Genomic DNA, 62797 nt, shown 5'->3' with positions numbered 1-62797 from the left:
TGTTACGTATTACAATTAATATAATTACTTAATTGTCACGCCCTCGAACTCTAACTCGCACGTGGCAACCGCTCACTGACGTACAAGAAGTGGTCCCACAACGCCCCACTTTCTGTCGCCGTCAGGGCTCAATATAAAACCCTGTTATCACAATTATATAACTGAAGACAACATAATAAAATATTACAAATAAGAGTCTCCTACATGTGAACCCTAAACACAAGTAGCAACAATAATAAAGACAAACTGTGGTTTTTAAGATACAACCAAAATATAAATACAAGAAACTCACATATAAGGTCAAGTCTAGTGGATCCATGAGGAGAGTACATGCATACTACGACAAAACCCTAAATAAGAAGTACAGATAAACTCTCATCGCACGACAAAGACAACTCGGGTCCAACGCCGCAATCAGTAAGATAAAAGGGAGCTGTGAGTAAACAGTAGGTTACCCAAATAGTGAGCGTCAAACGATAGATGTAACAGAGTATACAAAGCATTTTCGTATGGTAATTCAAAGAAATAATAATAAGCATATAAAAATCGGCCCAAGTATTCAACATATTAACAACAACACAAGATCTCATCAATAGTAAAAAGCAAATAACATTTTTAAAACATACGAACATAGTCTCATACAGGTCGACTTTAAAATCAGCCTCCCACACTAATCGCGCAGCGACTAAGTGGGGACCACCAAAGGAGTTTTTAAAACTTTTTAAAATTTAAAAGCGGTGCCTTTCCTTGAGGTCTACCATCGAGATCCCTCGCGGTGACGCACCGGTTTCTCACATAACGTAACCCCTCATCAATGGCTCCGCTGCACCCTCGACCAGTGGTAAACTCAGTGGTTAACCACGCCCGCCTCCCATCAGCCGGACCGCGGAACCCCACATTCGCAAGTTGCTGCCGGACCAAAAGTCCGCCGTCACCATCAAAACTAAATGCCACAACATACTCTTTTTCTAACTTCCAATTCAAATAATCCATCATACAATGTTTAAATACGGAAATGTACATCAAACCATCTCATTTGCATATAACACGGAAATGCAAGTAAACATGTTTCTTTCTAACAAATAGGTAGCTAAGCATTCTAGTTTTAACCATTTCTAAGCAAATTCGCACTCAAAATATATATATATATATATCAAAGGAAGTCAATTTATCATCAAGTTTATGGATAAACATATGAAGGAATACTTTAGTCCTCTTATTAAATCTACGCACCATAAATTTAACCACTCACTGCAACCGTACCGTCTCGTCCCCGAGACGCTATCTCACCGATCGAGCGAGCTCCTTTCCCTTGGAGGACGCCGCCACCCATATACAAGTGTGTGAATTCAAATTCTAATGAACATAAGAATGATAATCACAAGAAAATGTATAAGAATACGATATACATGTCTATACAAAAACATTAGGGTTTTTAAGGCAAAACATCGCCATTTTTGGATCCAAACGACCTCGTAATGCAGTAAAACTAGTTCCAATGAGTTCGTGGTAAGAAGAGCTTCAATGTGGACCAAAGAAATACCGTAAAAGGCTCAAAATTTTCGGTGTGCTACAGAATCTGCAATTGTTACAAAGATCCTAACCTTTATACTATGGATTTTTCTCCCACCTCTACAACTCTAACATCGAAAAATTTTCTTCTACAACATCCTCATACATGCATTATAAAATCATTGGCTTCAATTTAAGCCTATGGATCATCATATTCATGGAGAAATCGAAATTTTTATATATTTCTAAAAATCAAGGAACACGGGTGAAAATACAAAACAAAAACATTGATATAAGGCTTACCGGATTCTGAGTGAGAGAGGAATGAGTTTGGTATTGAAGTTCGCCGAAATTCTCACTGAAAAATTTTTTCTTCTAGGGGTATGCTCTACCGAACAAGAAGAACAAGAAGCAAGGAAGCAAGAAGGAAGAAGGAAAAAGAAGGTTCCAGTGTTTTCTCTCTCATTCATTTTCATAAATAGGAAATGACCTAATTGCCCTCCTTTAATAGAAAAATCATATAAAATGGATCCAAAATGACTGAATTGCCCTCCCGATTTTTCACATAAAAAGCTACCATGCAAACACTGCAAAATGCTACTACTACTAAATAGACCATTTTATCCCTAATGCAAGCATTAAAAATCTAAATAGGCCCGAGGTTCAAAATCGTGATAGTGGTACAACACTCTACCCTCCTTATTTTGTCCCCAAAATTTCACTACCCAACTCACCTCAATAAATGAGGATATTTCCTTCCTCATGAACCGCTCTGAGTTCCCAAGTTAACTCCTCAACTGATCACTTCCAAAGAACTTTCTTTACAACTGCACCACCTTTCCCCAAGTACTTTTTCTAGCCGATCAAGGATACGAATAAAGCCCTCACTTCAAAAAGTCAAATCTCTCAAGTTCAACTCGAGGTGTTTCAAGTGCATGCGATTGATCCGTACATACTTCTTCAACAACGAAACGTGGAAAACATTATGGATCTTTCTAACTCGCTGGCAATCAGAATCTATAAGCCATCGCCCAATTCTTTTCAAGTATCAAGAATGGCCCAATATAGCGAGGATTTAATCTTTCCTGCCACGGAACCGAATTACTCCCTTCCAAGGAGATATCTTCAGAAAACTCCGCTACCAACTTGAACTCTAAATCTCTTCTCCCGTTATCAAGATAGCTCTTCCTCACGGCCTGGGCCACTTTTAACCTATCTTGAATTACCTTCACTTTTTCTGTGGTTACCTCAATTAGTTCCACACTCTGCAACTTTCTTTCACCAACTTCATTCCAACAGAGGGGTGTTCGACACTTATGCCCATACAAAGCTTCATAAGGTGCCATACCAATACTTGCATGGAAGCTATTATTGTAGCTTAATTCCACCGTAGGTAGTGTTGTCCCAACTTCCTTGGAAATCGAGAACACAAGCCCCTCAAAGATATCCTCGATGTCCGAATCATGTACGCCTCGATCGACCGGTCTGTCTGGGGATGATATGCAGCGATCGAATCTCAGAGTTGTCCCAAGAGCCCTGACTGAAACTTAGGCCAAAATCGAGATGTAAATCTCGGGTCACGTATCGACATAATTGAAACAGTGACTCCATGGAGTTTAACACTCGCTTATAAATAGCTTCGCTAACTTCTCCAAGGAATATTTGGTATGTAATGGCCGTAAAATGGGTCAGACTTTTGTCAAACGGTCCACAAGAACCCACACGTCATAGCCCTCAAGAGTACACGCTGTAACCCAACCACTGAAGTCCATAGTAATACGCCTCCCACTTCCATTCTCGAATAGGTAAAGGTTGTAATAGTCCCGCCGGCCGTTGATGTTCCTGGCTTACTTTGCTAACAAACTAAGCATCTTGCTACAAATTCGCGATCTCACGCTCATTCCGCACCACCAATAATTTTCCTCGATCGTACGACATACATCTTAGTGCCACTCGGGTGTATAGCATAAGTCGAGGAGTAAGCTTCTTCTAGGATAGCACTTCCGAAGTTCTCGCATCCCTCGAACACAAACTCTTCCCCGAAATTCCGAATACCATCATCACGCGAAGCCCAAAAATCGCTAGGTTCACCTTTTCCGCCTCTAGATTTCTTCATTAACTCTTCATCCGCTCTCCCGAGATTTCAACTGCCTCAAAGAATGATGGTCTCACCACAAAATTTGCCAACAAAACTCCCCTTTGGTCTCGATCTTAAGTCTCACATCCATGTCTCAAGAGTCGCAAGTCGAGACCGATAAGATGTTGTAGTAGAAGCTAAAGAAGTGGAAGTTTTTCCCTACTTAGAGCATCCGCTACCACATTGGGCCTTCCCCTCGGATGGTAGTCAATCACCAAATCATAATCCTTGATTAACTCTAGCCATCTTCGCTGCCTCAAGTTCAGCTCCTTTGAGTAAACAAATACTTTTAAACTCTTATGATCGTGCAAAATTAAGCATTTCTCTCCATACGAGATAATGTCGCCAAATCTTCGTGGCAAAAACTACTCGCTAACTCCAAATCATGGGTAGGGTAATTCAATTCATGTTTCTTCAAATGTCGCTAAGCATAAGCTATTACCTTCCCATCTTGCATTACATGATACCAAGATCCCTGGCTGCGATGCATCGCCGAACACTACGAAAACTCTTTACCAATCGGTAGGCGAGAGTGAGCATCATAGCCGAAATCGCGGTTCTTCAATTCTGAAGCTCGCTCTCACACTTCTCATCCCAAAACAAACTTTACCTCCTTTCTCGAGATCAACCGTGATAAAGGTAAGAATCCGAGAAAACCCTTCCACAAACGCCGTATAATAACCCAACCAAACCAAGGAAACTTCTGAACTCGTGATACATTCTCTGGTTGTTCCCAATCAATGATTGCTTCAACTTTCTTTCTATCTACACTGATTCCTTCTCCAGATACAACATGTCCTAAGAAGACCACTTCATGCAACCAAAACTCACACTTTGAGAATTTAGCATACACTTCTCTTCTCGAAGGATCCGCAATACTATACGCAAATGTCGCACATGCTCTTCTTCATTTCGTCGAGTAGATCAAAATGTCATCGATAAAGACAATTACAAACTTGTCGAGATAAGGTCTCGAAGACTCGCTCATTAGATCCATAAAAGCGAAACGGAGCATTAATCGAATCAAAGGCATGACCAAAAATTCATAACGCTCAGTATCGTGCGCGAAATGTCGTTTTCTAAGACATCACTTTCCTTGATCTTCAACTGATGATAACCAGACCGGAGATCAATCTTTGAAAACACTTTTGCTCCACGTAACTGATCAAATAAATCATCGATTCTGGGTAAAGGATATTTGTTCTCGATAGTCACCTTGTTCAACCGCCGTAGTCTATACACAATCGAAAAGAACCATCCTCTTCTTCACAAAGAGAACTCGGGCGCACCCTGTGGTGACACACTACGGGCGTGCATAAATCCCTTTATCCACCAACTCGCAGAATCAGATTTCGGGCTCCTTAAGTTCTCATGGGTGCCACGCGATACTGGAGGAATGGAGATCGAGCAAGACCCCTGTAGCAAATCAATAGCAAACTCAAACTCTCGATCCGAGGCAATCCGTGATTCCTCGTAGAAATATATCCTCAAACTCCCGGGACAATAGGAACATCCAGCGACGCTTTGGTCCAACAATTTGTAGATCTACTATGTGAGCCAAATATACCTCACATCCCTATGCATAAGTTTCCTTGCTTCCACGTAAGATATTACACACCCTCGAAAGAACCTTCCTTTCACCCTCAAACACAACACTTAGTCCATGAGAGCTTTGAAAGTCACTTCCTTCCTCGAGCGATCAATGGAAGCCTTTATGCCTATTTAACCATCCATACCAAGTATGGCATCAAAAATCTCGCGATCTCTAATGGAATCAAATCGCCTCAAAATCTACACCCTTCACTTTGATAGGACATCCTGAAAAACAACCTCCCTGACAATCTCTTCACCTAGAGGTGTTTGTATCAGAAGTTCACAGTCTAATGGGGAGGCTATTCTCATCCAGATGACATGAAAATGCAGTACATAACAAAAAGATCTCTCGACCCCGAGTCAATCAATACATATGCATCATGTCGAAAAATAGATGCAGACTGTGAATCACGCTGGTCCGTCCTCAGCTTCCTCATTGGTCATGGCAAAAACTCTGGTCTGAGAACGGGTCTCGAGGGTCGTACTGCTCCACCTCAGTGGACTATTACTAGCAAAGAATCGATCCGTAGGGGCAATAGTGTAGAAGTAGTAGGCGGTACACCCCTAGATCGACTGCTGGGTCCGCAGAGGAGGTGCTCGAACCCGGTGTCAGACGGCCCAACTCGACATGCCGACTTAGCGTGACCGGGCCCTCGCCCACTACCGAGTAGCATCTCGCGTGGTTCACGGGCATGGACTCGATGGAATCTATCATAGCTTCGGCATCCGGGAACATTTCAGCTGATTTCCTCCATAACGCGCCACCGCAGATGTAGCACCCTTCATCCTGACCGCTTGCCTCGATGGAGGTCTCGATCGAGCTGGATCCTGAAAACCTCGAGAAGTACCCTCACTCTTCCGCGCTTGGACGGCCTTTGAAAAATCTGGAAGTTTCTTCCTTCGCCAAATTTTCACATGGCATGCTTACCTTCAAGAACCAATTTCTCAGCCCCTCAATGCTAATCGAACCATCTTTTGAAGCTTTTGATTCCCAAGAATCGCCATCTTCTCTCCGATACTAAGATTCGGCTCCGCCTCAAACTTTGGAACATAAAAGCTTCTTCACCACCAACAATTTCATGTACAAAAATTTGCCAATTCTTTTCAAATCGCTTTCATATTCTCGCCTATCGCTTTATTTCCGAACCAATTTCATGTACTCTTGCCGCTCGGTCACGGAAATGAAAAGTCGTAATATTCTTCATCAAACTCTATGTAGAAAAATCGACCAAGTCAGTGGTATTTCGAACGACCTCGAGGAGTTTCCCACCGTATCCTTGCTCATGCTTTCCAAAAAGCCTCGACTGCAACCTTTTAGTTTCAACTCATCTTCTATGCCCATGTCTTCAAAAGTAGCAAGCAACCTCTTTAACCATTCCTTGGCAGCCATAGCATCACCTGAACCATCAAAAGTATTACATCCTGAAATCTGTTTTGCTTCCTTCAAAAGAGTTTCGACAAAATTAAGCTTCCGATCGATTTTTACCGTCTTCCACCGTGCTATCGAACCTCAAAGGCATTGGGGGTGGTGTGGTAGTATGACTGACATCGGCTCAAGATGGGGTCAGCCCCCAAAACAAGCTCCATAACCAAGGAAATCACGATATTCCTGAGTATGTCGGCCAGGCGACCTCGGCATCCCATACGCCTTAAAGCTCGAAAGAGCTTCGGTGGTGGTGCTACTCCCGGGGTTACAGTCGAGGTATAGGACCCGAACTCCGGGAGCATACAGTAACTCTGCCACAGCAGGCTCATGTCCTGAATTGACCTCTTGCCTAGGGGGAAAAGGGGGTTTGTGCTGGCATTCTAACTGAAAAGAACAAAGAGAGACAAATTTTTTAAGCTTAACTCCTATATGCACTTATGCTAAATACAAATCAAGAATCGATCCACTAGTCTTTAAGGAAATCAACAATTTGAGAATTTAAACTAAGATCAACGTAAACCTCTAGCCTCGATCACCACTAAAATTGTCACGCCCGAACCTAATCCCGCACGGTGGCAACCGCCACGACGGACAAGAAGTGGGTCCCACAACGCCCTACTTTCGTAGTCGCCGTGAAGGCTCAATATAAACCCTGCTTATCACAATTATATAACTAGAAGACAACATAATAAAATATCACAAACTAGGGTTCCCCTAGTACTAGGAACCCTAAACACAATGTAGCAAATAATAATAAAGACAAACCGTGGTTTTTAAGATACAACCCGAAAATATAAATACAAGAACCACATATAAGGTCAAGTCTAGTGGATCCATAGAGAGTACATGCATACTATGACAAACCTAAATAAGAAGTACAGATAAACCTCTATCACGTGACAAAGACAACTCGCATCCAACGTCAGCACTCGAAAAGATAAAAGGGGAGTGGTGAGTAATGAGGTTACCTGAATGAGTGGTGTCAGTGATAGATGTAACAGAGTGATAAAGCATTTCGGGGATGGTAATTCAAAGAAATAATAATAGCATATAAAATCGGGTCTCCAAGTATTCAACATATTAACAAATAACACAAGATCTCATCAATAGTAAAAAGCAAATAACATTTTAAAACATAATGAACATAGCTCCAAAAATACAGTCGCCTAAAACAGCTCCCACACTAATCGTGGCGCATGACTAGCCGTGGGACCACCAAGGAGTTTTTAAAACTTTTTAAAATTTAAAAGGTGCCTTTCCTCGTGCGGCCAACGAGATCCCCGTGTGGTGACCCCGGGTTTCTCACATACGTAACCCCTATCAACGGCTCCCGCGACCTCTCGACTGTGGTAAACCCGGTGGTTAACCACGCCCGCCTCCCATCAGCCGGACCGCGGAACCCCGACTAGCGCAGTCTGTCGACTAAAGTCCGCGTCACCATCAAAACTAAATGCCACAACATACATTTTTTCTAACTTCCAATTCAAATAATCCATCATACAATGTTTAAATACGTAAATGTACATCAAAACCATCTCATTTGCATATAAATACGAAATGCAAGTAAACATGTTTCTTTCAAATAAATAGGTATAAGCATTCTAGTTTTTAACCATTTCAAGTAAATTCGTACTCAAAATATATATATATCAAAGGAAGTCAATTTTATCATCAAGTTTATGTGATAAAACACATGAAGGAATACTTTAGTCCTCTTATTAAATCTATGCAATTATAAATTTAACCACTCACGAATCCACTGCCCTCGTCCCCGAGACGATCTACATCGATCGGGCTGAGCTCCTTCCCCTTGGAGGACGCTCGCCACCTATATACAGGTAGGAATTCAAATTTAAATGAACATAAGAATGATAATCACAAGAAAAATGTATAAGAATACGATTATACATGTCTAATACAAAACATTAGGGGTTTTAAGGCAAAAACATCGTCATTTTGGATCCAAACGATCTCGTGAATGGAGTAAAACTAGCTCCAATGAGTTCAGGGTAGAAGAAGAGCTTTCAATGTGGGACCAAAGAAATACTGCGAAAGAGCTCAAAAATTTTTCAGTGCTACATGACCCTCGGAATCATGCATAGATCCGAACCTTATACTATGGATTTTCTCCCAATTTACAACTCTAAATCGAAAATTTTCTTCTACAACATCCTCATACATGCATTATAAATCATTGGCTTCAATTTAAGTCTATGGATCATCATATTCATGGAGAAATCGAAATTTTTTATATATTTCTAAAAATCAAGGAAATACTGGGTGAAATACAAAACAAAAACATTGGATATAAGGCTTTCACCGGGATTCGGGAGTGAGGAGAGGAATGAGTTTGGTATTGAGTTCGCGGAAATTCTCGCCGGAAAATTTTTTTCTTCTAGGGGTATGCTCGGCCGAACAAGAAGAACAAGAAGCAAGGAAGCAAGAAGTGAAGAAGGAAAAGAAGGTTCCAGGTTTTTCTCTCATTCATTTCATAAATAGGAAATGACCTAATTGCCTCTTAATAGAAAAATCATATAAACTGGATCCAAACGACGGAATCGCTCGATTTTTCGACATAAAAGCTACCACGCAAACACGCAAAAACGCGACTACTACTAAAACGACCATTTTTATCCCTAATGCAAAGATAAAAATCTAAAGTAGCCTCGGCGCTCTAAATCGGTGACAGGAGACAACATTAATTCTCTCATGTATATCCTTTTAATTCTAAAATTACATGCACATACGCACATGGTGACACAATTAAACACAAAAATTAATAAGTCAAAGTGCAACATCTAAACCCCTAGTTTGGGTCATGTATAGTATTTTTCTTCAAATGTAAATAGACGTTTTCTGAGGGTTGTTTTTGAATAAACACAATACTATAAACCCTAAACCTGAATCCCGGCTCCCTTCATCTGTCCTTCGAGGTAGTAGTTCAAGAATTAGAGTAGAGGGCGGAGAAGATCAGGCTTAGCATTTGAGGTGAGGCGAGGGAGATCTTCCGTGCTCCTTCCAATTCCATTTGAATTTTGGTTTTCAAGATAAATTTTCGATAATTTTCTTCTATTTTTAGGTTTTTCTCGGCAATGTATATATATATATATATATATATATGTCTTGTGGCCTTACTTGGATGTGCTTCTCTTCCAAAATCCAGGCTTGTGCTTTAATTTGTTAAGTTATAAGGAAATAGCAGCTAGAATCGAAGTTTCATCAGTGCAAATTTAAACTTTTAGCTTAATAGTTTCAGGCAATCTCTTCTTAGTTTTGTTCTTGTTAATGATCTCCATTCTCCAATCTCCTGGTGATAGAAATAGAGGATTTTTTTTGGAGCTACCCAACAAAAACTGCTTATTTTCCTTCTGAATTCTTCCCCCTTTTTTTTATTTTTTATTTTTATAAACATGGGGTTATCATAGCATAATTGGATTGACTATTGTTTATGACGCTTTGATTATTTTAGGGTGTGTTATTGCTGAGGTATGGGAGGTGTATATTGATAATGGCCTATGACAGCAGAGTATATGGATAAAGATTGAATGTTTGTGTGATTATGGAAGCAAATGGGAGCGTTTTCAATGTTTCATGGGTGTGTATGTGTAGAAACCTGCATTTTCATCCTTATGATTACCTTTTTTTGTTGTTGTAGATTTTCATGTTGCATAAATTTTGTTCAAAATGACAATTTTGCTTGAACAGATGTTATTCTTCTTTTGAGATTTCGTGCTAAATAAATGGTTTTTCTTTGATGACATTTTTTTCTGGATAAACTGTATATTGCATGAATCTATGATATAATAGTTCTCCAATGATTCCAATAACTTTTTACTTGCTAAACATTGGCTTGAATGCTGTCAGCAGAAACCAAATTTTCCAAGAAATTTTGACAAAAATTACAATGGATCCCCATATGAAGCAGCTGCAGGATAGTTTGGTCGAGATTGAAACAGAAGCTGAGCATCTGCTCTTGGCACGTCACCAGGTGAATGTAACATTTTTGTTTAAAGCTTGTTCTTCATAAACGCTCTATGTTTTTAGTCAAAAAGAAGAAGAAGAAGAAGAAAAACACTCTATGTTTCTTTTGATAACAATTCTGTTTCCTGTAATCCAAGAGCAGCTTGTTGAAAATGACAAATTGCGAAACGGTAACAGAGAAGCCTTGACAGCACTCCGCAAGAGAGCTTGCACAACCAAAAGCAGTGTTCCTTCTCCTTTTGAGGCATTAATGAAAGAAATAGAAGGAGCGAGAGAACCATTGGTGAAAGAAATATGTTCAACTTGTGGGAACCATGACTCTAAGGAGCATACGTGGATGATGTTCCCAGGGTCTGATATCTTTGCTCTTGTGCCTTTTCATGTGGCTCATACCATCTTAGAGAAAGGTATAAACTTAGCTTCCTAATTGTTAGAGTTAAATTCTGACTGTTTTAGCATTTTAAGTTATATGTAGAGCATGAGTTCTCACTTTAATAGAGAGATGTGTGGAAGAGATGATTGCCAAATTTTAGCATTAGGGCATTGTTTAAAATCAAAGTGCTTAGAAAATAATTTTGGCATATCTCAATGACCTGCCAAATTAGAAAAGGTAAACTTTGTGGAAAATGTTGACTGGTTGGTCAACTGTGGTGATTCTTTCCAAATGAACAGTCTTACTTTTGCCTTAAGTTGAATAGGAGCTCAGCTTCTGAAAGAGCTTATGGCTGGAAGGCAAAGGCAATCAAAAGGGTATTCAACTTAATGGTTGAAAGAATACTGAAAGGTGCTTTAGACATGAATTATCAGTGGTGGAACTACAAATCTTGGTAGATAGACTTCACTGTTTTTTTAAAAAAAAAATTAAAAAAAAAAAATAATAATTTTCACTGTTGACTAGGGGTTTGGCATGTGGTGGGTTGTTCACATACAGTTAGTTTCATGATGTGTTTAGTCAATAATCTAGTGATGCCATTGGTAAAATATTGGGTATTTGTGGTTTTTTTTGGTGTTTAGATTATAACCAGTTGGCTTTCTTTATCTTGATTTATGTGTCCTTGATGATTCCCTTACAGTTCAAAATTTATATCGCTCATGTTGTAGATCAAGAAAGACTGGACTATGAGACCAAGAAGCTGCAGAGCTATGTGAAAGAGAAGTCCTTCTCCATCTCTGAAAAAGGAGCTCTAGCTGATAGAATTAGTCCCGGTGTTGTGAAGTCTCTGGTCTCCCTGACAGACAAATCTAAGTAAATTCTCACAGGGTTAATGCACAACCATATTATTTTCATCTTGTATTTTCAAGCCTGTTTTACTTGCCGCTTCTGGTTTGCTTTGTGTCGTAAATTCTGCAATTGGACAGATGATTATAATTTAAATAACTTTATTTAAGAATTTTTTTTTCTTCAAGGTGAAGTCTGACATGAGATCATCTATGCATGAGTCTGATCTCTGATGTTTGTGTGGTATATTACAGAGGTTTATAATAGAGGACAATAATTATGGATTTTCATTCCAGTTCCTTGCTTTTGTAATTTTGGTTTTCAAACTGCCATTCACCTTCTTGGAAGCTTCATCAGGCCATAAGTAGTACGTATTAGCTTCCATTATCAGGGAATCCATGTGAAGAGTACTGTTCTTTTCAGCATTGCATTTTGCAGAGCCAATGATGGTGGCTGCTGCAAAGGCAACATGAGTAAAAATGAGCAAAACGAGGAATTGGACTGGGGAATGCTGGTTTCTTCTGGATTTATTAGTACCCTCGCCATACTCCTTTATTCCTTGCCCCCCTTGGAAGACAGAGGCCTTGTTGGTATTGTGCTAGTCTCAACTAAGACTTACGCTTTTCTCATTTATATTTTAACATGTTTTGGATTTGTCATACTAATCCAACCTTTGTTGCAGTGAATGATGAGCATGATGCTGGTAGTATGCTCTGTTATGCTGGTTCTTTCATCTTTACAGGTAGATGCAAGGCATGTCTTTGAGCACTGGTCCTTAGATGGAGGTACGTTCATGTAGTGTGTTGCTTTTATGAGATCTCTGGCCTCTGATGATCCGTGACTTGTTCAGAGAACAAGATGTCCATAATGGAGGCTCTATCACAAGATTCCTTTTGTCATTCATGCTTAGAGGTTTCAAGAAAAGCTGCGAAAACCTTGAGCGATCCAAAGACGTTCCAAGGGATTGGCACATTGTCAAATGAAATGTGCCATGTTTTGCCTACTGAATTGCAAACACAGGTTCAAGCTTCTCTTCTAAATACTTTTGACATGCTTTGCTGAATGAATCTGTCAATTTCCTACATTTCATTGTAGTGCTTGGAGGTTGCGGACACATACATCCATCATTCTAGGCTGTTTCTGCGAGAACTATTTCATGAGAAGCACCTGTGCAATAGCACAGGTACATGTGCTCAGAAATCCTCCTCCTCGGATGAGGATTTCGTTATGAATCCAACAAAGGTAGGTAGAAAAGTGCCTAATAAATGTATGAATATCTCTATCTCATGGTGCTAAGTATAATCTTCCAACAGTTGACGGACAGCAAAAATTGCCTGACATGCCGCAATTCAGTGAAAGAAATATTGTCCAGATTAAAGATCCCTAACATGAGGGTATCAATCTACTCAACTCCCACGAATAGTGAAGTTTCATCTTTAAGAGTTCCTCTCTAATGAGATTTCGTTCTTGTCTGAAGATGAAGATAATGGAGGCTCTCATTGAATACTGTGAAGAAGTCGATGAAAATGAAGCACAAGTAATTTTTCTTTATAAAATTTACAAATTATGAATGATAAGATGTAAACTGAATGATTTCTGTTTTGTAGTGCAAGCAAGCAGTTTACAGTTATGCCCCATCAGTTATTAGCAAGCTTGAGAACTTGAAGCCGAACGATATGTGCCGCATGGTTGGGCTCTGTGATGAGGGTATCTCTTTATGAAAACGCCATGCTTGAATTATCATCTTGAGTGTTCTTCAGTTTATGATTCAAATAACAGGCCCAGATCTCATCTGGAATGTCAAAGTTTAGAATAAAAGTTGATTCATTAGAGTTGTTTGTTGTTATTAGAGAGCTAGACACTGCCACTGTTATGCCTTCTCTTGGGGTGTTGTATATGTTTCTTCTTATTTTTCTGTTTTCAATTTAATATATTGAACTTGTTATGTGGAGATTTATTCAGTGTGTATTTTTATTTTAAAGTAAAAGTTTTTAATTGGGTCTGTCTGTGTTCATCATTTGGGTTGACTCGGAAATGTGTAATTGTTTTTTTAAAGTTATTTAGAAGCTAAAACCACGATGGATGCTGTTATCGTTCATTTATATATTTTATGTTTTATATTTTAAAACAATTTGTGGGTAAAAATAGGGTTTTTCCTTTATCCCAACAAGTTGAAGCAAAGATTAACACTAATAAATATAATATATTAGAGGTGAATGAAAAAACAAATACCTCAAAAAAGAAATTTTAAAGGATTGAAGAGCTTATCGGATCTGGATACGCAAGCCACGTGGATCCGACTTTGCATTGCAAGCCCTAATTTAAGCAGCAGCAAAATCAGACACAGAGAAAGGAGGAGAGAGATGAGGCTCATGAAGTTTTGCAGAAAATGGCACGTTCTCGTTTATTTTATTTTATGTTGATTTTTCATTCTTATATTTTGTCCTTTTTTTTTTTTTAAATTTTAAAATTCCTTTTTCAATGGAAGCAGCAACAATGTACTGTTCCCAAAGGAAGACCTTCAAAACAAAGTGCTGCTCTATGCCTGCATCAATTGCAACTATCAGGTCTCCACCATTTCATTCTAGCCTATGTATGAAGTACAAATGGTTCTTCTTGTTTGTGAGATTTTTGCTAGCTTTTTTTCCCATTGTGCTTGATTGATTGAATGAATGAATGAATGAAAGAATACCTTCATTTCTGTGCATAAAAACAGTTAAGAGTAATGCTGATCAGTTGAACAATAATTCCTGGCTGTTATGCAGGAAGAAGCTGAGAACCATTGTGTCTATATGATTAAGATCAATCAATCTCTTGGTAAAGGTTCTCATGGTGAAAAGATTGCAATTGCTGACACTACTCTGCCTCGTACTAAGAATGTCACTTGTTCTCAGTGCAACTATTCAGAGGCTGTGTTCTTCCAGGTCTGAGTATTCTACATGTATTTGTTGAGATTTTTTATTCTTACATACCAAATAAAAAAAATGAAAATTATACTTGTTGTTTTGAATGTTGGTTGTGTGATTCTAAATCTATATTTCAGAATGGTGAACAATTTCATAGCTCTGTAAACTAAATGATTAATTACAATTTACAGGACATTGACTGATGCTTTTCAGATATTCCACAATCCCAAAGTTCTATTTCCATGATGTATTTTGTTTATCAGGCCTTGGTGTTCTGCAGTTTTATCTCTTTCTTGACAGTGGCCACAATTAACCACTGTTTTTTACTATAATTATTCTTCATTTTTTTACTTGTCCAATCTAACTGAATGCAAAGGATTCAGGTTCACTAATAGTCTTCATACTTCATTGTTCATTACAGGAAGTAGCTAAAGGTGAAGATGCTGTGTCTATGTTCTTCATATGCTGCAATCCGAGTTGTGGCTATAAATGGAGGGACTAATGGAGTGGCTTTAAGTGACTCTCTGTTCTTCATATGTTTGTCTTGTTTGTCCTATGCTTTCATAAGCTGAGAAAATTGCAGGATTGTTCTTATTCCAAATTTGCATGTTCGGTATATGATGATGCATACATACTTTTTCCTTTTTGATGTCTTGTTAATAATTTGCCATTGGACTTATATACCTGAATTTTACTTTCTTTTTCCCGTCTAATGTAATAATGGCCGTACCTAAGTAACTTTGATCTCAACCGAGAAGAATCCAGTGTTCAGGTTGTTGGAAATCTATGTAGAATAGGCTTGAAATGCTTTAATGAAAGTTTTTCTAAAAAATGTTATTTGGCCCCTCTTTTCTAAGGTTGTTGTTGGGTTTGGATGCAAATAGTTTTAGTGGATAGGACAAATTTTTGGTTTTATGCATTCAGCACTAGTGAAGAAAAAACCATAATTCGAAAAAAAAAGTATGTATTGATTTTTTTTTTTTTAAAAAAAACTTAAGATGGTTGTTTGATATTGTATGAAAACTAACCATTTTCGTTTGTATAAATAGTTTATGAACAGACGTGTTTTTCAAGCGATATAATTTTTTAAAATATCTTTATCCGTTAATTATTATTGACAAGATGCAAAGTATCTAAGAGATGTAAGATATTATATCCGTTATATGTAGATGATAAAAAGTGGATAAACCATAATTTCATTAAGAAGAAAAAAATACAGAAGAAGCAACAACACAGTCTCAGATCCACCAGCAGTGGGAGAGAATCAAAACAAAGTCACCAGAAAACAAACAAACTGAGAGCCCCCCACAGGACAGGGGCATCTCCCAAACAAACAACAGAGCTAAACTTCTCCCGTTGGAGAGATATGCTCCGGAGGGACATCGAGCTCCACCTCCTCAGTGGACAAGAATTCCAGGCTCCTCTTGATTTTCTTCATGGCCTCCTCCAGTTTTACTCTTTTTAGACTTGAGGCTGCGTTAAACGCATGAGAAGCATGTGAACGATTTTCGCGATAATAGCATCATGCGAGCCTAAGAAGAAGAGAAAATGCGGAGCATTTCTTTCAAGCCAAATGTTCCAAGTAATGGCTCTAATCAAGAGATCCCAGAAGGTGGATATCGGCCTCTTAAAGTTTTTCCTCCAATTCCACGGATCTTTTTCATGGATGAAGGGTTCGAGCGGACATCAAAAAGTTGTCCAAAAGAAACCCCACACCGTAAAAACAACGGGACACTCGAAGGAGAATATGATTTTTAAAACAACAACTACTTGATAAATTCAAGTATTTTATAAATAAAATATTTAAGATATTTTTAAAGGGAAAAGTCTTTGTCACTCCATCGTAATTTTCCAAACTTCCCAAAAACCCCTCCTATTTTTTTACACCCCGGGACGAGCCACTTGGTTAGTGTTTAACTTCCCTTTTCCCCCCTCACAGTTCACTTCAAATGGGTCCATGTTGTGAAATCCCATTTTTGGCCTCGAAAATGGTGGGAAAGGAAAGCGCCCGAAATCACATCATGTTTCGACCTTTTCAAAGGCTTTTCGCTTGGTTTCGATAGACAATGCCTAGGAGTTGCATTACATCTTGTTGTTCTCCTCAGTTGAGTTGTTCGACTTCAGTTCTGCCGGTTTCGTAATGTGGTGAGAATCTCTTCGTTGCTATCAGTTTGACCATTCAGTGAGTGTTTTATTATGGCGACTCATTTGTGGTAGTCCGGGTGAAGTTTATCATACCGAAATATATAAATCGGTTTCTCAACGAAAATGAAGTTGATTTCCATCGGATTGGTCAAGTGCACTTCATCTTCAAAATGAGTATGTAGTAGATTTTTATTGTCGAGGCGAGCATGTGCCATTGTCGTCTCCGTTTGAAAAAGCGAGTTCATTTTCGTTGTAAAAGTTCTTCTCGTTTATGGTTATCTATTTGTATATTTTTAAATAATGTTTAACTATTTGCTATTATCCGTTTAAATATATTACTAATATGTTTAATAATTGTCATATCCGTTTAATACTTGTCATCTCCGTTTAACATTATCTTTACATGTATAACTTTTTAATTAACGTTTAAATTCTCAAAGTCTCTGCGTAAAAGCGGTGATCTTTTTAGTTTGATCGCGAGATTGTTGGCCGGGTGGCGTGGCGGTGTGAAGATTATGGCATCTACGTGCATAAGAATTAATGGCGGCATTAATTCTTATGCGGACCATCAATAACATAAATATCCGAACACCCGTTCGATTGTAATCAGTTCGATGTCGGTCCCATTTTGTCGTTTAATTTTTTTCTCGGATATGAAGAGTCGACTGCTTGTGGACTTCACACCATAAATAACCGGGGAAGAACCCTTCCCATGGACTAACCACTGCAGTAAAGTCGATCCTCATCATCCTTCTCCTCCTCCTCCTCTCTCTTCCTCCTCTTCCCATGGACAGACCACTCTATCCCGAAAAGGATGTTTCAGTGAACCTCCTTCCTTATCTTGAGAATCGATCGGTAGTAATCACGCAACAAGTTAAACTATCTTTTTCTGCCTAAGCGAAATGCTCGCGTAATTGCACGAATCACGAGAGGATTCTCCGGTGATGGATGACGAGCAAGCAATTAGCGAGCTTTTCGACTTGGGTAAGAAAAGAAATTTTTCAGCGTATTGCGTGATTGCGGAGAGATCTCTAGAGGAGGGAGGTCGAAACGTCCTTTAAAACGAGGTTGATATTTATCACTTGAGACTTTTTGTTACCGTTTAAGAACATTACGTCGGGTGTCACAACTATTACGTTATGTGTTTAACTATCGATATCTTAAGCTTAAGTCCGACCATGACACATTGATTAATAGTCGTTTTTCATGAATGTGTTTGTTTAACCTTTTTAATGTTTATGCGTTGTGCGGGTTCAAGTTGATCGCGATGTTATCGACGGCATTTGTGAGCATTGAATGTCTGAGACACTTGTTTTCGTTATCACGGTCGAGTCGTGAGTGTCGAAAGTCCGAGGAAGGGCGTTGTAAATATTGTAAATGTTGTAAATGTTTTGTAAATGTTGTAAGCGAGATGTTTTATTTGAATGTGAACTTCGAAATTTAAGCAGAGACCTAGTAAAAACAATGTGGGGAAACAAAAAGAGCGTCATTGTAAACAATAGAAAAAGTTAAACAATACTCAAGTTACTCTTTAAACAATGACAAGCGGTGTTTAAGAAAATACGTAAAAGATGTTTAAGCAGATGACCGGGAGGTACCATCTTGATCGCGATGTCGTGAAAGCATTCAATTTAAAGCAATAACATATATTTTTAAAGCAGTTTAAGTCACTATATTTAAACGTTTTCACGTATTATTTACATGATATGGACTTTATTTAAAGCGGTAATCGTTATGTTAAACACTATATGTATCCATTTAAACATAAAAAGCTAGCGTTTAAGCAGATACTCATGTCGAGCGATGACAATCGTCTTCATCGCGACGGTGGCATATATTTTTCCTTTTTGCCCTCGATGGAGGGAAAAATACCGCAGATCACATCACGTCTAGTCTAACCTCTATGCACTTTTTGGTCTTCATCGTGACGGTGATATATATATATACACTTTTTGTTTGCCTATCGACATTTGTTTGTTGTTTACATCTTCTTCTTCTTCTTCTTCTTCTTCTTCTTGGCTTATTTTTTTGTTCTTCATTTCATTTTGTTTGTAAGATTTGGTTTTCGGCCCGATATATTATGGAGAGTTTTTTTGTGGTATTGCTAGATTCACGGGGAGGGAAAGAGTGCTAATGTTCACGGCTCGAGACTTCTTGGGAGTTGGTGTTAGGCGAGATATGTGAGCGATGGGGTCTCGAAAGTTTCTCTTGTCGTGGTTAAGTTCATCACACGGATGGATATAAAATGGTTTGTCGATAGAAAGCGATGTTGACTTCCGGCGGATGCGTCACGATGCACTCCATCTTCAAATGTGCTGTAGTTGATCTTGTCGTCGAGCGAGAAAATGTGCCGTTGCGAATCTAATGAAAAGCGAGGTTTTACTCGTTGAAGTTCCTTCTCTTTTAATTGTTCCGATTATCCGGGGTCATTAGTGTTTAAATATGTCGAAAATCACTAGTTAACATCTTGTACTGAGTCGTTTACGTTATTAGTTAAGCGCTTAAGTATTTAATTTAACGTTTAAATATTGTCATTATCACGTAAACATTATATTCTCCGCTTAACATATTGATCTTTTTCATTTGACGGAGTGTTGGCGAGGAATTGATTCTGCGAGTGCTCGGTTCGTCCCACGCTGGTGACCACGGACGGTATGGGATGTCTTCCTTCCTCGATCGATCATTACGAAGTCTTGTCGTTTGGATATTGGACAACGTTTTGTCGAGTGTCGAACATTTCGAGGATGTACTTAAAAATCAGTGCAATCAAAAAGGAATTTTTGACTTCAAATTACAGTAAAAGAGCGAAAAACATCGGGTGGCTGTGGAATGCTAGCTGGATGTAGTTGTCGTTAGGCGCCTTCATGCGTCAAAAGAGTATAACAAAAATACTTTTCGGAATCAACACAATCAACCCGTCACACACTTGCGGTGGTGGCGTAGGTTTGGCGTCGCGTCCAAAAAGCGTCCGAAAAATGGGTTAGCGACGAGTGATTCGAAGCTCGAGGGACAGTCCCTATGCAGAGGCCATCGACATTCGAAGGACACGTATTGGGGAACATGGTGTCCACATACCATACAAGCGAGCTTGGTTGGGAAAAAGAGCATACCGGGTGGTCCTCGGCCAGTGCGTGACATCTCCGACTCTGTTTGCTTTTTGGTATGTGGATAAGGTGGGTGAGACAAATCCGGCGACGTTGCGATCGTGGAAAAGAGGCGGTGATCGTTTTAAAGCGTCGTTCTTTTCTTTTCGGTAGCGTGTATTGTGGGATTCAAGAGGGCTATGCGGGCGGCTATTTGTTTCTCGATGGTACCCAGCCTCCTTGGAAAATATCGGGAGTGCACTCTTGGGTGCGCAGGGAAAGATGGAAACAATGGTTTTTCACGTCGCCTTCGGTCATAGTCGACAGCGAGACCCGATGCCAATTGGACTTGGTTCATATCTAAGTTAGGCGATGCTTTATACGAGGATGAAGATTATCATGAGATAATTACTTTCGTGTCGAGACGAGTCGAGGGCCTTGTAGTAGCGCATTGCGAAAGTCTTCTCTTCTTCGCCACATGCGTCTTGTCTTCGACATTTGGAGGCCATTTTATGAAAGCCCAATGTCGGACTTGGGAAGGCGTTGAGGGAGAGTCTTGGTCTATATAGCTTCAGCATTGCGTGAGCATCCACGGCTAAAGATTTCGATAATCTCGTGAATGAGCTGCGAGGCCGCATCACCCCGAAGCTCATCATTTGGTTGATTAATAAATCGGATATGGCTACGTTGGTCGAATTATCTATTCGAGAGAAGATCGTTGGGGCGAGATGTATTCAAACGTCATGAGTCGTTCGATGCTTGGATCAAGGAAGCTCGTCATTTCTCAGGTGACGAAAATGGTCGACTCCATAAGATCTGCGAATGTTGGTTTACACTAACATTTAGTGTTACCCTTTAAAACATTCTCAATCTTTGTTTAATTACACTTGTCTGACTTTTAAATATTAATACTTTCGTTTAAATATTTACGATAATGTTTAAACATGTTTCTGAATTATTTAACCATCATTTGTCTTTGTTTAACCTTATTTGCAGGTTCAAGTTGATGCGTATGTTATGTAGCACAGGTGTGAGCAAGCGAACAAATGGAGACCTACTTATGCCCAGGGACATACATTCGAAAGGTAGAGATCGTTGTTGAGACGGCCGAAAATCTTCGTGTTGGTCGTTGTGTCGAGTGATCGTTCACGAGTGATCGACCGGTCGTGACAGACTACGTGAGATCTACGCCATCGAACTTGTTCATGTCGGAGGTGGCAAGTTTATGGTATCCCTTTGCAAACACGCTTGACCCTACGATAATCGATGACGGACGCTACGTACATCCGATTTATTAGCGGGTGCTTCAGCGTCGACAATTACAAAGCGCGCGAGGAAGCTATATTCCCCATAGCCCGGCGATGGCCGGGCCTTGAGGCCGGAAATCGTGAGCTTTCGTTCTGCGACCGCTGTGACGAGAAAAGGCGGCACTGGGCGGCCCTGGAGCGAAAGAGGATCGAGTCATGAGCGTTTTGATGTCCGTGAGGTTACATTGCGGCCCGGCCGTGGATCCGGTCACGATCGAGCGATCTTCTGATGAACTGTCGCCGACTAGGCATTGTAAATAAGCCCGATGGCGATGCGGGAAACATCTGTGTATTGATGGGCAACTTTCCATATTTAAACTCTTACTCTTTACAACGAATTGAATGTATTTAAAGCGGAGACATTGTTATTTTTAAGCGGATACTGTTTGTAATTTGAAATATTTCAGGTGATGTTTAAGCGATATATGGTATATTTAAAACAATTAAGCGAATGTACACAATTACAAGCGTAAATTAAACAATGAAATGAAAGCGCAGATGGAATTTAACACGCCTTCTGATTGAAAAACAAACAAAAATTTACGTTTGAGATATACAAAGTCGTATTATTCAAAAGCGAAAACGATGAATTGAATGTCAGAGTTTACATTCGAAAACAAAATTGACATTGAGATATACAAGACATGTTCTTGATCGCAAATCTTAACCCGTTTGCTGGCGACCCCTTTGTCGTGAGGCACGGTACTCTCCCTCATAAGTATGCGGGTAAGATATCTTAATCGAGGGTAAGGAACGTGCATGCTGCGATGGCAGTAACTTCTACTCCCCAAAGTAATCTGCTCGATAAACCGCATGACGTAGGCGGTCGCAATCGACGCTTCCTTGTTTCGCGTGGGGTTTCACGTATGGGTGCGAGTGGGTACTTTGACGTCGCCGACTCGCCGAGCTGCATGTCGACAGCAATTGTCGAATAGATTCCTTTGTCGAGATATGCAAGTTGAGATTAGAATACCGATTAAATACCAAACACTATTAATCGTACATAATTGAAGATCTTACCATGTCCAACGCGTCTTTATCGTACCCCGGACATGAAGAATAATGCATGTATTCTTGTTTATCATTGTCGAGGGGCGGCGACATGGAAGTAGCCATTCATGATTATCGGGAGGATGACGATTTGAACTTCGTGTATGTGCGTCTGACGATCCCGACCATAGCCATAATTGTTTCGTGTAATGTCGTCCTACTTTGACATAAAAAGCATAAGCGATCACGGTGATGGGCGCGCTTCTATGAGGATATGGCTCTTTGCTCAGCGATTTTTGTATAATACACTGAAAGCGTCCATCACATCATCTCGTGACCATCTCCTTCCCCTCGAGCGTGTCTGATTTGTCCGGGTGTGGTCTTGGCAGAGTCGTTCTTCCACGCAGCGAGTCTTAGAGTTAAAGCGATAACATGATATAATAAGACCATATTGTAAATGTTTAAATGATATTATCAAATGTTAAATGATGTTATATATAATTAAGCGTTAAAGTAGAAAAAAATTAAATGATAACATAAAGACATTAAACACCATTAGAAAATCGTTAAACACTATAATAAAAACTTTAAACACTATCATAAAAACTTAAGACTTACCCGTCCATAGAGCAGTTGAGGAAGATCCTCATCAACTCCACCTTTCATATTTGTTAAGACGAGGGCAGAGCGACCCATGGGAATAAAAAGCTTTTTCGAGCCGTCCGGGTCCCATTGTTGATTGGCCTTGATCATCTCTCTCGTTGCTCGGTCGGGGGTCTTCATGGGGCACAGTCGTTGCACCTTCACGGTTCTGCAGCACCGGCGGCATCTTCCTTCGATCGCGAGGGACAGCTGCGACGACATCAGCTGCGGACACATCCTTATATGTTGTTGTTTTTTGTTGTAGGGATTGTGCTACGGCATCGATGCATGACGGGCAGCGGCGACAACATCAACCGCGGACACATCCTTACATTGTTGTATTTGTGGTAGGGATTGTGTCGCTGTTGTTGACTGTCTTGTCGGCCCAGCGACGCGCGACGGCAGCAGATTCAGCGATCTTCTCGGCCAGTAGTCGCGGCGAGCGACATCGTTGGGAGACACACCCTTAGCTTGTTCTTGATCTGCGAGGATTGTGTCCGTCTTTGATCTGATCTCGGCCATCGGTTCCACCGGGTCCATCGATTCGTTAAGAGAGAGTTGACGACCTTCTCCAGCAGCGACAGCGGCCACATCATCGGCGATGTCCTCCGCGTCGTGGCCGTATCATCAGCAGCGACGACCTCGATATGACATCGGCCGCCCGATGGTGTTGCTATTGTTTTCATCGTCGTCGGCCGGTGGAGGCGAGCGATATTGTTCTCTCTTTTCGCAGAGTCTCTTCGAATGTGGCCGTCTTGGAATGACCTTCCGATGATGTCGTCGTCGTCGAAATTCCGACGCCTCGTTCGTCCGGGTGCTTCGGTTCTTTGGAGGGATGGCGCGATCGGTTGTGAGCGTCCTCGATTGCCTCAACCACGGCGACAAGCGAGGAAACTTCGATCGTCAATATCGCATGCGCTGCGTAAGAGTTCGCGGTGACATCTTAGCCTAATGTCGCGGTTGGTACCAGCGTCGAGCATGCCGTGGTCGGGAAAGCTGCCATGATCGGAGGGCTATCGTTGTCGTGGTAGGGGGTTGTTGCAATCTGCAGGGGTGGGGAGGGCTTCTCCGGCGTCGAGGATTGCGTCTGGCGTGGTGGGAGTTTGGAAGTAGGAAGGCTGCGTCGGCGTCGATGAAAGCGCCCTCTCGTCCGCTTTTCGAGCAAGTGGTTAGGGAGCAATAGCATCCATCAGGTCGGTTGGCCCCGATAAATATTTTCTTCTTGACGTCGCGGAACCCGACTCCGGGAAAACTCAACATATGTAAACCAAACAATGTCGTCGAAATCATCATTTTAAAGCTGTAAAAACCATATTTAAACAGTTGGTTATATATTTAAGGTTATAGAATATATTTAAACGGAGAACAAAATATTTAAACCAGTATGAATAGCTTTTAAATGGTAAATACTAAAGGTAAACACTAAATAATATGTTTAAACATTAAAGACTTATATTAAGCGTTGTCAGCTGATTTATTACCTCTTTTCCCATTGACGATGACAAAGTTTGGTTTCTCTGGTAAACGCTTCAGGTGAAATACTTTCAAAGTAGCTGACATCTTTGGGATCTTCTTAAAGCGGACTTTCTTCCAGTTCGGTCATTTCGTCAAAACAGGGCGTTAAGCTGGACCAGAGCGACCCTTAATGTACCACGTGTTGGTCTTTCTTCCCAGCGCATCTATCTTGCGCTCGAGTAGTTTCGCTTGGGAATATCCTCCATGAAAGCCACTTGTCGTCGCTGCTCCGTGCGTGTCGCCCGATGGGTGGTAGATCGTCGACGTAATCAACAATCCAGGGTTTGAGCACGAGCATGATGTATTTGGGAAGAGGGCTGTACCCGTGAGATGCGCCATCGGGAGTTTGACAAAATTATCTTCTTACTCCTACATGTCGAGCGAGTTGCACTAGAGTGCTCTTGATGGAGTCTACGTGTCTCGTGGGTTTTTGATAAATACAGCCCTTGACGCGACCTAGTCTTCTTCTTACGAAGGCACTGCTGCGTCGCCATCGCCCTATGACGAGACCAGAGCGAGGGCCCACGTCACGAGGGCATGAGACTCGGTGAGGCTTTCCCCGATCACGAATTTATTGGTGCGACCGTCAGTGCCTTTGCAAAAGAGAATCGAGAGGGGCCCTCTCTTGGTATGTAGCTTCCATTTCGATTGAGCGGCTAGCGGTGTCCTTCGAATAATCTCGATTAATCGGTCAGTGTTATCTTTTCATTCGACTAAGGTCTCCCAGACCGGTGTCGAATAGCATCGCCCGTTAACTAGGGTTGAGCCGCGTCAATCCTGAAACCTGCTTACTGATAACAATACATTCAACATGCGGTATTGACCAAAAGTTTAGCGGAAATATAAGGTTTTTAAGCGGTAACCTCTCGATTGATTAAGCGAGAGATATCAAATGTTAAGCGAGACCCATTTTCTTAAGCAGGCAGGAATAGCAAGAGAGAGACAACAAATTTTAAGCTGTAATATCTCGTTTTCTTAAGCGTCGACCTCGTTTGTAAAAGCTGCAAAGCCATATCAAGCGAAAGGGAAATGTACATTATAAATATTACACAAATTATAACAATCGAGCTATTTCGATAGTGTATACATCTGAAAAATGCAAAACAAGACAAAACCTAATGAGAAATCTCACTGTAGAGACTACCCGAAAAACGGGTAGAAATCCCCACTGAGACTTGATATCTTCGACAAAAAGCAGGGAGCATAAAAACAAAACCGAAAAATCTTTCTTTATAGTGAGCAGGTTAACATAAAAACCATGCTCAATGCCCTTAGATTGCGGGCGGTGAAATGCCAACTAGTTGCGCGGGGGACTTCTCCTTGAGATCTGGGTGGAAAGGGGAAAAAGGCGATGAAATACCATTACGGAGGCTTCGGTCGGTAGAGACAACTTCGGAGGCGGCTTGGAATGGAAAAGGCGAAGACACGAGTTGAGAAGCAAAGTAAGCGGCTCGATAAATTCGTCTCTTGGGGTTACCCTCGGAAACCCACCCAGCTTCCCTCTCAAAGCCAGCGAGGATAGGGCTGCAGTCCGATCTCCCCATCTGAGGGCATTTCGTCCGTAAAAATTTGAAACTCACTCAGTTCACATCCGTTACGGGCTTTGGGGTTTGAAAAAAACATATTGTTTTAAAGGAGGGGTTTTTAGGGATTGCAAAACTAACGGAGTGTTTTTGGCAATTTTACAAACTTAGAGGGTTTTTTTGGCAATTTCCACTTAAAATTATTGATAGTTAATAAACTTCAAAATTAACTATAAATGCCAAAAAATAGTCTAATAAATTATAAAAATATAAAAAAAGAAAAAAGAAAAAAAATGATGAGAATTAATGTCTATTGCAAATTTTTGGTTTTAAGATAGATTTCTTCAAAAACATCTGCTTGAATTAAGATATCTACATTTTCAAAAAATACTGTTAATAATAGTTTAAGTTACACAATATAAGTTACTTATCACATCCCCATTTCATAACAAGTTCCAACTAAGCATTAAGTGAGTTCTAGACAATAGTAGATCTTCAATGTAGAGAAATGTATGGCTGACCATCACACCTTGACATTTATAATATTGTCCCTCCTTTTCACTGAATACTAAATCTATTGACTAGATTAACAAAAAATCATCAGTTCTCCAAGTTGAGCATAACAACAAACTCATAAAATCCTAACGACTTATTTCTTGAATGGGATCATAAAACCCACGAGAAAAAAAGGAACTAAGCGAAGTAACATGAATCATACCATTTTTAAGTCATCTACATGGTGCACTGTTGATGGATTTCGGGAAAGTATTTGTTCCTTTTCGTCTAACTTCATCATCTCCTGCAAAACTTGAAGTGTGGGGAAAATAGCTATGCATTTGGAAAGTTGTCATTATCAGAATTGGTCAAAATTTTTGAAGTAGTTGGCCATACCAATGATAAACAGTAAAATTCTATCAAATGTACAAGCTTATCATCAACTTCAGGGTGCTTGGGTGTTTTGTGTGTTCTCCAAAATCTATGTGATCAAGAGATCAAGATTAGATAATGTACAAGGTGGTTGTTTGTAAAACTCACTCTTACAAGTTACACCTCTAAGAAGAGCTAAATGCTCCCATCTTAAATTAATAACTCTAAACAGCCTGTGATATAAAATTCTAGGTATTATCTAGGAATACCCAAGAAAAGTGTCATAAACAAAATTAAGATGATAATAAATTATTAAGTTAAAATTTTTAACTTCTACTATTTCATGTAATGATATTCGAAACAGTTACCACTTACCAGGTCTTGTACGGCAAGTCGTAATTCACTTCTCAAGAATTTTAATGAGTTGATAAAATGGCCAAGGCTCCAAAGACCTCAAACATTTTAGTAAGAATTCAAATCAAGGGTTCATACCTTATCAAAGTTACATAGGCCCATGTGCAATCCCTTATCCTTCAAGAGATCCCATTTACGATTGGCAAAAGCAAATGAATAGTTGTTGCTTTCCATTGGGAACTCAACTCTCTATAAAAGATCAGAAGATTTTGCAATTAATAAACCACAACCAAATAACTTAAGCACCACTAAAAACACAAACACTAGGTAAAGAAGGGATATGGTGGAAATGATGTCTTACATTTGGATGTCCAAATTCATTTCCCATAAAATTGAAATAAGCAGATCCAACAATTGAAAATGAAATCAATCTGATCATCTGAGAAAAAATGGCCATTAGTTATTTATTTATTTTCTTCTTCTAGATCATCTCTTGGTATGCAGCCACAAGTTCTATATATAAAAATATAATGAAAGAAAAATGACATGTGGGAGAAATACAAACAATTAACTGGCTCCATGAATCTATAAATGGAGGCTGAGGTGCAATGAGAAAATAAAAATGATAGAATAACTACTTGCACATTACCAACATTTCAGATTTTCAGCGAAGAAAAAGCAGAACAGAACTAACGTTTATAAAACGAGTCCATAACTAGAAATGGCAAGCCTTCAACATTCTCCCAATTTCTATTATACAATAGCATAGATTAGCTAACATTATTCAGATATTAGGGCCCTTCTACCACCCTGAAAAAGCTGGAATTTCTTTAGTAATACCTAGTTTCATGAAATCAAGGAATATGTCAAACAATCTTTTTCTCTGTGATCCTGAAGAATGATCAATATCAATAGCTACAAAAAAAAGTTGAATAGGATGCAAGTGTTGAGCATGAGATGCAAAAGAACAATGATCAAGATGCATGCTTTCCAGCACAAAACACATAATGCCTGACACAGCTATCTACTATTGTGCCATGCAGGTTGTGTCTCTTCATTGATCCAGGTTTGTTCCACATTTTTATTGGTTAAGGTTTTGATCTTGTCTTGTCTTGTATGATCAATTTTTAGTGCTCTAATATGAAATATGCAAGTGTTTTAATAAGAAATTTAATCATCAGAAAATGGAAATGTTGATCGAAAGAAGAATAAAACAAAGTAAAACATAATACCTTGTGTAGTGAGGAACCTCTAAATTCAAAATCTTCCAAGCCAATGAAATTCTGATTGTTATTACCGAAATGATCAAACATTGAACGAGATGCTATGCCACGAATCACACAGTCCTGAGCACCTTTCTTCAGATCCCAAAGGTACAGAATGCTAGCTGCATCAGAGGATTCTGAGGTATTTCTGCAAAGACAAGCTATAAAGCCTCTTCTACTGTCCCAGACAACCATTGATGGACAACTTGGATGCCCAGGAAACATTCTTTCCACCCGCAATGTCTGGATAGAGACCAGAGCCACACAACCATACTCGCCTACAGAAAGAAAGCAATCATTCCAAGGTCGAGCAGTCTGTAGTGGTGGAAGTATAATTTCCTTAAGTGGAGCTATGTGATGGTGCAATATCCAAAGAAGACAACCATTATCCAAATTCCATACTCGAACCGTGCAATCCAGGCTTCCTGATATTAATACATGATTCAAGCTTTGATTATTTTAAGAGGCAGCCATTTGATGTGCTGCCAGGCAAAGAACTGCACCGGTGTGCCCTTGTGAAAATTTGTTCAGACATACTCTGATCAATGAGATAGCAGGGACTTCCAACATCTGAATCAGTCTCAAGCACTAAATTCAAGAACCGCACCACTTCAATTTCACCATTATAGAAACCATAAACCACTACATATGGTGCACAAAAATCCTCAAATAGTACCATAGAGGATGACACAATCCGTTCTTTCTGCACATTCCCATTGTTATGTCCTTGTTGTCCACACGATCATAACTGTTGAAGCCAGAAGCAGTGGGTTGCCGTAACACTTCCTCTCCTTGCTTCTCATCTTCATTAAGGTTTAGGGAAGAGAAACTCCAAATTAGATCACCAGGAAAACCACCTTCTCCAATACTCCTGCTCAAATTATTCCCTAAGCTACCCATCTCTGTGATTCAAATTCGGAAACAGACCACATTGTGACATGGGGCTTCCACAGAAATGAATCTCCCACTGCCATACAAAGCGATTCAAGATGAATGAGTGAATGATCCAACTCACAGAATAGAACTATTGCTGTCTCACTAGAGCAATGAGACAAAGCTGAAATTTCACATACAATCTCAAACTTCAATGGAGAATCTGAAAAACCATAGCTGTATATACTGTATATCATTGCAACACCATTAGCACTCCAAATGGCGAAGCTCCTCACATTGTCTCCACTCAAGCCCTGCATTCCAGATCCATCTGTCTCAAGAAACATTCCACCAATCCAACACGTCTCTTCAGAAGAGATCTCACCAATTAATACACCATTTTTCACCGACCTAAACTCACAGCGAGCCCTAAAGATAACAGCCAAGAGCTCCCCATGGGCTTCAACCGCCACAGCTTCAACATCTTCGGATAAACCATCTCCGGAACTATAGTTTGCGAGATCAGAAGAAGAAAGAGAAGAACTTCTCGGCATAGTACTCGAAGATCCCCCACCAGGATCAGAATCCTTCGATACAGGCAACAACTGAGATTGCCCTCGTCCATCCACCAAGATCACAGTCAAATCCTTGCCTTTATCCTCAACTACCACGGATTTCACCGATCTAGAAATCACTAGATTCCCATGGAATACTGTTTGCACGACATTGAGACCGTGGGAATCGACGACGACAACGGCGATCGAATCATGAGAGACGCCCGTGACGCACAAGTTCCCTGAGGACGAGGGGAGGCGAGACATGGCGACGGGAGTCCCGACCCATGGGGGAAGTCGCCGACGGCGGTGGCAACGGCCGGTAGTCCGGCTCCAGACGCAGAGAACGCCATCGGAAGAAATGCTGAAGAGGGATGGCTCGGCGTATGAGACACAAGGAATGAGGGACAAGATCGGAGCAGCATGGCCACAGAGAAGCGCGATGGGGCGGATCTTGGAGTTAGAATTAGAGAGAAGCCACCAGACGATGGAGTTGTCAGAGGCGCCAGTGTAGAGGACCGGAGGAGAGCCGATGGCAACAGCAGCGATGACGCGGTGGAAGGGCGGAGAAGGAGGCCATAGGCACGCGATCGAAGGGCACTTCATCGATGGCGAGTGCGGGCGGAGAAGGGATCAGAGATGGAGACGATGGTTGAGCGTTTGCTCGACGGTCGCGGGTTCTGTTTCGCGGTGTAAATTTCGAATAAGCCCTCGTACTTTTACATTTGCAAAAGAACCCTTGTGAATGTAGCAGGTTTTCATTTTTGAATAAAAAAAATTCTCTTTGTAAATACATACACAACTATTTGTCCAGTACCATATTTGATATTTTGAAAAATAATCTAGTGGACTCGGTTTGGCTGGATCATCTCTAGATATTTTATAGACAGCACAAAATTTTTTGTTCTGTTATTCGTTTGTTTTCTCAAATATTAGACAAAAATATTGTAAAATTACTTTTAGTACCATTTGTAAAATTACTTTTGATACCCTTTGTAATATCTTATGTTTGTTTTACAATAAACAACTTGACAACAAGCTCTCGTATATTTTAATAATTAATCAACTTATTAAATCAGAATTATTTTTTAAAAAATTTTCAAAATATATGCAAAATTAATTTCTTGTTAAAAAATACATGATAAATTCCATTAATATATCAAGGGATTTTTACTTGTTTAAGCAATTTCATAGTTTTGCAGGGGTATGCAAGCAATTTTCTCATATATATATATATGAGAGGGTAAGGGTACGAGTCCATGAGTAAGGGTAAGGATAAGGATACGGGTAGGGTAGGGGCATACCCTTACCCGACCCATACCCGTTCAAAAAATAACGAGTAATACTCTAATCCATACCTTTACCCGGTCAAAGGGGGTAATAACCTCTTTGACCGAGTACGGATACGGGTACAGTTATACCCGTCGAGTAGGGTATAAATTGCCATCCCTAATTTCTATCAAAAATTAAAAATTTAAATTGTATAAAAAATAAATATAAATCTCTTCATATCTATATCCATGAATCATGGATATGATTTTTATGGACATATCAAACATATTAGCAATCTCATAAAAAAATTATTATTATTTAGCCGATTGATATATGGGAAAATTGCTTGCATACCCCTGCAAAACTATGAAATTGCTTAAATACCCCTATAAAAATACTATTTGCTTGTATACCCCTATAAAACTAACTTTTTTACTTATATATCCATGTCATTAGTTACCGTTAGCCACCGTTAGGGTTTATGGAATTAACCATAGTTCCCACTTAACCTAACTTAACAAAATTACCCAATTACCCTTAACATCATCCAACCTAAGCCATCTGAGAAAAATTTAGAGGGGTATATAAGCAAACCTATTTTGGTAATTTACCCTTATTCCATCTATTGATTTAACGCCATTAAGAGTCAACTTAACCATAGGGGCATATAAGCAAATATAATTTATTTGTATGGGTATACAAGCAAATATCATTTTTATGAGGGTATTTAAGCAAATTCATGATTTTACAGGGGTATGCAAGTAAAAATCCCTATATATATATATATATATATATATATATATATATATATATATATATATATATATATATTAAACTAAACATTTACCCACAATTTACCCAAAATCTATTTTGATAGTGACTAATTTGAAAATAATACTTCAAATTTTCTATTAATATATTATTTTAAGTTTTATTTAATTTTATATTTATATTTGATAAAGTATAATATTATCAAAATTGAATTTTTGATATATATTAAGAATTATAATTAAATTAAAAAATAAACACTATAAAACAAATATAAAAAAATAATGTTATAATAATTTATTTTATAAATTATAAGAATATTCTGAAAAATAAGATAATAAAAAATCAATTGGATATAACTTATGAAAATTACTTACAATATTTTTTCAAAATTATTATTATTTTAAATTTTTTTTCACTGGCAATTCAGTTATATGGTAAACGTACCCTTGTTAAAAATCTTGCTTAATTCATTGTTCAGAATAAAAAAAATGAAAAATGGATATTCTCTTTCACACACATACACACATAAATAATTATATATTATAATTTAACAATAAGACATAAAAATCACCACTAGAACTTTGGAAGCATACACCAAATTTTGCGACACAGTTTGTGACACAAAAAATCGTTGCAAATAATGTGTCGCAATCTGTGTCGCATACCAATTGCATGTTAGGTGCCAACGTTTGCAACAACGTTTGCGACGCCGATAGATCGTTGCAAATAATATGTCGCAATCTGTGTCGCAAACCATTATATGGTAGGTGCAAAAACTTTTGCAACAAAATTAGCGACATTCTTGTATGGGCATTTTTTTGCGACACAATTTGTTTATAACTGCAATGTTTCTGGTTTTTTTGTCACAAATGGTTACAATTTGTGTCGCAAATCTGCGACACATTTATGTGTCGCAAATATATGTGTCGCAAATAGCATTTTTTCTTGTAGTGATATTTTATGACCCATTTGAATTTCTCAATCACTACACAGAACTCTAAATTAGGCTGTAGAAAAGAATACGAACCATTTGAATTCTCCCACCAATAGAAACTAGAAAGTTAACATCTTCCGCTCATATTAATTTATTTATCAAAATATTTAACAAGAAGATTTAGAAATGCCAAAAGTATGAGGTCCAAATCCAATGTATTTTAATGGATTTCATCACAGGTACACATGAAAGTAAAGTATGCAACTTTGGAGATTAGAAAGATGAAACATGAGAGTCTGCTATCACCAAGTACACCTTATACCTCTACAACTCAAATAAATTTTTTTGAATGCCTTTTCCCTAATGAAATATCTAGCTGAAAACACATATAAGAGTAATTTATAGAATTGTCTCCATCAATTTCTCTACGAAATTGCATGAACCAAAAATTACCACCAAAACACATACACAATGCCTTTTCCCAAATGAAATATCTGGCTGAAAACACACTCAAGAGTAATTTATAGAATTGTCTCCATCAATTTCTCTACGAAATTGCATGAACCAACAATTACCACCAAAACACACACACATAACACGGTTATATATTTATTCACAAATAGATAGCATAGAAAGAGATACACTGGCTTCTATTGCTCAATGGAAGTGAATTCCACATGCAGGTTATAATTCTTATAAAGTTTACTTTGATGGAAAAACGAATCAAGCTAGATATGCAACAGAATCAGATAAGAAGTACATGGAACAAATGGAGAAAACTTCAAATAAGGCAAGACAAAAAAATAAAATAAAATAAAATCAAGGTCTACTTATTCTTGTAATCTTCTACTTCATAACAAGAATCACAATATTTTATCATTAGTGTTTTCATATCTTACAACTTTGGTCACGGAAATTTAATCAAATACCTCTAAATTATCAAATTGATGTTGTAACATATTCACTTATATGATTATATCTCAGCGAATGAAAACTCAACTTAAGTTGATTTCCACAACCGATACCCTAAAAAATGATAGTAAATTACATCAAGACAAAATCATGTCCAGCTAGCATAAAAGAAACACTCAAAGGATGAAAAGTTGAAAACCCAAACCACAGCCAACAACTAATCCCAGTTACCGAATGAAATGGAGGAAAAAGGCCTAATCACTATTTAAATCAAAATTTTGATCATCAGACCTCAATAAAAATGTAAGCAAACAAATAGATCCTAAGACTGCTATAAAATATGCAACAATTCATATATTAATCCTGACATACAAAGGTCATATTTCAGAATTCTCAATAAATCTCCTGCATGCCTATGCATCACAAAATATGGCAGCAAACCAACCAATCCATTTTTCAATTAAAGCTTTGTCAATTTGTTTTCAACATCATAAGGCAATTCATCAAATGAAACAAGATCATGCTATCCTACATCCATTCCACTTATGATTAGCGTTAATAAAAACAAAATCCCTAACCACTATAGCATCCAAGCTCTAGCCATATTTCGATAAGATATTCACTTTCCGACAACAAACACTGTTGATGGATTTACTCTGAACCTCATTAAATGCTATGAAGAAGGTGTGCAGTGTTTAGACTCTAGAGTGAGTCTACTGTGTACGTCTGCATGGTTTTTGAATGGAGTATTATCATGCTGCTCTTGGATTGGATGTTTACTTTTCTTTTCTCCCTTTTGCTTTCTTTGTTTTGTCCTTTCTTACATTTGTGTCAGCATGACAAGTCAACTATCTTATATCCTATTTAAGTTGTAACCTTTGCTCTATCACTTTTAAGCAAGTATGCTTCCTGGTATCCTCTTCTTCTTGTAAGCTGTGAGTGTGAGTGAATACTCTTTTGCATTTCTCTCATATATCTCAACAAACACTTGGTAATTAATAATAACAACATTGCCAAAAAAAAATAAAGGCGGCGAGCATCTGAATAAGAGAAGAAGGAAGGATCCGGGGAGACGCCATTGATGGAGAGCTTTAGATCTCCAAGCACGAGACTGAGAGTGGAAGGCGGAGAGTGGCGAAGTGAGATTGAAGAGGAGGAAGACAAGGATGTTGAAGAAGCTTGGGATGAGTGAGATTGAGAAGGTGGAGATTATATAATATTTTTTTATTATATTATTAGATTATTATTAAATTTAATTTAATTTAATTTATTTTATGCATACCTAATTTGTTTTAATTAAACAGTGATTTTAAAAATAAATAATAATGTATATATATAAACCGATGAATATTATTAAATATAAGGAAAATTATATGGAATGGTACTTATAGATTGAGTTGGAGGCTTTTAATTTTTGGTAAGGTAAAATTGCTTATTGGTCATCTTCCTTCTTTGTTTTTTTATTATCGCTTTTTTTAGAAATACTTTTTTTTTCTTATTATTGTTTTCACTTTTCATTTCTATTATATTATTATTTTTTATTTAAGTTTTTTTTATTTTTTTTATTTTTTTTTATTTTTTAAAAAACAACAAGCCCCAAACTTTGCGGCACATTTTGTAACGCCAATAGATCATTGCAAATAATGTGTCACAATTTGTGTTGCAAACCAATTACATGCTGGGTCCTAAAATTTTGCGACATATTTTGTGATGTTCTTAGATGGTTGTTTTGCAACACAATTAAGTTCTTTTTGCAACATTTTTTATTTTTTTGTCGCACATTATTGCAATTTGTGTCACAAATTTGCAACACTTTTATGCATTGCAAATTTATGTGTAGCAAATAGCATATTTTGTTATAGTGAGAGGGGCTTAGTATAATTGTGAAAACCTCTCGATTCAAATATAATTGCATACATAGACAACCTTTGTCCTGCACGTCATAACCCTAGAGGAATGCTATGCCTGAACATCATTTCTTCCCCTGATTTCTCTCATGTATTTTACAAAATTTATTGCTTTTGTTTTCTCTGATTCACACACTTATCACTTTGTTAATTAGGCTATCTTCCGGAATTAGGGTTATTACTAGTAATCAACTTCTTCCCTGTGGACCGACACTTTACTTTACGCACACTACTATTATACTATTGGCACTTACACTCGCATCTTTGTTAGTAGTATCTTAACTAGAGAATCAACCCTCCACTTATTAGACATCGATCATGAATATTGTCTATATCATGCACACACGTGTTTTCCTTGATCATGAATCTTTGTTTTGTTCCAACACTTTTTTTTCTTTTTTTTCTTTTTCTTTTTTAAGTAATTGTGGATAACCCACCATTTATTAGACTATTATCATTTTGTGTGTGTGTGTGTGTGTGTGACTATTTGAATATATGGAGAGTGGCAGTTTTTTAGTCAATTTATGTGCTCCTTATTACTTTTTCATGGTTTGGTGTATTTTTTTTATTCTTCAACTAATTGCTGATGAATGCTTTAGGGTATAATATGCTGCCTTGTATAGCTAATATTTCCTTTTAATCCAATTTTGATCTCTTCCTAAGTGGACTGGGGCGAATTAAGCATGATTGTAGCAGAGCGTATTTTGCTTAGAAATGCATTCAAGGATCCATTTAATGAGAGATTTGCTTTTGAATCTGATAGGTATGTTGTGTCTATCAAAAACACCACATGTTTTGTTCTTCCCTTTCAATAATCATATGCTTAACCATTCAGATCATAAATTGAATTTTCATGTTTTCCATTAAGTTTCAGTTGCATGGCCTGATTGTTTACAATTTGTTGTCTACTTTAATGAGTGCAAATATTTTATTTGTCATAATGCTTCTGATTAGCAAATTATTTGCTAAAATTTTTAGTAATATGTGTTGAAAGAATCACCAAACTTTCTTAGTCAGCGTAGTTATGTTTTCTATGACTTGTGTATTATACTAGATGTTTATTTTATGTGACCTAATTCTAAAAATGTTAAATAAATTGTGTGTTTTTTGCTTTTGTCTCTTGACTTTTTGATTTTCTTGATTGCAAGCAACTATGGAATATTTAGTATTTAAATGTTAAATATTAATTATTGTTGACTTAAGTTACTTCTTTACTCTTGCACTTGCATACCACTATATAGTTTCAGTTATATCTATGACTACATAATGTCTGTATTCAACATATTTTATTTTTGCGCAGCTAATTCTTCTTTATCATTTTTTTTATAAAAGCCGCAAGTGCCATTTTATAATGGGGTGTCAAGGGATAAACAGGTACAGAAATGCACCAGTTACTGTGGCTTAATGATCTCCCTAGAGATTTATTAACTCGGTCAGACATCACATGAGGCAATTAAATTCCTACAATGTGCACGCCCAGAAGATATTTCAAGAACTAAACCAAGTTTATAAATCCCCACTGCCTTGCAACTCTGGAAGGGAGGGAAACGACATCATCTTCCCATAGAGGACCGATAAACAGTGAATAAACAGTACATCTACAATTAACAATTTATTTGACCTCATGGATATCTCATAGATATCTAGAAATGACCCCCACACTTACATTTGATCTGTTAGGATTTAAAAGAAACATGGATTAGGGAATTTTGAGGATCACAGGCCAAAACTAAAAAAAAAAAAATTATGTTTATAAACTCATGATTGAACTATTGTGTTTGATTGAAGGTAGTAAGACTAATTAAAGCATTTTACCTCTATTCAACAAGGTCTATGTTTGACTGTAAGGTTAACCTGCTAACCTGGAATTGCCACAAAGTTCCGGTCAAGCATCCAAGGTTAGCTCGCCAATCTTGTTCTTTAAGATTTGATTAATTTAATTAGTTAAATTTATATGATAATTTTTTTCTAAATATATAATTTTAATAAACAACTATCATCAAATAAAAAATTAAAATTCTAATCTAAAAATATTTATTTTAATTTATATTAATTTATTGAAGTTAGGTCAAGTCCATATCAAAGTTTTCCTCTAAAACGATTTCAAATTTTCAAATCTTAACCCCAATATCTTTTAACATTCAATCAGACACACCATTAAGGGTTCGGTAGATGTTGTTGGATAAATAATAACAAAAGATACCTACCTCTATTGGAAACCAATAGGAATAAAATGTTAAGTGTGGGATGCTCCCTGATGTGATGCCAAATATTATTTCTCAAAATACCCTCATTAAAAGTGAAATTATTTATTGTTTGGTAGGGGTAAGTGGTGTGAGGTACAGGTTCGAATATCATGTGGAATGCTGGAACCAGTTTTGCTGACACAAAAGAAGGTCGTTATATTCCAAAAATGCATCTTATAATTCTTGTACATATTTGGAGAAAAGGGTCTTAGGTAACCATTTCCTTCAGATTTCAACTTTCATATAGGGGTTGTTTGTATGTCAGTATTTTCACTTACACGTGTAAGTGAAAATATTGTATTTTAACTTACATCATAGCTGTTTGGTTTGCTGTAATTTGACATGCTGTATTTGTTTTTTTTTGTTTGGTTTGATATAAGTTGTGAGGTATAGTTACCACGTAAGTGAAGTGGTAAGATTACCCCTATCACATATTTATATACTATAATTATTTAATATTATTCATAATTTTTTTTAATTATATACTATGATTCAATTTTATCTTCAAAAACTATTAATTATCTAACTCGCATTAATTACGATTAAGATTAATTAAAAAAATTAATTAATTTAGTGGTGATTTATTAAATTTAAAAAATATAATACAATTTAATTATATGCCATAAATATATTTTCCTATCTAAATTAAATAACAATTGGTATTTTAAAATATAATATCAAATTTAATAAAGCATAAATTACTATTTTTATAATCATGTTATTACTAGGGATTTTAAATGAGAAAAAAAATATAACCTCGGCATCGGGGTTACTAAATCCGATATTGGAGATATAACCCCGGCATCGGGGTTATGGCTAACCCCACCATCGGTGTTACAATTAACCCTAATAGTTCATATTACATTTTGCACATTAAACATTCATTCAAAATGTAACATCCTAAAAAATACAACATTAGTCCAAATTTAGCATCATAATAAGTTCAACAAAACAAAATACACCATTGGTCCATGAGTTCAACTAAACAAAATATAACATTGGTCCATGAGTTCAACAAAATTAAATACAACATGATATACTACTTGTCTAAACAACAAAATAAAATATAACATTAATTGTTCAAATGACAAAATACAATACAACATAATATTGTCCAAACAACAAACAAAGCACAACCTAATATTTGCCCAATTTAACTCATGCTTGGCGACCATCCCTCAAACGATCAAGAAAGTCATCCATCCAAATACATTGAAGAGAATGGGTTTTATTCATAAATCCATTTGCTAAACGGAGATTTTGGAGCAAATAGTCATATGCTCGTCCAAGGTCGTATTCACTATAGTGAGCACTTAAGGTCATGATTTCATCAAGCAATTCTTTACTAATAAATTTGCTCTTATCCGCCTCCAACGCATTTGCAATTCTTCCTAGTTCAAACTTTACATCTCGCATGATTTCTTCATCCGCATTAGCATACTTCGCACGTTTTTTACCTTTTTTTGCCGTGGAAGTGGCGGATGTTGGTGTGTCATTAGTAGGAGTTTCATTTGGTGCAAAGTCATCAAAATCATCAAATCATTGGGTTTGGTTGTCAAGATCAATTACCATGCGTGCACCTAGGCTCCTAGAGCTTTGAGAACCTATTCTTGCAAAAGACCCCGTTGCTTGATCATTCCCACATACAATAGCCATTTAATCATAATCGTGTATTGGTTTATTGATATAAATCTCTTCTCCAGGGTGCGCCTGTATAATAAACATTGCATTCTACAATTAGGGTTAATGTCCAAAATGTAATATGAACTATTAATCATTAACCACAATGTATGACTTACTTGTATAAATATTTGGTATTCCTCTTCTCCCATGACTATTTTTTTTTCTCCACATCATCCCATGACACACCACTTAAACTCTTAATTTTCTTAATGATTAACCATATTTTTCTTACATGCTGAAGACGATTGTTGACATGTGTGTCACTCACAGCTAGGTTGAACCTCGCACTTACAGCTCTTGCAACTACGTTGAGAGCAACATTCTTAAATCCCTTATCAGATTTAAGCCCAAGATTTGCTTGCTCAACAAAAGATGTTAGCATGAAAAATGTCATCATTATAGTCCATCGAACATTAGTTGATGCTTTCTTCCTAGCCAAGTTATGGCTTTCTGGTGTCATATCTTGAGATTCCATCTATAATTAGTAATTAGCATAAATGAAATTATTTAAAAGATATTAATATTTAATAAAATCAATGAAGCCAACATACTCATCAAAACTTAGAAGAAGTAATATGCAAAAAATAAAAAATAAAAAAAATAATCACAAATGAAGGTAGCATCAAAACTTACAATATAATGCAAAAAAATCATAACTCACAAATGAAGGTATATCCAATGATACTTAATTTGCCTTGTACAAGGAAACATCAAAACTTACAAACATAATGCAAAAAAAAGAAAAAAGAAAAAAAAGAATATTGCATGAAGGTACACATTTTTTTTTAAAAAAAGCGCTACAATATAAGAAGCTAGTTTTATCTATTACTCCACATGTCATTCATGATTGTTTCTTGTATTGCTAACCATTCTCTTATTTCTTCACAAACTTGGGATTGCGTTCTTATCTCACACACATTTGAATTAGGTTCCCACTCTTCAAGGTTTGGTACGTACATATCACTACCTCCTAGTAGAATATAATTATGTAAAATGCAACATGCGATCACAATATCTATTTGTATTTCAAAAGGAAAAAATGACCTAGACGTCAAGATCTTGAAACGGTTTTTTAATGCTCCGAAAGCTCATTCTACTGACGTACGCAAAGAAGAATGCCTATAGTTAAACAATTCTTTGTTATTTGATGGAGAATGTGCACTAAATTCTTTAAGATGGTATCGGACACCACGAAAAGGTGATATATAGCTAGGTCGTGTAGAATACCTTGCATCAACAAGGTAATATTTCCCTATAACAAAACAAAATACTAGTTATTACATAATTGTAATAGGTTAAATATTTTAATTTTTATAGAATGGTATGTTACCTTCTGGCACTATAAGCCTGTCTTCTCTTTCCAAGGCATTCCGAAAGACAAGTACATCATGAGCTGAGCCCTCCCAACCAGTTAGCACATATGTAAATCGTAATTCAAAATTAACTGCAGCTAATACATTTTGAGTGGGATAAGGTTTTCTCCCCCGAAAACGTGCCACAATATCATTAGGAACAGAGGCATGAATATGTGTGCCATCAAGTGCTCCAATGCAGTCCTAATTAGTAATGAAAAATTAGTAGGCGTAGTAATTCTTTTACCCAATTTACTCATAATTAATTGTAAAATTTTTTTACCTTAAAATATGGCATGAATCTTGAATCTTGTGCTATGATCGGGCTAGTAGCGGTATTAGGTGGTATGATGAACTCACTGCGAAGTTCTCCAATAGCATGCAACACATGGTGGAAATATCGGCTAATAGTTTCTCCGGGTCGTAAAGAATTCATTCCAATGACTCTATTTCTCATATTATGCCCAACAACATGAAGGAATATGGCTATTTGCTCTTCAACACTTACATGTAAAGTGTTGAATAATAATCCTTTCGTCTTTAATATATCACATAGTCCAAAAAATGATGCTCGTCTCATTCTTAGCATTGATATACTAGCGGCATCAGAACTATTTATAATTCTTGAAATATAATTGGTGCGTTGTTCATCCCTATTGTAGTAAGGTTCCCATGGCAAATTAAGTCTTCTTCCTCTATACCACATTAAAGCTAGAATACTAACAAACACAGCGGAGGCAACTGCAGCATATTCATCTTCAAAATTTGTATCCATCTATAAATCATGTTGTGGTAGTCAATATAGGGAAAAAATATTAATACAGATCAAACAAGTTCATAATATAGGGAAAAATATCATTATACCAAAAACCCATACTATCATAACTATTAGATAAAGTAATGCTTTTATTACTATTACAACACTCATCTTTATATTATTCTCTTATATAATTAAATAATTATAAATATTTTTTTTCAAAAGTTCACTCTAAAGAGAATCCAGTACGAGTTGTTTAATATAATTATTTTTAAATTATTGTATTTAGTTCTTTCATTTAAATTTATCGAGAATGAAAGAAAAGCATAACCTTTTATCATTATTCATTGCTATTAGATCATTATCTTGTATATATTAATGAGTTTGGTATATAAATTTAATAGAACTTGTATGAGTTTGGTATATTAAATTTAATAGAACTTGTTCTATTACATCACCTCACACTTATATATCTATGCAACCTTAAGCAAGATTAAAACCTTGGTTATGGATTAATTAGAACCAATAGAGTGATATATATATATATATATATATATATATATAATGCAAACAAATAACTCAAAGAGATAAATGAAATATAAAAATTATTCAGATTTTTTTGCAAAAATCTGGAGCATTTCTTGATTAATAGCCAAAATTGAATTATTATATCCAAGGTCAAAACTACAAAGGGTTGAGTTGACCAAGTAAAGACCCAAACTTTGAACAAGAGTACCTCACATTAATCTCCATCCTAACATTCAAAACCACATGCTAGTGCACGCTTGAGTCCATTAACACATTGTCATTTTGCTCCTTTTACTTTTACAGTCACCTTCTATGCCTTTCAGTGTTTCTTCAACCCAGTTGTTTTGTGAACAGTAAGAGATGTATGAGAAAAAAAAAATCAAAGACACTAACTAGTGGGATATCCAGAAAAGTTCAATGCATAAATTCAAGAAGTAAGAGCAACAACAATCACAACAATCTCTTCTTCTTTTTCAGCCAAGGATCAACCAGAAGTAAGAGCAATAACAATCACAACAATCTCTTCTTCTTTTTCACCAATCGATCAACAAGTAAGAGCAACAGCAATCACAACAATCTCTTCTTTTTCTTTCAATTAAACCATAGATCCAACAAAAATCAAGAGATGAGCAAAAAGAGAGAGAGATTTGATCAATTACCTGTGAGGAGATCTTGACAGGTTTCTTCAAACTCTTCTTTTTCTTTCTCCTCACAAGATCTGCACACATTACGATCAACCAAAAACATTTAAGAGGAAGAAACCAGATCTATGGATCTAGAGAGAGAGAGAGTGACAGAAAGACAAATCTTGCCCACCTGCTTATCGCCGGTGGTGGAGGAACTCTTCGGTCGGTGCCGGAGGCTGTCGCCGGTGGTGGAGATCGTCGTCAGCGGTGGAGTTTATTAACAGTGGTAGAGAGTGTGAGATGGTGACTGTAAAAGTTTTGTTTTACAGGATTTTAACTCACAACAAAAGTTGTTGTGAGTTAAAATGCTGTAAAATGAGAGTTTCTTGTAAAACTTTTCCCATGTAAAAGTAGCTTTTACATCTAACCAAACACCCAAAAGCAAGTTTCACAGGTAAAACTTTTTACATTACACCTACTTACATCTAACCAAACAACCCCATAGTGTAGCTAGAGAAGTCTTTGATATTCGTGATATGCTACTTTCTCAATAGTGTGTTTGTCTATTCTTCTAGTGGGATGTTTTAGTCAGAAAGCATGCTAAAAATATCGTAGATGATGACATAGTCTTCCCGAAAGTACTGCAGAGTAGAGGTGGGCACGGGCCGGTTAACCGGGCCCACCGACCCGGACCCGGCCCGGCTGGGCATAGAACCCGCCGGGCCGAGCCGGGCCAACCCGGCGGGTTGGGCCCGTCGGACCGGCCCCGTTGGCCCACCTCAAAAAGAAATTTTAAAAAATTCTAAAAAATACAGAAAATTCATAAAAAATTCAAAAAAATACAAAAAATTTGTGAAAATTCAGGAAAAAATTCAGAAAATTTTCTAAAAAAAATGAATCAATTAAGACTCCAAACATGAAGACCACAAGTTTCCAAAAAATAAGAGATGTCCCACGTATTACACTAAATTTCAGTAAAATTTTAAATTACACTAAATTTGAAAATAAATGACTTGGACTTTTAAAAACAATTTTTGTAATTTTATTTTTTATTTTATAAATTTAAACAAAATAATCTAATATATATATGTGACAAATAAGAGTACCCCTATTTAAGAGAATTTAAGAGTGTGCATGTATAGGGACTTAGTGCTTATGAGCCAAAAGACGATTGGCAAAATAATTATTTTTAAAGAAAAATATTTATGAAAATTTATTGTTTGATACTTTGGTATTTTACAGATTAATTTATATAGTTTTTTAATTTATTATATTGTCTCTTAATTTTTTATAAATTAAATATATATGTAAAATATTTTGATCAATATCCTACATCTATCTATATATAATTTTCTAATAAATATCAAAAATAAATTGTAGCTCAAGTGGTTTAGTTTTTGTTGTCCAAGTTTAAGGTCATGGGTTCAAATCCCATGACCAACATGCATTTACTAAGAAATAATAACAATAAACCCATGTTGCACTTTTTAAAAAAATAAAAAAATAATTAACAATAATATTTAAAAAACCAAACCTGGTTAGGCCCGGCCCGGCCCGCCGGGTCCAACCCGGTTTTGACTCGCCGGGTCACAAATTGAAAAAATCTCAACCCATAACCGGCCCGCCCATATCTACTGTAGAGTAAGTGTTGTTAAATGATTTTAAAATGTTTTTAAAATTTATTTCTCTTAACCATTTATCTGAAAAAACAAATTTTATTTTATTTGTTTTAGAAACTTTGAAATGTACAGCTATGTATGAATTTGATGACTGACATGTATTTAAATGTGGTCTGCGGCCTATACCCTAGCTAATGATGGCTTTATCTTGATTGCCTTTTGGTCTAATGCCATTTGACTCTAAATTTTGGCAGGGGAGATCACTACCCAGAGTTTTGGCAGGATCAACCTATAGTAAGTATTCAACTTGAATTACTTAAATTAAACCTAGTATGTCCTTCAGTCACATTAAAGTATTGTTTAATTTTAAATTATTTCTTTAAATGCGCATTTCCGTAATTATTTACGGAAATACGCATTTTATATTTTTTTATTATTTTTTTTAAACAGCCGGTCCCACTCTAATTTTTTAATATTTAAATTTAATTTTTTAAAAAAACAGAGGGGCCCGTTATTTTTTTAATATTAAGTTTTTATTTTTTTAAGAACTGCGGGTCCCGATAGTTTTTAAATTAAAAACATTTTACATTCAAACCCTTATAATTTTCATTAATTTTTCTTATAACTTATTTTTTCTCACTTCTACTATGTTATTTTTACTTTCACTAATTATAACCGGTTGTTAATAATTTAAATAAATAATTTTAATATTTTTTCAACATAATAAAATTTTAAATATTTAAAAAAAATTCACATGTAAAAATTACTCCCATAACTAAACCAAACTCACTTGATATTTTGAATGAACTAAAACAATTACATATATTATAAAATAATTCAATAAACATTATGGCATACTACTTGGACCAGCGGCATTCGAACAATTTCGACGATTATGACCTTCATTGCGACATAAACCACAACGCTTTGGTTGATCGCCTTCTCTTATGTCCATTTCATTACGAATTCTACTGGATTTTTGACGCCCCTAAAGTCCGGGTCTTCGCGATTGAAGATCGGGGATATAAACGTGGACCATTATAGGGGTTCCAGTATCTCTCATTTGACATTAGCTGAAACTCTTTATGGTATACATTAAAAATTGTCTGAAGCCTATAAATATTATCTACATATGCTTGCCAATGTAGATGAATATATGCACACGCTGCAAGGACATGGCGACAAGGAAAATGAAGTGTTTGAAACTCACCGCAATCACACCATCGCTTTTCTCAAATCAATGCGGTAACTCACCGCAATGTACGATCGAAGGGTATTCGTGAAATTCAGGTACGCACATTGCTTCTAAATCAAGTGCCCTCACTATGTGCCGGAGGCTCATACGGCGCATCGCCATTTCTACGCTCGCCTCCGTCTGCTAGCATCTTCCGCATTGTAATCTTCTAAGCTTGCTTCGCTATTGTCTCGTGTAGTTATCCCTCATCTTGATCATCTCCGCTTGAACTCCCATATTCACCAAATTCATTTTCATGACTAGTAATGTTATCGGTTCTATGGTGTGTTGATGTGCTTGGTGGTTGTTGTGAAGCAGTGAAATTGAAATTAAAATTGTGTTGTAGATTATCCCATGCCCTCCATTCTGTTGAAAGCCTTTCTGGTGGAATGTTGTCATTTCTATTAATTTGGTGTTGAGAAAAACCACCAGTGGAAGTCACAACACTAAGCTCCACATACAATTCTATAACTTGAACATCATGAAATGCTTGATGGCAACCCGAACATCATTTGAACATCCGGGTCATTATGTAATTTGAAAGACCGATAGTAGATCTTACCTTGACTTGAGGAAATAGGCATACGATATTTGATGTGTGTAATTATTTGATCATCTGTAATTTCTATATTTTTCTTTAATAGTTCTCTTTTAAATTGGCTAAAGAGATATCATTTTTCTATATAAAAACAAGAATGATCATCCGATGAAAATATTGCCGTCCCTCACTTAGTAGTGATTGAACCATTATAGTAAACCAAAGCAAGTGATTTTTTTCTGCCATGTAGAAAATGAAAAAAGTGTGAGTGGACCGTTAAGTTAAAAATATTAGAAAAAGAAAAAGAAAAAGAGGAAGCTTATATGAAAGTCAACTAGTTAACACGGATAGAAAAACATACCGAGTCCATCGATCAAAATTGAGTAACTAGCGAACCGTGAGTGGAAGCTTATTCTTTTCGTCAAGAGTTCTCTACGGGCCTTGGTCGGTGTTCCTCTCGACCAGGTTGTCTCCTTCGTTCAAGATAACAAGAATATGAATTTTTGCTAGATTTAATGTAAAAAAATAAAAATAACATTGCAAGAAAAATAAAAACTACAATGACAAAAAATTTTAAAGAAGAGCTTCTCTATATTGATAATTTTTCTTATAGAAATACTTGCGTGTTTTGAAAAAGAATTTGAGGGGTTTATATAGGCCTCCACCTAACAAATGGATGGCTAAGATCAATTTCATCCAATGGCTCTCATGAATGTGGTAGGTACCAATTGCCACCAATAATTCATCCCAACAACCCCCTTATGATGAAAAAATATTAAAATTATTTATTTAAATTATTAACAGCTGGTTATAATTAGTGAAAGTAAAAATAACATAGTAGAAGTGAGAAAAAATAAGTTATAAGAAAAATTAATGAAAATTATAAGGGTTTGAATGTAAAATGTTTTTTTAATTTAAAAACTATCGGGACCATGCATTCTTAAAAAAATAAAAACTTAATATTAAAAATAACGGGCCCCTCCTGCTTTTTAAAAATTAAATTTAAATATTAAAAAAATTAGAGTGGGGACCTACTGTTTAAAAAAATAATAAAAAATATAAAATGCGCATTCGTAAATAATTACGGAAATGCGCATTTAAAGAAATAATTTAAAATTAAACAATATTTTAATAAATTAGCCAAATTAAACCTAGTATGTCCTTCAGTCACATTAAAGTCAAATGTTGAAATTTTATATTTATTGGTATTGAAAATATATCCATATAACTTAAAAGTTATGATTAAATACATTATTTGAGTTAGATAATTTTTTATTTAAATTATACTGATAATTTTCACTTGACTATATGTGTAATTATATAGTTACCAAGTGTTGAGAATTGGGTATATATTCAGATTTATAAGACCACCACAAAAACACACACAGATATATAGAGATATATATATATATATTTTTCTTTAAAAAAATTTCACTTAAATATTGTGTAAGGTTATATAAAAAAAAAATTTCGTTGATCGTGAAAATAAATATGAAAGTATGTATTTGACCAATTTGCAACAAACATGTTTTTTGTTTATCCATAATTTGGTTTCTATGATGTTCGTGTCAGGTTTTTAGGAATAAAACAAAAAATGAGTTTTTAAAAACTAAGTGCATGTTCAGTTACTTGGACATCTACTGTAATTCTTATTGGGTACCGTACAGTTTAGATTTACATAAATACATTCAAGAAAGTAAAGTTTTTTATTTATTTATTTATTTGAAGTAGCAGTTTAAAGTAGATTGTGCCATACAAAATTGTTGTCTTCTCGTGGCTTGTTTTAAGATTTCTAGTATAAATTTATATTCGCACAAGTTGTAAGGTTTAATTTTAATATAAGGTTCTCATTTGTAACCTGCTGACGCATGGAGACAGCATAACTGCTAACAGATGAACATTATGTACAAACTTTATTAGCGGTAAGTAGCTTTTTGGTAAACTATATAATTATGTGCAACTCATGCGATAAACATTTAAACATTTATTATTATTATTATTTTGGTTGTTATTGTTATTATTGTCATTATTATTACTGTTATTATTATTGTTGTTATTATTATTATTATTGTTGTAGTTATTATCATTATTGTTGTTATTATTATTGTTGTTATTATTATTGTTGTAGTTGTTATTATTATTGCTATTGTTTTATTATTGTTATTTTTATTATTCTTATTATTGTTCTTGTTGTTGTTTTTTTGTTTGTAATTATTATTGTTATTATTATTATTGTTGTCATCATCATTGTTATTAATTATTATTATTTTTTTGTTATTTGTTATTTGTTGTTGTAGTCGTCGTTGTTGTTATTATTATTATTATTGTTAATTGTTTTTTATTGTTTATTGTTTTTTATTTTTATTTTGATATTATTATTATTATTATTATTATTATTATTATTTGTTATTGTTGTTATTATTATTGTTCTTCTTATTGTTATTCTTCTTCTTCTTCTTATTATTATTATTATTATAGTTGTTATTATTGTTATTATAGTTCTTATTATTGTTAGTGTTGTTTTAGGGTTTCGGGTTCAGGATCCTACCATTTTGGCCTTTGAAACATCATGTGATGAGTACCATCTTCTTACTTATTTATTTTTTGTTAAGCACAAATGATTCTCCAGTTAGTTTCCTGATTTTTGGTTTTCAGTGTATTGCATTATAACTGAATTATTGATTTAAATTATCATCTTTCTATTATTTTGATTACTGAATTTTGTTTTATTTCAAAATTCTCATTAAAGTTATCAATCATTTTAGCCGCAGGTCACTAGATGGATTAGTATCTTCATTAGCTAATGTGGAGGCCGGGAAAAACTTAGTCAACGCACTGTCATAGAGTGATATATGGCCTCCATGTTAGTTAATGAAGATGTTAATCCATCAGATGACCTGCATCTGAAATGATTAATAACTTTAGTGAGTATCATGAAACAAATCAAAATTCAGCGATCAAAATGGCATTTGACCAAACTTCAGTGATTTACCAAAAAAATTTAACAAAACGTGACTTATACTTGTATGTTTGATATAGAATATAGGTAAAATTCATTAGATAGTCCTCTATTATAATTACCCCATCCTTTTAGTCTAATTTTATCATTTTATTTGTTATTTCTTATTCCTTATTTGTTACTCTTATTATTATTCTTATTCTTATTATTAATTGTTTATTGTTTTTTTTATTTATTTCATCTAGTCTTTTAAAATGGTTATATTTTCGTTGGAGTTTTTTTTTTCTCTTGCCTTTATTTCTTAAATTTTTTTTGTACTCAGCCAGATCATTTTAGTGGTGTTTCACAGTAGAGGATTTACTCATATGGGCTAGATGATATAACCCTAGTGTATAAACCATATACCTAAAGTGAGTGGCGCTTGTTGGCTGTCTATCAAGGATAAATAAATAAATAAATAAATAAATAAAACACCATATGCTCTAGGATCTCCAGAGAAGGCTAGGCAAGCATTTGCATCCACTAGAGAATGTTCAGCTCACTAGTATTGGCGAGTGGGTGATTTTGAGCCTCACTTCTATCGATGTTCTATTAGTATTGATTTTTTTATAGTATTATTTTTAATCAATAGCTCCTTAATTTGTTATGTTACTCACCACCTTGTCTTTTCGATATTTATCGTAAGTTCTGTGCTTTTTGTCTCTGTTATGCTCTTTATCATCTCTTTAGCGAGATGTACTATTTTCCACTGTTACTTTTCAACGACAGTTCGGTTGTTGTTGTTGTTGTTGTTATATTGCTTATATTGTTATTGTTGTTATTTATTATTATTAGTGTTGTTGTTGTTATTGTTATTGTTGTTGTTATCTTAATAATTGACAATGCCCCTTGCGTATGTCACGCAAGTGCACGGTTTTGTCGAAGTAATAAATCCCAGATGAGTGTGTATCGTATCCACAGGGAGTAGGGAATAAAAATACTTGAATTGTTTCTTAAATAAGAGAAAATGAATAGTGATTTGATTGACTAAATGTAATGTAAACAAAAGTAAAAGAGACAAGAGCGAAGGCACAAGTAAAAGGGAGGTAAGGCAATCGATATAAATGGGGTACCCGGATATTGTTCCGCCTAGGACAATCGTTTCAAGTGCAAAAACCCTCTAATAAACTTTCTAACTGATGCATTAATGAGTCTTGGAGATCCTTAAATACATGATCCCAAATCTAAGTCAACCATGTATAACTCTACACATGTCCCGGAGGAGAAATTGAACAATCTCTCAACCTCGCGCTCGTATAGATCGCAATGAGTTCTAGAGATTCCAAGTGATAAATCATCTTCCTAGATGTAGACCTAACCTTTTGGTCCAGGTGAAAGGTTCCTAGTCACAATTAAGCCCTAGGTGCTAAAATCACTTCAACACTTCACTCCGTTGCCTCTGCAACTAAGCCCTAGTGGAAGGTCACCCCTTAGTCCATTCACTCTACTATGACTGCAAAGAACTTGAGGAAATGGAGGTAGGATGAATCACACATGAGGGGAAAGGGGACGCTCCGCTACCTCTCGACTCACCCTCTCAACCCTCTCCAATCTAGCTTTGTCTAACACTCGTGGTGTGTCACTCACTCACAAGGGTTACCAAGGTGAACTCTCAACCCTAGTGTCACTCTAAGGGAGCATTCAATCAATCAAGCATTCAAGATTGGAACTCAATAAAACATCAATTAATGAAATCATAATAACAAAGTTTAATGAAACAAATGCATCCTAGGGTTCACAAATCCAAGTACCCACTAGGAGGTTTAGCTCTTCATGGAGCTAGTTACAATCAATGAAATCGAATGTAAAAACAAGTAATCCATAGAAAACCCCATAGGTAGTCGTGACAATGGTCTTGTGGAGAAGCCTCTACTCGTTCGAAGGTCCTTTTGTCTAGCCTAAGGGTCTTCCCATATGTAGTTGTGGGATCGAAAATATGCATCTGGCATCATGAAAAAGACACCAGACGATATATCGAAGCACAAATATCATATTTGTTTTGTGGGTTCTTCCATTTCTAATAGAGGCAAGCCTCTATTATTAATTACCCCAGATTAGTATCTCGGGAACCTCCGATTAAGGGCAAAAGTACAAGTAAAAGGGCAAGGAAATTTGTGAGTTATAAATTTTGTTATTTTATTAGATAAACATATTTATTACATCACTTATATGTATATATATTTTTTTATCATTGCCGCTGCCTGTGCATTGTCACTGCGTTGCCTGCCTTATTGCCGTTTTGAAATTTTTTGCTGCCATTTTGAAATAAATAAGTCACCGCTGCCTGTGCCTTATTACTGCGTTGCATATTTGGCTAGCTGTTGTATGCGATATTGTCTTTGGGACATGAATTTTAATCGTTGACTAACCCATGGTATTGCTTTGAAGCGAAAGAAATATTGTTCAAATACCACACTTGATATATATTCATACTCATATTGTCTCTTATAGTGAGTTATGGATTTTTTTTTAATTTATATATGGGCATGCATGTATTTCATTATTTCTTAAGAGAGCTCTAAGTGTATCTCTTGCGTAGTGGAACCCATATATATATATATTTTTTTATTATTTTTTTTATTGCATACTCTTTCTGTCTTTTTTTTATATTTTTTATATTTTTATTTTTTTTATATATATTTTTTATCTCATGCACGTGGGCATGCTTTCTCATTCTTTTATATTCTTTTTTTTAATATTCTTTTTTTTTAATTTCATGCACGTATGCTATGCATGCCCCCTTTTTTAATTAATTAATTAATTAATTAATTAATTAATATTATTATTATTTTTATTTTTTTGCCATGCACATATGCATGCTTTTTACATATATATTTATTTTTAATGGTGGCCCACCTCTTTAAGTCATGCATGATTTTTTAAAAAAATTAATTTTATTATGCTTGTATGCATGTTTGAATGCATGCATGACAAATTTGAGGTTTCTCATCCCATCACACTTAATCACTGTAATGCAACATTTCATTCTTTTATTATTTTTATTATTATTATTTTTTTTAATTGTTTGCAGAATTTTTTAACATGCATGTGAATATACATGCTTCTCATTCACTTGCATATAGGTCTTTTTCATAGTGGTCTTGACGCATGCTTCTCTCATTTCTTTTTCTTTTTTTTATTTATATATTTTTTACCAACCAAGAGCTTGATGTTTGGATAATTTCAGAAGGAACAATCATAACATAAATATTGAGGAATAGATTTAACTCCTGATTAAAAGCTTGAGATAAGCTACAACAAATACTTCACATGTGCTTCTCATCATTTTCATTCTTTTTTTGATTATTATTATTTTTTTGTTTTGCATGGTTCTCTTTACTTTATTGCACATACGCATGTTCCTTATTCATTCATTCATTCATTTATTATTATTATTATTATTATTATTATTATTATTATTATTATTACTTTTCATGCATGCCTGCACGTTTTTTTTTAAGAACCATCACCATCATCATAACATCATCATCAACATTATCATCAAAGCATCATCATTAGCATCATCATTAACATCATCATGCATTATCATCAAAGCATCCTCATTAACATCATCGGTGTCATCATAGCACCATCATCATCATGATCATAGTCAGGATTCATATCAGATGAGAATGAGTCCTCTCTATCAGAGCTGTTATCATCTAATGATCTGCTGGAGATGTGTGAACCTTCATCTATATCATTTGAACAATTCTTTATTTCTGCCCTTCTTTCTCTTTATATGATGATACAGAAGATGTCCTGCTGTGCTTCATTGAAAATTGAAGATTTGGCAGGAAGAAAGACGTAAGGACTATCTTTATTTCATTTGACATGTGCAATAACTTGACAATGTCTTCTCGAACAGGAATTGTTGCTGTAGCTGTTAGTGCTACTTCAAGAATTTTAACTTGCTAGTACTAAAATTTTTTCGTGAGACAGACAATGACCGTCGAAAATCATGTCCCCTCTTAGAAACACAATGCACTTCATCAATCGCAAAGAGCGCAATTCCATGACTCTCAGCAAGCCTCTTGAGTGGTTCTATTAGCCTGCACTTAACACTGTCTCAGGGCAGACATAGGCAATGCTATATATATCACTCATGGCTTTGTTCTCAACACTGCTATCAGGTTGTCTCGATCCTAGGAAGCATGCTGACACCCCATGCTTAGCAATCTTTAAGCACTGATCCAGTAGCGGCAAGCACAAGGGGATCTCTGTTCGGCAATGGCGACGAGCAGCGACAGCGGCATGTTTGGCGGCAATGGCGACGAGCAGTGGCAGCGGCATGTTTGGCAGAATTATCTCAGCCATCCAAACATGCCAAGGCGGTGAACGGCGGCAATGGAGATGAACAGTGGCAGCGATTTCTTCTTCTTTATATATATATATATATTATGGGGGAGGAGAAAGAAACCTTATACCTATTTTTTCAAACTCTCTCTTTTTTTCGATCTCTCCTCAATTCTTCTCTTCTCTTTTTAAAAGAAATTTGTTTAACCCGAAAACCCCCTCATCCTTATCCAAATCCCAACTTCCCATGAGATTTTTTGATTTTTTTAATGTTTTTTTTATATATTTATTATTTATTTATTTATTATTATTTTTTAAATAATTTCAAATTTCAAATTTTAAATTAAATTTTTTAAATTTATTTATTATTCTAATTTATTATTATTATTTTATTTATTCATTATTGATTTATTTTATTATTATTCACTTAACTCAATTTGCCTTGGGATGTGTGTTCAAGTGCTTCAAGATATGTACTTCTTAACTTGCCTCGAGATCCATTTACTGCCTCGGGAGCTGTATTTGGATTATGTTAAGATTTGAGATGGCCTCGAGATATGTGTTCTCGAGGGCAATCTTGTAATTTGTAATTTGCCTTGAGACATGTTCTCACGGGCGATTTTGTAATTTGCATTTTGTATTTGCCTCAGAATTTGCATTCTAGTCCAAGACAACCAAATAATCAATTAAAATTAAGATTAGGATGTTTAAATTTAATTCTAAACATATCCATTGTTTAAATTTTACTTAACTTAGGATTTGAGTTCGATTTGGACATATGTCACATTATTTATATATAAACAAATGCCCCCTTCCTACTTGTGTCACGAAATTCTCTTTGGTGAGTTTAAGTGAGACAAGTAGGAATCCCCAATCCTTTCCTTTGTCATGGCCAATACCTCTCAACCTTTTTGGGATATGACCCAAAATTACAATGAGGTCCCCCAAGGTCTAGCTTTCATGCGCCACACTCCTATTTTTGACTCCGAAGTCGAACCAACAGTCATATATGAAGGAGAAGAGCACCTAGAGTGGATAAAACGCTATCCTAAACGTATGGCGGTTGCCAAATTGTCTACAAACCGTTGGTTTAAGGACGACCTGACTGATACAATTTGCTCGAAACCCGAAGGAGAAGTAAAAGATTTGAAGACATTCGAGACCCTTGGATCTAGAATCATCAATCATCGTCCGGGATGGAGGGGTAGGGATCTAATCTAAAATAGTTTGATTGATCTTCCGTATTACGCAGAGAGGGCCAAATTCATAGTCAATAACTACTCCCATGAGTTATCTGAAGCAGAATTGGTGGGCGGGATTGTGGCTTCAGTCGGCCGCTATGATTTTGATATAAACTTTTATAAAGTATTAGTGGAACTATGGTGTCCTGAAACTAATACTTTCCACTTCTTACACGGAGAAGTTGGGATTTCATTATGGGACATCAAGGAATTGGGAGGAATTCCAATTACTGGAGACATCTATGATGAAGTCATATCTCCTAATGACACAATCTGCCGAAGATATGACCCTGAACTTTCTATTTTAAGAAATCTTTTCAACATCTTTCAATGGCTCTCAAGACAAAGCGTCGACGAAAATGAATTCTTTGAAGATTGGGTGGAGTTCTTTAGGAGATCAAGACATAGCTCCCGTTATAGGTCGGCGTCTAATCCTCCTCCAATGCTTGTTTTCAAGGCAGATTTAGTTGCTTTCATAGCACTGTGGATTTGCTTTTTTATTATGCCGGGTGATCGCAAGGTAATTAGACCAGGAGTTTTTATGATGGCATGCAACATCACACACGGGAGGAGAGTAGCTTTTGCCCCTGCAGTGCTAGCACGCTTATACTTAGGTTTAAATGCCATGGCTAAACACAGAAGAGGGCCCGGATTCTCTACCATAATGTTCCCTGTTCATTTCTTTTATGCTTGGGTGGGCTATTATTTTCGGAGCATATATCTCAAGAGGAGAATAGATGACAATACCTCGAGTATCCCTGGGTTGCTGAGAATACCCAAGATGCTGCAATTTATGAATTCCACCGCAACTCCGTTTGTCAATCCTATATATGTGAGGAACTTTATCCGACGTGAAAGCAATTTCATATCTCGCCCTTTCTCGTTCATGCATCATAATGACGAGGTAGTACGAGATTCCAGATACTCGACTGGACCATATGTATTAGATTCATATACCATGGAATATGTGATGAATCTTCGTTGTGGAATTCTTCCGCTTCGGTATGCGGGAGATTTTTTTTGCAGAACCTTATAATCCGCATCGATTTAGCCGTCAATTTGGATACGATTAGCATACTCCGACGTTCATTGATATTCCCAGGAGGGCTCCTTCTCTCGGGATTCTTGTGGGGTACTGGCTCCATCTTTCTCGCCAAAGGACATCTAGCTCATTCTACATCCCTGTGTATGACAGAGAAGGGAGACTTATACTTGTTTATGCACAGAAATGGTTGGGACTGTTAAAGCTTTTTTCCAACAGAAACATTCATTGTTGATCCAAGATGACTTCAGAGACAAGAGAACCATTAATAGGGAGCGAGGACAATCTTCAAAGGGCCACAGATTTATCAATGAAAGCATATTCATCGATGACACTGATCTTACTGTTGACCCAGTTGTCCCGTCAAAGCGACAAAGAACTGAAGGTATATCAACTTTATTTATTTGCTTATTTGTTTATTCAGTTTTCTATTATTAGTATTGTTTTTTTCTTTAAGGAAAAAATCAACTTTCTTCCTTTACTTCTTTTCCTTCACAAATTTTTTTTCAAAAATCCCCAGGAACCTTTTCCTTTTCTTTTAAGCCCTTTTCTTTTTTTTCTTAATTTAATTTTTTTTTAATTTAATTTGTTTTTCAACGATTTTCTTAAAAAACAAAATCTGTTTTTTTTATTTTTTTTCTTTTTTCAAAAATTCTGAATTTTTTCCTTGAATTTTTTTTCTTTTATTTTTGTTTTTGTTTTTCTTAAATTTTTTTAATTCAAAATCAAACTTTATAGTTTTCACAATTTTTATTTGACTCAAAGTCCAAATTTTGACTCAAGGTCAAACTTTGTAACTTCACACTTTTTATTTGACTCAAGTCCAAATTTTGACTCAAAGTCTAGTTGCAATATAGGGATACAAATTCATGACACCCCATTAGACAATGTTAGGGCTATTCAAAGTCCTCCAAGAATTGATGATGTTCTTCCATTAGATCTAGAGATGCACATGAGCTTCCATGGTAAGAAATATCTCTTTCTCCTTCTTTTTCATCTATGCATCTTTAATGAATTTGATGACGTCTTATATCTAGATCAAATAAACGAACAAGATTTAAGTGTCGGCACCGGAGAAAACATTGGAGTCTGTGACCATGTTAGGATGGAAGACAACATTGGAGTAGAAGAAAATATTGACATTGAAGAAGCTCTTCCTAACCCACTACGAGGTATTGCCCTCATGTCATTTTTGCACCTTAATCCTTTGAATTTCTAAGAGTTAAACTTATGCCACCAGACCCTCTAACCTATTTTTTTATTTCCTCAAAATTTGCAAATAACTCCCAAACTTCCATATTTTCATATTCTTCATGGTTTTTTGCAATTAAACCCTCCAACTTTCATATTTTCGCATATTTTCATAATTTTTATACAACTAGCCCCTCTAACTTTTCTCTTTTTCCACACTTCTTCAATATTTGCAAATAACCCCCAAACTTCCATATTTTCATATTCTTCATGGTTTTTTGCAATTAAACCCTCTAACTTTCATATTTTCACATATTTTCATAATTTTTATACAACTAGCCCCTCTAACTTTTCTCTTTTTCCACACTTCTTCAATATTTGCAAATAACCCCCAAACTTCCATATTTTCATATTCTTCATGGTTTTTTGCAATTAAACCCTCTAACTTTCATATTTTCACAGATTTTCATAATTTTGCATGCATGTCTTCAAATATTTTTTTATTATTTTTTTTCCATAAATTTTTGCAACAAAGCCCCTCTCTTTTCTTTTTTATTTTCTTTTTCTTTTTTGGGTTTTTTTTTGGGTTTCAACAAAGCAAATATTTTCAAGAAAAATATGAATAGGCCTGCAAACCTATTCTATTCCAAACTCATTATATGATTTGAATCATATGCACATGTAACATGGCCAACATGCATCATGCATTTGAATGACATGAAACCCATGGTGGGGTCCACCAAGCATGTTAGTATAAATGCACCCGTTGTCTTGGAAAATGAGCTCCCGCAGAACCCGCCAATAATCCAAGAAGGTTTTTTTAAATATATATATATATATTATTTATTTATATATATTATTTATTTTCCTTTTCTTTTCATCGCATAACGATTTTTTTATTATTATTTTTTTAGCGATTCAAGAGGATGAAAGTATTTAATCTCTTAGTCAAACTCCTTCGGCGAGTTTAATAAAAGATGCCCCCTCTTCAATGGAGAGTGATGGCGGGAATACTCATGTTGAGAGTGTACCTTGCGATAGCAAAAACGCTAAAATTGAAAACACGCCTCAGAATAGTGGTAACATCAATGTTGATACCACACCTCCAGGAATTCAGAACGAAGGTATTATTTATTTATTTATTTATTTATTTATTTATTTATTTATTTACTTTTTTTTCCGCGAACCGCCGTGATATATATATATATATTATTTTCTTTTTTCTCTTTTCGTTTTTTTAGACGTCGAAGAAATTGCCAAGGACGTTCATACTCCCACCGAGGAATTGGAAAGTGATGGCTCTAATGCCGACATCGGGATTACCAATTTGCGGGAACAAGCCCAAGGTTTTTTTAATCTTTTTTTTTATTATTTATTGAATGTCAAAATTTATTTGTATATTCTCTTTGTAGGTTCAAAGAATATACCGAATGTAGTTTTACGGCTGCGAAACGAGATGATCAACAACATCAAGTCCCTCAACTATCACAACTACCAAGACATCATCAACAAGGTGAAGGAGTCAAAATTACTCTTTCAACCTTTCAACGTTGATTTGAACAATCTAGAGCCTTTCATAGAGAAGATCGCTCGATGTGCATCCTATGCTAAAGAAGCCTTAGAGGATCCTAATGTTCAAGCTTGCATCCGTAGTCAACAAGCCAAGGCATGCGTACACGAAAGAACTTTGGCACTTGAGCATCTTAACAATCTCAGAACAGACTGGACCAATGACATAAATGCGAACAAGGAGGAGTATCAAAAACTTGCTGAAAGGGAATATCAACTTCAGGCTGAACTTTGTGAGATTCAAGGCACAATGAAGACTTTGGGTGAAAAAATAGCGGATTCAACGAATCTATTTGAAGCTTCCGAGCCTACACAAGCGAATCTTCAAGTTGCATTGGATGAGGCCAAGACACAACTTGCTGGGAATCAAGGAGAAAACTTAGATACTCCTCTTATGGCTATTTTTATTAAATGGCTTGATGAGTTGGAGGAAGCAAAAGAATCATTGTTGAAATTTACTGGGCATTAAAGAGCCCTCTCAATTTCTTTGCTTTCCTAGTTTGTTTTCTTAGTTTGCTTTTCTAGTTTGTTTATGCTTTAGCAATTTGATTTTAAAACATCGATCATGGACATTTGATTTGAATAAGAATTAGCTTTTTTTTTTCCATGCGTCTTTGCTTTTAATAGAATACTTGGAGAATTGAAATCATGATTGATTTTTTCTTGTTTTGTTTGTTTTGTTTTTGTTATTATTCGTTTTGAATGAGGGCCTTGTATTTGTCAATATTTTCAGCCACATTTGGAATGATTTTATAAGCCATTCATCCACTTGATAGCACCATGGGCAAACAGGGAATTAGACAAACAAGGTCTTTGAACTCAAATTTTTATGATAATCAAATAAGCTGAAATTCCAATATCCACCATTCATTTTAGAGATAAGGACCTTATAAATGACTGTAAAAATTTTCACTAAAATTGAATATGATTTGATATGGTGATACTTGACTTGATGATGAGGCAGCTGGGCAGGAATTTAGGCAAATTTTGCTTCTAGATGTCTGAATTTTTTATAATAGACATATGAACTTAGAATTCAATCATGACCATTCATATTGAAGATCAGAACGCCTTGATCATATAGAAAAAATTTCAAAAGGATTGAAACTATTTTGACTATCTGATCTTTAAGCTAGAATTTGAATATGGTATAATGACAATCATTAATGAATTTCATGTTCGATTTGCGATTTTATTTTGATAATTGATGGACTTGAGGCTCAATCATAACCGTTTACATTGAGCATTATCAAGGTTGGAGTTTTCATAAAAAAAAAATTTCACACCGATCTGAATTTTTGGCATAGTCCGATTAACACATTGATCAACATTGAATGCAGAGAAGCGGTGTCCTGCATCATGGCCCACAATCCTACTCTCTTCTATAAATCATGTAATCTTCAAATCAAATTTCAACCATTCAGATTGAAGACTAAACATGTATTTACAATTTGAAATAAATTTTAAGGCAATCAAAGATAATTTAGTCACCCAATGAAGACCTTGATTGGAACAACACTATCAAGGAAACTTCCAATTTCAACACTTTAACATACATAAGTTTTTATTTTTATTTTTTTGAAATGATTTTTATTTTTATTTTTATTTTATTATTATTATTATTATTATTATTATTATTTTTTGGGAAAATCACAGGGACCGATGTATTTGCCTCAGGAAGCACACTTAACTGTGCATGACCGGTCTACATGGAGCCGGACGTTCCTTCATAGACAAACACATGTCTCCTTATTTCATTGAACGAATTTTTAGTACAAAAATGATTTTAGTACATAAATGCATGAAAATAAATGTTTTGCCTCGAGAAGCACATTTAATTGTACATGACTAGTCAACCCTTGTGAGGGACCAGACGTTCCGTCATAGGCAAACATTTTTACACTAAACATAATATTTCTTCAAGAAATGACCATTGATGGGTGGCATCGGTCTTTCTCCATTAGCATCAATAAGTTGATATGCATCTCCTTCGTAGATGATCTCCACAATATAAGGGCCTTCCCAATTTGCTTTGAATTTGCCCCCAGCCTTTTTGTTGGTGATGATAGGTCTTCTGAGGACAAGGACCATCTCTCCTTTGGTAAAAGTCCGAAAACGAGCCATCTTGTTGTATGCTTGAGACATTTGTGCTTTGTAGACTTCGAGATTTTGTTGCACCCCTAATCTTTTTTCATCAAGAGAGTCCAACTCATCCTAGCTGAGCCGAATATTATCTTCATTACAAATTTCATTTTGCAATGCCATTCTCAGGGAGGGTATCTGGATTTCGAGAGGTAAGACCGCTTCAGTTCCAAACACCAAAGAATATGGCGTGTACTGTGTCGGAGTCCTATAGGTAGTGCGATATGCCCATAGCATATCCGGGAGTCTTTCATGCCAATCTCTCTTGTTTTTGGATACTGCTTTCTTCAACAGCTTTGAGAGGGTTTTGTTGAATGCTTCCGCCAATCCATTTGCTCTAGCGTTATAGATGGAGGTATATCTCCAATCTAGTTTATGATGCTGCGCAAATCTCCCAACCTTGAAGCTTCTGAAAGCGGGGCCGTTGTCTGAAATAATTCTTCTTGGAGTCCCAAATCTATATAAGATGTTTTCCCTGAAGAATTTGAGGATATTCTCAGTCTTGACTTCTCTCTGTGGGATTGCTTCGCCCTATCCGGAGAAAAGTAATCATGTGCAGCCCAATATGAATCGATGTCCCAAAGATGATGGTGGTTCAATAGGACCGATTACATCCGTTCCCCTATATCTCAAAAAGGGCCATGAGGAGGTCGTGGGGTGTAAAGGATTTGGATGTTGATGAATAAAATCTCCATGTATCTCGACATAGATGACACTTTTCTAGCATAATTGATGCAATCTCCAACCATGGTTGGCTCAAGAATATCCCAAGCGCTTTGATCTTGAGTCGCATCTTTGGGTCCGGATTGGTGCGCACTACATATCCCGAATGCACATCATGCATAACTTCTTGGGCTTCTTCATATGAGAGGCACTGCAGGAGCAGTTGATCGTAGGACCTGTGGTATAATATATCATTTATGAGGGTCAATCTTAGGGCTCTTCGCTTTATCTGAAGACCTTTTGATTTATCCTCGTGGAGTTTATCATATTTCAAATATTCCATGAACGGTTGTCTCCAATCTTCCTTTTGGCATTTCGAGAGTGAAGACTTCCGATTGCCCCTCAAAGACTTTCCTCTTCGACTTTCGTCGGGGATCGTACTAATGGGTCTTCTATTTTTTTATGGTTATATGGATTTCTTCATAATTTGATTCGCGGCTCCTTTGCTACTTTTCGCCAAAGAATCACTCTTCTCCATTTTCTCGATCTTGAAACCCTCCTCAATTGCACTTGGGGGAATTTTTCTTCATCGATTTTTTTGACCTTCTTATAATATTTAAGAAGTTCACGTTTGTATATCTTGTAGTCTCCTTCGACTTGCTTTGATAATGAGTTGTGAGTCTCCAAATATGTGTATGTCTTGGATTCCCATTTTGATTACTAGTTCCAAACCAGCTTTATAGAGGGCTTCATATTCGCCTCATTGTTTGTACATGGTTCCGTGAGGGAGAGAGTATATCTGAGGATTCCCCCTTTCGGTGTAACGAATACGAGTCCTATTCCAGCTTTGATTTGTGGCATTTGGGACATGAGTGCCGGGTTTTATAGATGACGCTCCATCAAAGTATAGTCGCCATCTTTGCTTCTTCCACTATTAATGTCTCTTCATTGTGGAGTTCAAGATTAAGTGGTGAATCATCAAGGGAGAGGATGTCTTTGCTAGAAAGTCCTCAAAGCCCGCCCTTTAATTGCCTTTCTTTGGAGTATACGTTATATCAAATTCCATCGAATCAATGCCCATTTTTGCTAGTCTTCCTGTAAGCAACGGCCTCGTCATAAGGTATTTGAGTGGGTCTATTTTTGATATGAGTATTACTTTATGCGCTAGCAAGTAGTGTCTCAACTTCTTGACTGTAGAACACTAAAAGCTAGGGCAATGCTTTTTCAATTGGTGTATATTTACTCTCAGCTCCTACCAACATCCTGCTAAGGTAATATAACACATTTTCTTTGTCTTCTTCATTATTCTGAGCTAACATAGCCCCCAAAAGACCCTTCCAATGCAGTGTATAGCTCTAAGATCGAGGCTTTCCATGAATCAGAC

General features: G+C 36.3%; 4 protein-coding genes across 11 annotated transcripts; 3 read left to right on the top strand and 1 right to left on the bottom strand.

The window, feature by feature from the left end:
- The first annotated feature begins 9567 nt into the window (after positions 1-9567).
- LOC120251051 lies at positions 9568-12163 on the top strand. Of its 4 annotated transcripts, none has more exons than XM_039259589.1 (5): positions 9590-9656; positions 10138-10263; positions 10536-10656; positions 10792-11056; positions 11751-12163. In XM_039259589.1, the coding sequence occupies exons 2-5, from the start codon at positions 10238-10240 to the stop codon at positions 11897-11899; spliced, it is 561 nt and encodes a 186-aa protein (XP_039115523.1). In that variant the 5' UTR covers positions 9590-9656; positions 10138-10237; the 3' UTR covers positions 11900-12163. The 4 variants fall into 4 exon arrangements, with proteins under 4 accessions (XP_039115524.1, XP_039115525.1, XP_039115523.1 ...); XM_039259588.1 differs by having other exon boundaries at positions 10533-10656; XM_039259590.1 differs by lacking the exon at positions 10138-10263 and having other exon boundaries at positions 9568-9656.
- Positions 12164-12262: 99 nt separating this feature from the next.
- On the top strand, positions 12263-13847 carry LOC120251050. Of its 2 annotated transcripts, XM_039259586.1 has the most exons (7): positions 12263-12458; positions 12551-12653; positions 12719-12888; positions 12964-13110; positions 13182-13262; positions 13346-13405; positions 13476-13847. In XM_039259586.1, the coding sequence occupies exons 2-7, from the start codon at positions 12554-12556 to the stop codon at positions 13587-13589; spliced, it is 672 nt and encodes a 223-aa protein (XP_039115520.1). In that variant the 5' UTR covers positions 12263-12458; positions 12551-12553; the 3' UTR covers positions 13590-13847. The 2 variants fall into 2 exon arrangements, with proteins under 2 accessions (XP_039115520.1, XP_039115521.1); XM_039259587.1 differs by lacking the exon at positions 12263-12458 and having other exon boundaries at positions 12465-12653.
- A 384-nt stretch (positions 13848-14231) lies between these two features.
- On the top strand, positions 14232-15416 carry LOC120251941 (DNA-directed RNA polymerases II, IV and V subunit 9A-like). The gene is made up of 4 exons (XM_039260590.1): positions 14232-14260; positions 14360-14435; positions 14634-14792; positions 15196-15416. The coding sequence occupies exons 1-4, from the start codon at positions 14232-14234 to the stop codon at positions 15274-15276; spliced, it is 345 nt and encodes a 114-aa protein (XP_039116524.1). The 3' UTR covers positions 15277-15416.
- Positions 15417-26676: 11260 nt separating this feature from the next.
- LOC120251052 lies at positions 26677-30609 on the bottom strand. 4 transcript variants are annotated; one of them, XM_039259593.1, is made up of 5 exons: positions 28433-30609; positions 27562-27639; positions 27339-27449; positions 26871-26955; positions 26677-26778 (listed from the first exon to the last, which is right to left on the bottom strand). In XM_039259593.1, the coding sequence occupies exon 1, from the start codon at positions 30496-30498 to the stop codon at positions 29353-29355; it is 1146 nt and encodes a 381-aa protein (XP_039115527.1). In that variant the 5' UTR covers positions 30499-30609; the 3' UTR covers positions 26677-26778; positions 26871-26955; positions 27339-27449; positions 27562-27639; positions 28433-29352. The 4 variants fall into 4 exon arrangements, with proteins under 4 accessions (XP_039115527.1, XP_039115528.1, XP_039115526.1 ...); XM_039259594.1 differs by lacking the exon at positions 26871-26955; XM_039259592.1 differs by lacking the exon at positions 26677-26778 and having other exon boundaries at positions 26803-26955.
- Between the last annotated feature and the right edge of the window lie 32188 nt (positions 30610-62797).

This window comes from Dioscorea cayenensis, chromosome 20, assembly GCF_009730915.1.
Source record: "Dioscorea cayenensis subsp. rotundata cultivar TDr96_F1 chromosome 20, TDr96_F1_v2_PseudoChromosome.rev07_lg8_w22 25.fasta, whole genome shotgun sequence".
NCBI classification, from domain to species: domain Eukaryota; kingdom Viridiplantae; phylum Streptophyta; class Magnoliopsida; order Dioscoreales; family Dioscoreaceae; genus Dioscorea; species Dioscorea cayenensis.
The sequence above is the reverse complement of the archived record's forward strand: the minus strand, read 5'-3'. Positions and strand labels throughout refer to the sequence as shown.

Bases quoted from the DNA above. Each gene is read 5' to 3' on its own strand.
- LOC120251051 (XM_039259588.1), top strand. From the start codon at position 10,238: ATGGGAGCGTTTTCAATGTTTCATGG. The intron at 10,657-10,791 runs GTGAATGTAACA...ATCCAAGAGCAG, and splicing joins TGCTCTTGGCACGTCACCAG to CTTGTTGAAAATGACAAATT. The intron at 11,057-11,750 runs GTATAAACTTAG...CTCATGTTGTAG, and splicing joins TCATACCATCTTAGAGAAAG to ATCAAGAAAGACTGGACTAT.
- LOC120251050 (XM_039259586.1), top strand. From the start codon at position 12,554: ATGATGAGCATGATGCTGGTAGTATGCTCTGTTATGCTGGTTCTTTCA. The intron at 12,654-12,718 runs GTACGTTCATGT...TGACTTGTTCAG, and splicing joins GCACTGGTCCTTAGATGGAG to AGAACAAGATGTCCATAATG. The intron at 13,111-13,181 runs GTAGGTAGAAAA...ATCTTCCAACAG, and splicing joins TCGTTATGAATCCAACAAAG to TTGACGGACAGCAAAAATTG.
- LOC120251941 (XM_039260590.1), top strand. From the start codon at position 14,232: ATGAGGCTCATGAAGTTTTGCAGAAAATG. The intron at 14,436-14,633 runs GTCTCCACCATT...GCTGTTATGCAG, and splicing joins GCATCAATTGCAACTATCAG to GAAGAAGCTGAGAACCATTG. The intron at 14,793-15,195 runs GTCTGAGTATTC...TGTTCATTACAG, and splicing joins CAGAGGCTGTGTTCTTCCAG to GAAGTAGCTAAAGGTGAAGA.
- LOC120251052 (XM_039259593.1), bottom strand. From the start codon at position 30,498: ATGAAGTGCCCTTCGATCGCGTGCCTATGGCCTCCTTCTCCGCCCTTC.